At 29.0% G+C, this 72,089-nt stretch overlaps 4 protein-coding genes across 5 annotated transcripts; all 4 read left to right on the plus strand.

The window, feature by feature from the left end:
- Positions 1-13,687: 13,687 nt before the first annotated feature.
- Positions 13,688-14,362, plus strand: LOC149058008 (52 kDa repressor of the inhibitor of the protein kinase-like). The gene has a single exon (XM_089218278.1). The coding sequence runs from the start codon at positions 13,688-13,690 to the stop codon at positions 14,360-14,362; it is 675 nt and encodes a 224-aa protein (XP_089074404.1).
- A 5,720-nt stretch (positions 14,363-20,082) lies between these two features.
- Positions 20,083-21,102, plus strand: LOC107169330 (uncharacterized). The gene is made up of 2 exons (XM_015519052.2): positions 20,083-20,191; positions 20,533-21,102. The coding sequence occupies exons 1-2, from the start codon at positions 20,180-20,182 to the stop codon at positions 20,872-20,874; spliced, it is 354 nt and encodes a 117-aa protein (XP_015374538.2). The 5' UTR covers positions 20,083-20,179; the 3' UTR covers positions 20,875-21,102.
- Positions 21,103-25,924: 4,822 nt separating this feature from the next.
- On the plus strand, positions 25,925-31,628 carry LOC107169328 (uncharacterized). The gene is made up of 2 exons (XM_015519049.2): positions 25,925-26,624; positions 29,632-31,628. Exon 2 carries the CDS (start codon positions 29,635-29,637, stop codon positions 30,400-30,402), a length of 768 nt encoding a protein of 255 aa, XP_015374535.1. The 5' UTR covers positions 25,925-26,624; positions 29,632-29,634; the 3' UTR covers positions 30,403-31,628.
- Positions 31,629-34,569: 2,941 nt separating this feature from the next.
- Positions 34,570-55,335, plus strand: LOC107169329 (uncharacterized). Of its 2 annotated transcripts, none has more exons than XM_089221291.1 (5): positions 34,570-34,775; positions 50,555-50,742; positions 51,330-51,571; positions 53,774-53,910; positions 54,495-55,335. In XM_089221291.1, the coding sequence occupies exons 2-5, from the start codon at positions 50,568-50,570 to the stop codon at positions 54,610-54,612; spliced, it is 672 nt and encodes a 223-aa protein (XP_089077417.1). In that variant the 5' UTR covers positions 34,570-34,775; positions 50,555-50,567; the 3' UTR covers positions 54,613-55,335. The 2 variants fall into 2 exon arrangements, with proteins under 2 accessions (XP_089077417.1, XP_015374536.2); XM_015519050.2 differs by lacking the exon at positions 34,570-34,775 and adding an exon at positions 41,656-42,248.
- Positions 55,336-72,089: the final 16,754 nt, after the last annotated feature.

Raw genomic sequence — 72,089 nt, forward strand, 5'->3', positions numbered from 1 at the left:
ATATACTTTTAGCTTAATATATTGGACAGTAATACATTCTCGATTTGATTTAAGCCGTCACTGCAGGGTAGTTTGTCGTTTTCGTTCGTCGCCGTGCCCACATTTGGTTTCGTCACAATATTGCTGTGCGCTGAATGGTGGAAACTGCAGGAAAGGTATTATACGATATTAAAATATATTTACATCTAAGTATAATACTCGAATTGATAAAATATAACGATGATAATCGCGAGAACCGTTTTCGCAATACTAAACCTGTATGTGTATAACATTTTTCAATTGTATTACACATTTCACTGCACGTAGGTATATACACTGAGTAGTTGGTACATACACACTCGCAAACGAACGCATTTATCTTGGTTTGCGTAATCGCGTCTTCACAACGTACTTATTATAATACAATATTATGTATATACAAATCGTGCATATATATACATATACATATACATATATACAGGGCGATTTTTTTATCATGAACCACTCATTATTTCAAAAAGTATCAATGTTTTTGAAAATATTTTTTTACAAAGTTTCATGTTGTTAAAAAAACAACGTTTTTATAAAAAAATTATATTTTTTAATATTTTTTATACTTATAATTTTTTAAGTTTTTTACTTTTTTGAATGGCAACCTAGAGTTTTAATTTCATATTCCAAAGCAGAATATTTTTCTAAGTATTTTGATACGTAAAAGTCGAATTTTGGACGAGTAGTTTATGAGTTATAAGTATTTAAAGTTTAGATTGGCGGAGTGGAGTGGTACGGGGTTACCCCGCTAAATGTTTGTCCACTACTCCGCTTGTCTAAACTTTAAATACTTATAACTCATGAACTACTCGTCCAAAATTCGATTTTTACGTATCAAAATACTTAGAAAAATATTCTGCTTTGGAATATGAAATTAAAACTGTAGGTTGCCATTCAAAAAAGTAAAAAACTTAAAAAATTATAAGGATAAAAAATATTAAAAAATATATTTTTTTCATAAAATCGTTGTTTTTTTAACAATATGAAACTTTGTAAAAAATATTTTAAAAAACATTGATACTTTTTGAAATAATGAGTGGTTCATGATTAAAAAATCACCCTGTATATATATATATATATTTATTTATATCCGTTACACGCTTTTATATACGTAGGTATTGTGTAGAAAGTAAATGTATATATAGAGAGCTAGCGTATTATTATTATTGCTGCAGCGTTCACCGATCAGACTATAGGTACTATAATACAATATAATAATAATAATAATATGCTATAGCAATATATATAATAGACAATTTTAACGGATTCGCAACATTTCCGCACAAAAGCGCTCGATGTATATATATATATTATATAATACTTACAGCAGAACTATGCATGTGTGTGTGTGTTATGTACACAAAAGTCTCGTTCGGTTTTCATCATGTGCCGACATTTTTTTCTAAACGTTTCCCCACCCCGTCAAAAGGCCGTCGTCGCTGCACACGCCCTTCAACGCCAGCCACGAGGGTTGTTAAATAGAGCACACCCGCTGATTGGCCGCCCATGGACCACCCTCTGACCCTTCGATTCATATAGTGATAGCAATCACCCTTCGGAAAATAAAAATAAAAAAGTCAAGAGAATTGAAAAAAATAAATATTTTTATCGTTTCTACAACACACAGACATATCGTGTCGTAATGTGAGGTGACCGATCTTAATCATATTAGAGCGATGATTCATAAAATATGATATCTAAACATAATTATTATACTTTCACATAGACATGTGCACGGAGGGTGCAAGGTGTGCCTGGGCACCACCGACATTTTGAATTGGGCTCTAAAAGTTCAAAAGCATAGCAGGGCACTTATTAAAATCGATTTTACTAAAATCAAATGAATTTTTTTTCTAAAATATGTGGTAAAAGTAATCATGTTTCGTGATAAAAAAAAAAAATAATACAACCAGTGGTGTCATTTCAGTTTTTGAGAGGAGGAGGCAAAAGTTTTGACCAGCCCATTGTAGTAATATTAATTAGTATGGTGCCAAATGATAACGCACTCCCTTGCATTTATCATTATCATTATTATTACTATTATTCTTAAACTATCATGACTTTTATTTTTTTATCCTAGTTTTAGTTTTAAATATTGTTTTGTTTATTTAAATTAATTAAATATACTCTAATTCACTGAATTGCTTAATATTATATTTTAATATTTAATCCTGACACTATTGTATTTATGAGCCCCTATACCATAATATAACTAAACAGAATAAAAGATGTTTGCTAACAACTACATTACACATTTTTATCTCAATACAAATAACCTTTTTACATAATTTTATACATACTAGTTACTATCACAGTTATCTGAGATAAGGCATTTTTTGAGGGATAACAATGAGTAATGACTAAGTAATATATTTTATTATACATATATAATAATATGTACTATAAAGATTGTAGAAATTGTAATTGTTGAACTATAATAGTTAAACTGAATGTTCTTAATAAAAAAAAAAAGATTGTAGAAAGATACCCAATATTACCGCTATCGGCTATTATATGATGATGATGACTTATTTTGAGAAGAATTTTACTTCAATTTATGTCCTATTTACGCCAAAAATGAATATAAAATTATTTACATAAAATACAACAAAACATACAATAAATTATTAAATATTTATTATTAATTTATGTTTTTAAAGTGTTAATTAGATAGTTAGATAGTTAGAATTCTAGATGCTAGGCATTAACTGGTTATCTTCTAGTACCAAACATGTCAACAGCTTGATTTAAATCTATTATAGTGAAGCTAATAAAATAATTTAAAAGCGATCTTGCGACCCATATCCGGTCCTACAATAATAAGGGGGGAAATACATACCCTACCCCCCTCCCAAACACAAATGACGCCACTGAATACAACGTAAAATATTTTAAATTTGCGTGGGATAACTTATTATAACCTATGATCATAACAGCTAGATATTGTTGACTAAAAAAGTACAAATAATAAATAAACATTGTAATTATCTTATTAGAAATAGATATTATAGATTCAACCGATCCAAGGAAATATATAATTTGGTACTATAATAATAATTATTTACCATTGATTAATACGTATATTTTTTGTTAAGAGTGATGTGTTCAAATTAAGAAAAGGGCCCAAAATATTGTTGGAATTCCCCCTTCCCACAAAATTTCACGCACGCATGGTTCACGCACGCAGTACACCCTATGTATGTATATTCAGTTTATTTTTAATGGTAAATGATCAATTTATAAGTTATATTATATTAAAATACGGCTTTTGAAAACTATCATTGTGTAAAAATGCCACTGATTTGATTATTCTATAATAATAATAATATTTATTGCGACTGCAAAAAAATTATAAGTGTACTATAGGTATTTATCACACAAACATTGCAAACTCATCTCCTAAGCATAAGCTAGTATAATCTTTATTCTTTAATATTTCATGGTTTATTTTTACATCTTCAAAAAGAAAAAGCGCTCTGCTGTACATAAGGTGGTGAGGTGGACCTCTGACAAGGTAGGTTAGATTTGAATGCAATGATCGGTATCTTTGTATACGAAAAACGATTCTGAACGGAGATGATTTGTCAGTCTAGGATATATTATATTTAAATATTGTCATATATTCTATTTTGAAACAAATATATTATTTTTCAATTAGGACGCATTTTGAATAAGAAATGGTTAATCAATTTTTCCAAAAACATTGCATGTAGTTATCATAATTCATAATACCTTATATTATCATAGATATGTATAATATTACATATACCTGATTTCATACAAATTTAAAACTCAAATGCTCTAAACATTTTTCCTATAATAACTTTTCAAACTTTCTCTATAGCTGTTTGAAGCAAAACTTATGTAAAACTTAGTGTTGAATTTTTAACCTTAGATATAAATACAAACGATTTTATGAATTTTGAACTACAAAATAATTTACAAATATTCATGGTTTTGACGAATTTTTGTCAATATTTGAACTATAAACGCTTAAAAAAAAAATTGTGCCTATGTATTCTTATAATGTTTTAATCACTATAAGAATAACATATGAGAAACTTTGTAATAAATTTTCAAATATTTTGATAGGGCCAAAAAAAATTTATCGACACTTCAAAAAAAATTTTCAGAAAAATTGAAAATTTTAATTGTCTATAAATACCTCAAAAAAGTGAAAATATTTTGAAAATTAAATAATGTAAAGAAAATGCAAATCTTAATATCTGGTAAAATTTTCAAGTATCTACCACTTATACTTTTTGAATTATAACAAATTTTTAAAATCGTTTGAGGACAAATCGTTATCGTTACGCTATTTCGTAAAAATTTAAAATTCAAACGCACCTAAAATTTTTCGTATAGTGATACTTCGAGTTTTCTCTATAGCTACTTGAAGGAAGACCTATGGAAAACTTAGTGTTGTATTTTTAATCCTTAGTTATAAACACAGAAAATTTTATGATTTTCGCGTTTTCAACAGATTTCCTAAAAATTTTATCTATAAACGCTTATAAAAAAAATTTTTTTAGCTACAATAAGAACAACTCATAAGAAAAGGAACCTTGTATTAAATGTTCAAGTTTTTTTGGTCATCCAAGATTTTTTACCGACACTTATAAAAAAAATTCTCATAAAAATCGAAAATTTCAGTGGTCTATAAATAACTCTTAAAAAGTAAAAAAAATTTGAAAATTAAACTGTATATAGATAACACTAACATAAACATTTGGTGAAAATTTCAAGTATTTACAGTGATTAGTTTTTGAATTACAACCATATAAAAAAATCGATTTGGTCGAAAACTGGTTTTACGTAAAAATTCTCGTTTTTATGTCATTTTTTTTTCTCGATTTTTTGAAAACTTTTGGAAAATGTTAACTTTTAACCTCTATAATGCACCAAGGATCTTCAATTTTACATCGGAAACCACCCCCAAAGTTTGAAATCGAAGCATTATTTCGACTAGTTATGCTGTACACAGACACAAAAAAAAAAAAAAACACACATCATTGTAAAATCAATCACTTCGTTCAGAATCTAAAAGCGGGAAAGTGGATGTCACTCTGCTGTACAGTAGGTTACAAGTGGGTTACTGTAATGGATGGAATTAAATTTGAATCCAATGATATTATATCATTGTATATGAAAAACGATTCTGAGCGAAGACGGTTTATCTGTCTAGGATTTATTATAGATTATTAAAAATTTTCAAATCTTAGCTTTAAAATAAATTTTTTTTATGAATTTCTAGCTTAAAATAATTTGCGAATTTTCGTGATTTTTACGTATGTTGTCAAAATTAAAATTTGATTGCTTGTAAAAAAAATTTGTGACTATATGTAGGTATTTATTTTATTTTTCAACTGGTATGTAAAAATATTTTAGGAGCCTTTTATTAAATTTTCAAATCTTGGATGTAAAAGGAAAATTTTTTATGAATTTCTAGCGTAAAATAATTTTGAACATTGCCGTAATTTTTACGTATTTAGTCAAAATTTGAACTTTAAATGCTTATAAAGAGTTTTTTACTTTTGACCCCCCAAAGTACCAACTAGATTCACTTTCTGATCGAACGAGGTAGGTACTGAAGTCAAAAATCGAAGCACTTTTACTGCCCCAAAACGTGCTGACAGACACAAAAAAAATCAATAAAAAAAAAAATCACACATCATGGTAAAAGCAATGCATTCATCGCTCAGCTCAGAATCTAAAAAAAGTATCATTCGTAAATATTATAAGTAGCCTGTTGCTAGATAATTTTCTTTTGCGAGGAAAATTGAGTAATAATAGATATTCTTTTGAATGTAGTGCAGTGGAAAAACATGTATAGTATGGTACACCTATGTTACAACAAAAAAGGAAATTTTTGGCCCAGTTTACATTATTTTCCCGTATTAACACACTTAAACGGCCAAGTACTGTATGTCTATATAATATATATGTATATATATATTTTATTTTTTATTTTTTATTGAGAATAAGGCTTCAACAGCTAGGTCATTAGTCTGCAGTTGTAGATACAATATTAATGGATACTATGGTTGTGATTGTAATTTGTATGTTACATGATTACAGATTAAGTGATACAGTATTATATATTTTACACTATATTTGGCATGCGTAGATATTTAGCTTAATATTTAGATTTGTTTGTCGATGCCAATGGATTTATACATTATATTATTATGCACACGTTCCTATTATACCTATTATATAACACAATGTATACACACTTTATGTCCACTAACGGTTATTAATGGCGAGAGGGGGAAAGGGGAAGGTGGTAGGTGGTTGTGCTAGAGTAAGAACTTTTTTTACGAGGCACCAATATACGCGGAACGTACGAGTATACTTTTCCGAACGTGTGGGAAAGTCTGGACGATAATCGTGCAAGGCCCGTTTCAATGGGAGCTTTTTTTCACCGGTCTGTGCACGCCGCCTTTATGCTATAGGTACGTATTGTACATAGCATAATAATACCATATACCATCCCGCCGTAGGGTTGTAACAGCCCCCACCGACGCCGTAAACGTTTTTTCCGGCGCACAGCGATTCGGTCGTGTGGGGGGATTTTTTCTTTCTTTCCCCCGGTCCGTGTCACAATAGGGGTACGCGCATTATATTAGCCGGCGGACCGACGACGACGTCTTGCGTACAACATAATAATATTATAACATTATATGTCCGTCTCTTTCTCTCTAAAGAGCCTATTCATTGAACGTATAGGCATACGATATTGGTTTTTATTTTCTTCGCACGTCGCGTAACGAACGTGAGAACGGTTTCGAGACCGCATATACCTACAACATATTATTATTATTATTATTAGACGAGTGTATGCCTAGTAGACTAATATAATAATCATACGATATACCTACGTTTATTATTGTACATTATATTTGCCCGGTATACGTGCGCGCTACGCACTGCACACATCGAGAACGATAATAATATTTAATGTTGTTGCATTATTTTAACGGTCATTGAGAACCATAGCAATATTACGACGCGTTTTATAGATAGCTAATAACAACAGATGACTTTATACAGAATTTATTTTATACGTTATTACTGCAGGTATACCGGTATATCATTATACTCGTCGACATGAAAACAAAAAACTCGTATAAAACGTCGTCAAACTTCATAATATTATTACTATCAATTCCTTTTCCTTTGAATCTCTTTTCGTTTTAAATGTCCTTTCTGAATGATATAAACAAACAAATATTTTAGACATCTAAGTTTTAAGATTATTTTTGAAATAATCTGTACTTATCGTACATAATTATACTATAACATGATAATTGATAATATTATACCTGGTTATAAATATAGGCATATACTTAGATGCAGTTACCTACTATTATTTTAACATCAATTGGAACTCATAGTGTATATAAATTATATTAAATAAGTATAGATTACATTATAATATAATTAGATAATTTTACATTTTTACCATTTAGGTACCATTGCGGTTTGACAAAAATGTTGATGAAGCCTTGAAGGCACCACCATATCGATGAGTTCACCGATTGGAATTATTTTTAATTTTACGTCCAGATGACCTGCAATTATTATACTAATCGTGATATTATATTTGCCTGCTATGATGCACACCAAAACACATTCCACATAATGATGGCACATATATTTAACACACTCTTATATTATGTATAGTGTACGACATTAACATTACATATAATTATATTATGGTGATGTACCTATGTAGTATATGTACTGGATATGTAGGTGTATTGTATATATTATGTATTATATGCGAACGGACCAGTATGACGTCATAATATACGGTCGCGACTTTTGTAATTGTATATATTATCACGTGCATATTATAATAGATTAATACACGCGACTTTAAATTATGTTATTAATTTCTTCTTTCTTTCGAACTACGATCATCCCTGCCCTCACATGTAGAGCTGATATCACCTGTAGTCGTACGTCCAGGGACCACACAACGGGGGGAGTGGATCAGAAGGACCCATGGTATTGGGGCCCGGCGTTCATGTAAATAATTACTTAAAAATTACTTCAATATACGAGTACATGGGGTGTAACAGAAAGACCTGATCAAAAGCGAATTCTCAAAAATCGTATTTTTAAAAAATGTGTTACTTACATTCAAAATAATTTTAACCAAAAAAATATGGAATTTTAAAAAAATTCTAAAAATAAACACTTGACTTTGATAAATCTTTTTACCATAAAAATTGTTCTTATAATCAGATTCACAGATAGGCTATTTTGAATTTATACAATGTTTTTTTTTATTAAATTAAAATTTTTTTTTATTTTCAGTACTAAAAATCATGTAGCGCTAGGGTCATTTAATGAACAAAAAAAAAAAAAAATAATAAATAAATAAATAATATTAATTTGAACAAAAGTTATTCCAAAAGTCAGTTCGCTATCTGTTACACCTTTTATATCATTAGAAAAATGCCGAGGGCCGGATTTAGTTCTGCGCCAGGACCAAAAATATTATGTGGAGGGGGAGGGGGTGCCTGCATCCGTGTACCCGACGCCATTCGCGGGGTGGGGTTTTTAATTACCTGGAGCGGCGACGGCGTGGCGACCACAACAGTCCTGGTCAAACGGCGCTGAGAATCGGCGGCGGTGTTGGCGGCAGTATAGGCGACCGCACGGGATATACTTTTCTGCTCGTCGGCGACCGGCCTCGGAGGCTTTTTACTCGTGTACACAATGCAAACTGTTTAGCATAATTAAGATCTAGTGGCAGGTCACAAACACGAAAAGAATACATACATAAAAAAAAAGTCGTTACTGTTATTATAAATACTGCAGGTATACGCGTGTTCATCGGGCCCAGCAGCAGCCAATGAAAAAAAGGAAAAAAAATTATTTTCTTAAACGCGTTTCTTAATATATACACACACACACACATACATACATATATATATATATATATATATATATATATATATATATATATATATATATATATATATGATATACGTATATAATACGTATAGTACGCGTATATACTTCACAACCACCACCGGTCTGACTGCGCTATCGAACGATCCAGATTGGAAATAGCCGAGAGAATAATAATAATTGTCAGGAACAATCGTGATAGCCCCCGGGACCTATATATGGCCAATAATAATAATAATAATAATAATAATTGGAAAAATATTAATGACAGATTTTATTCCCTCGCGTACGCGCGTCGTTTATATATTTATATAGTACCTTACCCACTTGTACATGTACATTGTGTATATATCCAACTATATATAATATAATATTAAAACGTATTTATCTTTTATTATTTCATCTCCTTCAACATGTCTTTTATAATATTATTAAGATCGCGTTGTCTACGGCCACCGTTTGAAAATGGAGTAACGACCCGGAAAAACGTCCACCGTGTCCTGTACAACGGTCGGCCGACGTCTTTTCACGTCGACCCCTTTCCATAGCGGTGCTAAAGACCATTCCCAGAGGTCGTATGTATTATAGTATAATATTACAAAAATAATATATAGCAACTTATAACTTCGAATTACTGTTTAATAATACGAGAGTCTAGAGAAATAATGTAAGTATAAACGTTTTTCGCGAGTTTCATAACTCCTGTAGCACATGTATGTATGTTGATTCTTTAATATCATACCTAAAATGGGATTGTTCTTGAAAAATTATAAGATGCAATTTAAAATGTAACTAGCAATTAAATCAATGGCGATGATTGATTGATATGCTTTCTTACAAATTATCAGTTAATACAAATTATATTGTTTTATTATAGCATATACGTATGGTACTGATCGTGCAATTAAAGCAATGACTGGTGTAATCCACTTTATACGAGTACCTATATTGGACCACATCGCTTATTTTATATGGTATAATCAATAATGACTTGAATAACACCGTATAGCCTATGATATAGATCGCTGTATCGCTGATTATAAATACTAGTATAGTAAGTAGTATTGTAAAACAACAATAAACATCATATTATATTTGAATGCTGAATCGGACATAATGGACTTTATCTTTGTAAACGTCAGTTTGGCTTTTTAGGGTATTTTAGACGGATTCTAATAAGATATGTTAAAATTTTGAAAAAAGTCACAAATTTATAAGATCAAAATAGTTATTGTATTACAATAATATTATCGTATATATAGGTACTTCTTTTTATGAAGGATATTCACATAAAAATTACTATTTTATGTACTTATAAATGATGATAAATTAGATAACAATGATTTGATGGTTAGATTTTAAAATTTTTTTACTAATGTTCATCTTTGACTTTTATTTCCATGTTTAGGTATAAGTATATGTATAAATATATATATATATATATATATTTAAATGATTTATATCTAATTTTGTCTGATATGTATGACTATGCGTGTGTTTGAATGATAAACAATATATCATAATCAAAACTCGCTCAATTTAATAGCACTCATAATTATATATTTATATTATATATAGTATATGTTAACCAAATATGGATAGACTGGTGACTACCTATATGCACGTATCGACTAACGCCAACGGGTGCAGTTTCAAAAAAACGTTTAATTGAATTGATAAGAACAATATGAAGGTATATCAAAACTGAAGGTATATCATTATTCATTAACTATATAATTATGTAGGTATTATGTGTAATGTGTATGAAAAAATATTATTGTTCATATTATATGTTCAATAAATCTTTAACAAAAACAAATTCTATACACGTTTTATAATATGAATTTACTAAGATACCTGCCTGCTGCCTGTTACATTAATTGATATTTATTATTTTAATATATTGACCTTATAATTAGAGGGTCTATTGATGTGCATCTAGTACCTACTACCTATATAATATCGAAAAGTTTCAATATAGATTCAAAAATATATATGAAAATTATACCATTTAATAATTATGTTTATTATTTGAAATTAATAGTTTTATAATGTTCCATCTGGTTTTTAATTCTGAGTGAAGCGATGAATGTAAGAATAGGTTTTTTAAATAATGATTGACTTTTATTTAATTTTAATTTTTGTTTTTGAAGAAAATTTTTACACTTCGTAAAAAATACTTCATGTTATTGTGAAATTCAAATCGGTTCTAGTTGGTACTTTGTGAGGGGGAAGCAAATATTCTCCGTATTTTTCCTAATGATCGAGGCGAACAAAAAAACAAATCAAAAGCCAATTTTCGTAAAGCTTTGTTTATTCGAAACGCAAATCAACAATAAAAACAAATATTATGTAAAATAAAAATTCCGAAAAAAATGTAGCATATTACTAAATATGTTTTCACTACACCACACTTCTATAATTCCTCACTTTTCCTTGCAGAAGTTAGGTTAATTAAAAATTAAATTTTATCGTAAAGCCATTGTAACGAAATTGGATAAAATTTGACGTAAAATATAGATTTCTTCACAAACGATTTTCGTCATAATATTGTACGAATTGTAGTTAACGGATTCAATAAGCAATATTCGAAGGAATAACAAAGACGGATCGATATTCGCAAATACAAAGATGCTTTTTTCTTCGTTTTGAAAAGAAAAAATAATTACAATTGTTCAAATTGACCACGGCGAGCCATTTATTTTTGTGCAACTGAATAATATTACACGCACATATTATATATATACTCGTAATATATTATATTATATTATTATATGCATGTTCTCCTGCAGGGGCATTATTATTTATATATTATAATCACGTTGAAATTCTTGGTCGCTGCAAACGTAATGATAATATTCTCGGTAGTGACAACACGTGCATTACGACGGTCCACAATGGGAGCAAGCGACGACCGTACAGTCGGTTTACATGCATTTATTGTTAATCGGAGCGCAAGACAAAGGCGAAGCGCACAACAATAATAATAATCGTTCAAACGGCACGGCCGACCTCGTCGGATTACGAGCACAGTATTATAATAGTAGCACCTATAATGTGCGACGGAAAGCGACATACCATATACGGCTGCCGGTTTAAAATGATCTTTGGGTGACCAGAAACTAAGTATATATATATATATATATATATATAGTCTGTACTGCACAGTGTGGTTCACGAGCCAGGGAGAACACCCCGTATTTACCTTAAATTATCTGCGCGCATTTATTAAAATTCTGAGGTTTAGAATGTTTTATATTTTTAACAAATTTGATTTTTGTAAATGCTTATTTACGTTTAAGAAAAGTCTACTAAATACGAATGAGTCTTAAATACCTTTTAAGGACAATAGTCCATGATGGTATTTTTAGAATTTCAGAAGACATAGGACAATTGAAAATTAAATTATGCAATGAATATTAATAGGTACAATATTAGGCACTAATTTAAAATTTGTAAAAATATTTGAGTATAAATAGTATAATAGGTACTATAGACTAAACAGTAAATATTATACATATTATAGTTTGCATAAATATTACTTATTGAATTATTATATGTATTTACTATTTAGTACACATAGATTCTAAATATTTACTTTCTGAATTTAAATAAATTTATATACATACATACATGTAAGTCCATAATGAAGGATTACTATCTTTGTAGATACCTAGGTTCATAAAGTCTAATAACTCAGAAGCTATAATGTAAATCTCGATCAAGATGATTTTTATTATTTTTGAAAAAACACCATATACTTAGCAATGTGTCAATGTATACTTAACATTTTTGGTTCATATTTGAAAGAAGGAATTATGTATCTCCGATGACCAATGTACACTTTTTAAATGACATACTTAGTTTAAAAAGGTAGGTATGTATTTAAAAATAAACAGTCTGAGTATATTTAAAAAATTTCATAAATCAGAATTTGAATAAATAAATGTTATCTAATTCCTATCACTACAGCAAAAAGAGAGGATAAAAGGCCAAAAGATAGATCTCAATATGCCATACATAATATGACATTAATAAACCAATCAATACCTTTTCGTACCTATATAATATTGTTATATTATGGCTGTGGATTTTTTAATGATTATTACAAGCTAAATATTTCTTATTCCTTCTGACCATATAAATGAACTAATATTAATAATTTTTTATATATTGCAGCGCTTGCTAGGCAAATAATCGATATTATATATAATATATAGTATATATAGTCAATAATTATGTGTTTTCATATTTCATGTTAGTGCCATGTTATAGTAGGTATATACTCGTAATTTATATTGTATAATAATAATATAATATAATATAATTTGATTGTTTGGGAATGATTGCGTACAAAAGCCCCATCGGAAATATATACGTGTGAGTGATTTCAAAAATAAAAATAAATCATACTGACTGTAATAAAATGGTACGCTTAGCTCACCTCGACGCCAGATAGTGTGCAGGTGTGTGCATGTTGCACAATATTCATCCGCAATGATCACAATTTTTTGGAAACGATTTTGAACATTGGATAAGCGCAGTGGCGCAACCAAAGGGGGGTCCCCGGGTCCAGACCCCCCCCCTTGAGTATTTATAAAATGGAACATTTTTTATTAATTTGGGAATATAATAATATATTGTAAGTATAATAAATTTTGTTAGCCAACTAAATAATTTTGATAACAAACCTTATCAGTTATGACATATAAGTTTAGTGAAAAAACAATTAATGTCCATAAGAGAAAATGTTAGTCTTGAATTTAACAAACTATATAATGATCTTAATGAAAGATTAAATGATTTTGAAATTAAAATTGAAATTCCTCGATTAGCTAAGCGCCAAAAACACCGCATAAATATTTCAACAAATGATCCTGAAGAATATTTCAAAATAGCTTTATTTATTCCTTTTCTTGATTCGTACATTCAACAACTGAATGATCGTTTTATAAATCATAAAAACATTATTAGTGGATTCCAAATGTTAATGAACAGTTCAACATTCAATGAAGAAAGACTTAAAGAACTTGTTGAATTTTACAGTAATGACATTGATAGTTTTGATCTTGTGAAGTCAGAAATTTTACTATGGAATCGTTATCTAGATGATAGTAACATTAAAACAAAAAATGCCATCAACATATTGAATAGTTGCAATTCAGATTTATTTCCAAATGTTTTTAAGCTTTTGCAAATACTGGTCACACTTCCTGTCACATCTTGCGAAGCTGAAAGATCATTTTCTACACTCAAACGCATTAAAACTTACTTAAGAAACTCTACGTCCGAATCGAGATTGAATGGACTAGCTGCTCTCAATATTCACTATGATATTGACGTCAAGTCCGAAGAAGTAATACAGCGTTTATCGAATTTAAAGCGTCGTTTAGACTTTATTTTATAATTTTATTTGATATATTTTCATTATATTTTTTTTTATAAGTATATACATTTTATTATTAATATGGTAACACAAATAAAAAATACATTTATTATTAACACAATTATTTATGTTTATATCTGTTGTAATAAAATTTTGGACCCCCCCCCCCAAGGGATATTTCTGGTTGCGCTACTGGATAAGCGTATAGCCGTAAAGGTGTGGTTACATGTTTAAAATATAACTTTAGCTACATAATATAGTCACTATATAATAACGCACCCTTGTCTATATAGGTACTGATTAAATAAACTGTTTTACTTTTAAACCCTAGTAATAACACCAACTTTTTTGTTTTCACGTCTTTTATCGTGAAATTTTGAAAAAGTGATTTTGTGTCAATTCAACTGCAGAACGAACGCCCTCGATGGATGTACAACTATGCTCGTGTAATACTGCATAATATTATATTATACGACACATTACCCACACACACACTAATAACAAACATAATATATACATATAGGTAATATATATATAATGTCACATCATCGATTCGCATCACGCTAGCTCCGGATCATATTATAATATAGGTATTGTCTTCTCTTCTGTTTTATATTAATATGTTCAGACCTTGACCGAACCCATGCGTTATGGCATACAACGGTTTAATAATAATATAGCAAACCTAAGCATGCTCTATGGGCAAATATCTGTAGAGTTATGATCGGGTTTTTTTTTCATTGACACGTTTTATATCGAAATTCATAAATAAATACATTAAAATATAATTATGACAGTTTCATTTCCGTAAGTTAAATTTGACAACTAACCTTGCCACAGCCGACAATCTCATTGGTTTTTAGTTTTTACTATAACGTTCAATATACGTCCAAAATATTGAAGTACCTATTAGCCAGCCGGTAATAGTTTAATCAACACAATGCATTTCTGAGCTAGATGACTCAGATATTTACCAGTTACCTATTCGTAGACATAATGTTGTATGTACCTATTTACTTACCTCGTTTCAGATTTAAATCATTTATGGTTAATGGCAAAAAAATAAAATTTAACACATAAAATAATATCATATAATAACAGCGGCGTTTAAAGCTCATTTTTAATTCATTAAAATTATTCTGATATAGATATATTTTTGGGATGGGTGTATCTTTTTTTTAACCGATTTTCGCGAGACCGATTTTCGTAACGGCGCTTTGTTATTATTTTCATATAGAGACGCAAATCAACAATAACAAAAAAAATTTTATACATTAGAACTAAAAAAAATGTAGCATTCTACTATAGATATTTTCTTACTGTACTTACAGGGCGATTTTTTTATCATGAACCACTCATTATTTCAAAAAGTATCAATGTTTTTGAAAATATTTTTTTACAAAGTTTCATGTTGTTAAAAAAACAACGTTTTTATAAAAAAATTATGTTTTTTAATATTTTTTATCCTTATAATTTTTTAAGTTTTTTACTTTTTTGAATGGCAACCTAGAGTTTTAATTTCATATTCCAAAGCAGAATATTTTTCTAAGTATTTTGATACGTAAAAGTCGAATTTTGGACGAGTAGTTTATGAGTTATAAGTATTTAAAGTTTAGATTGGCGGAGTGGAGTGGTACGGGGTTACCCCGCAAAATGTTTGTCCACTACTCCGCTTGTCTAAACTTTAAATACTTATAACTCATGAACTACTCGTCCAAAATTCGATTTTTACGTATCAAAATACTTAGAAAAATATTCTGCTTTGGAATATGAAATTAAAACTGTAGGTTGCCATTCAAAAAAGTAAAAAACTTAAAAAATTATAAGGATAAAAAATATTAAAAAATATAATTTTTTCATAAAATCGTTGTTTTTTTAACAATATGAAACTTTGTAAAAAAATATTTTAAAAAACATTGATACTTTTTGAAATAATGAGTGGTTCATGATTAAAAAATCACCCTGTATACCCAAAAATATATTTTTGATTTCTCAATTTTCCTTGCTGAGGAAAAATATTCATAGTAGCAACTAAAAAACTATATTTATAATATGCACGAAAAATATTATTTTTTTGTAAACAATTATCTATATTAATATGTTAATTGTTTAGTTAATGTTATTTAATGTTTATAATAATTTTAATGATATCCGTTTAACATTTATTCGAGTGATAATACTTTGCAATATTATGTTATTATTATTTCCTGATGCGTAATATTAATATAATATTATGTATACGAGTATTTTTATAGTAAACGCCTATGGCCTACGTATATATAATAATAATAATAATAATAATACGGACTGGAAATATAATAATGGGTAATGCATGTGTACGTCGAGGGGCGATATACTTCTTAAAAACGCTGCCAGAGACTAAATATGCGCATGTATTTGTTTGACGAGGGGTTAAGGTTTTTTTTATTTTCGGGCAATCGCTCGATCGTATAGTATAATGCCGGCACGCAGGTATACCGTATGCCATGTGGGCATACGTCTGCGAGGTGTATTTTTTTCCAACTTTTTTGCAATTCGCACATCTTTATTCACAATGCTTACTCGTGCAGCCCTTTAATAAAAATGACTTCGCTGCATAAATACGTGGGAATAACGGTGTAACGAAAATGGTGCAGAGACGACAGCAGCGGCGGTCCACCCCGGTATGGTGGGCGGGTGGACAAGCGGTGAATTATTATTTGTATCTATATGCATGTATACTATATTATATACACATATAGCTATAATATGTGTAGTTTATACGTATAGTGAGTACATAATATTATGTTATATTATATACAAATAATACGTTTATTTCGTCATCATACGATGTAATAACATGTATATATATATATATATATGTATATATTATATGCCTACCTATATATATATGTGTTTCAATATTAGTATCTATATCGTATTATATAAAATACATATAGTTTAAATGCATGCCGAATCGCAAAAAGGCTATAAATAAAGGTCAACAACGATCGTGGCCGTTACGCAAGATGCCTCTTGCATTTGGACGTGGCCGAGGGTAATGTGAGCACCTACTTACCTACCTATATGGCTATATTATAATAGCGTCATACATACAATACATATTATGATTATACGATTTATGATAAGAATAATATACATTTAGTATTATAATATAGCGGTATTCGCGATTCGTACGGATTTATATGATTTGTGCGTAGCGGATGAGAAACCGTAGGTAACCTATGTATAGGTATACAAATACGCACCGCACGAGAGGAATATACGTTACAATAATATTCGATTTCAACGATTATAGTAGGTACCTATATAATATGACTGCGCTGCTGCACGATGCTGTTCGGTGCACGTTATATACGATATGCATAAAAATTATTAATCGTATGACTTCGACTAAAATAAATAATTACATGGCACTTTGCAGGTTTGATAAATTGTTTCATTACATTATTGATCACTGAAATTTTATAATTTCTAAGGCATTATCAAGTTTAAAAAAGTTAAATTAAAAACAATAACGTTTAATTATGTCTCAATGTGTCCTATGACTTAACGAATACAAAACATTCACAATCATATCATATTGCACACAAGTTTCTATTTATAATTCTAATTTTTCTAATGTAGATTTTTATCATAATTAATCTTAATATGTTTAAAATTAAAAAAAAAAAATATGAAAAGCTTTTAATTGTAATTTGTTACACTATAGAAGAGCATAAGACTTATTTAACTGTGTGTTGAAATTTTTGAAGTAAAACGAGTGTCCGCTGTTAACCCACAATTTACTGTCATTATTTATTTCTTCGTTTCATAATCGAGTGCATTTAATTCTTTAGTTATGTCGCTATATAAGATATAACTAATATACAGGGTGATTCATGAGGCTTAAAACACTCATTATTTATAAAAACTATTTACTTTTTTTCTTCAACATTTTAGATCTATGCTGTTCTAAAACTAGGTATATACATTTTTAGTATTTTTCACCCTTATATTTATTAGGTAAATCACTATCAACTTTTGTTTTTAAATGGCAACCTATATTAAAAATATTATAAATTAATAAGGCTATTTTTTTAATAAATTTTCACGTTTAAATTTTCATTTTTCGTTTAACCGTTGACGAGATATAATCTCCCGGGCATGTACCGTTTCCGCCAAAATTTGAAATGACCGATTCCGCCATCGCCCGTTTCCGCCAATTTAAAAAAAGGTTCGATTCCCGTTTCCGCCAATTTACCTGCTATTACTGTATTTCTTAAAATTAGGTTTGACAAAATATCAAAATATTATATTTATTAAAACTATGACAAAAAATTGTGTATATTAATTATCAATAAGTGATTTTTACTTTATTATTATATTTATTAAAACTATGACAAAATGTTGTGTATATTAATTATGAATAAGTGAATAGCAGGTAAATTGGCGGAAACGGGAATCGAACCTTTTTTTAAATTGGCGGAAACGGGCGATGGCGGAATCGGTCATTTCAAATTTTGGCGGAAACGGGTAATTCCCAATCTCCCAAAGTTGGATGGTTTTGGGGTGGTGTTTGTATACATAAATATGTTATACCATGTCAGTACCGCGGCCGCAGCAAATTGGGATTTTTGTACTCTAGCATAAAACATAATACACTTTTCAAATAAATTCAGTAAGTACGATAGTTAAGCCTAAGTTTTGCCCCAAAAAAGGAAAACATATTTACACAGGACAAACACCACCCCAAAACCATCCAACTTTGGGAGACTATATCTCGTCAACGGTTAAACGAAAAATGAAAATTTAAACGTGAAAATGTATTAAAAAAATAGCCTCATTAATTAATGATATTTTTAATATAGGTTACCATTTAAAAATTAACAGTTGATAGTGGTTTACCTAATAAATATAAGGATTAAAAATATTAAAAATTTATATAGTTTTAGAACAGCATGTATCTAAAATTTTGAAAAAAGTAAATAGTTTTTATAATAATGAGTGTTTTACGCCTCATGAATTAGTATTGTACCATATTATGTACTTTATAGCTACATATATAATAACCGTGTTTTAAAATACAATTTATTAAATAAAACTAGTGGTAATTTAGGATATTATTTTTATAGTTTTAATCTTTTAAAATGTAAAACTCAGACCTTCATTTACAAAATCCTTGTCTATATTGTCAGATAAACACAACGATGAAAATAATTCTGTGTTGCCGATTTCTTAATATTTGTATGATGCAAATTGTGGTAACAAATAACAAGAGTAGGTGTACCTAATATTTAATAATATTGATATCTGATTTACAACATGTTAATAAATACATATTATAACTATGATTGCATAGATAAACTAAATCATAAGAACTAATACAACGTCGAATAATAACAATGTAAAATAGTCCGATAAAACTATTTTTCAGTCTAAAAACAAAAAACAAATCATGTGTATTAAATTACTAAGCCCGCTGAAGAGGTAGGTACCTACTAGGTAGCTACTTCTAGAGTGACATTTCGTAACAGTGCAGTCGGCCAATATGCTACTAACGTAGAACGCATTGTTGTAAACGAGAGTGACAGTTTTAAAATATATAATTTCAATTATAGTATGTAACACTATATGATTATCGTTTTTAATATTTTGGCACCGATGTTCGTTTTGTAATTGGATATGAATATTGAGTGCAAAATGGTAATTGAGCGTCTCTAGGCCAAATGGACAGTATAAAACGGACGTTCCGATCAGTGGTTAGTATCAGTCTTTCGTCCGTCTTCAATCATACATCTGCACATTCTGCATTATATTCACCAGACACTCAAAAACTAACTTACCAACGAAATCACCATGCAATTTCAAGTAAGTCTAAAATCATATCTTTTTTAAATCTAAGTCATCAACACGAATTCTACGACAGTCGACATCACACCTATAGGTAGTTAATAATATATATTATTTTATAATATACCTCAACTGCGGTACGCGCTGCAGAGTATTGACAATGTGTAGACTGATTTCCATCATGTGAATTTTTTTAAGATCATCTTGATATCTTGATTTATTCGGTACCATTTTAATTTTATTTGAAACGTATTCCGCGATTATATTTTATGTATAATATAAGACAATTGTTTAACATAATTTTCGAATCGTTATCATATTATCATTATTAATATTATACGTTTATTATATTCCTGCAGGCATCATTCGCTCTGCTCGCCATGGTCGTGTGCCTAGTCGCCGCCGAAACTAAGACGTCGCCATCATCGGCTCAATCAAACACCAACCGGAACAAACGGACGGTGATCGTCCCGCTGGCAACCTCACCATATGTGGCCGCAACATACGCCGCCGCCTCGCCTTACGTAGCCGCATCGCCTTACGTGGCCGCGTCACCTTACGTGGCCGCACGATACGCAGCCAGCCCTTACGTCGCCGCGCCATATGCTGCAGTAGCTTCGCGGTACGTCTCTGCTTACTCGACCTACCCGTACGTGGCCAAGACCTTGGCTTCCCCATACACAGCTGCTTACTACCCATGAATGAACCGTCAGTCCAGCCACCGAATCTATATACCTATATTAAAACGTTTAATTGACTTTGATAAGAGTACCTATTTATTATTATTAAATATATAAAAATAACCTGTATGATAATTATTTATAAAACTATAAAAAAATGAAAAAATACTTTTTTAAGTATTAGAAATCTGTTATTGTACCTACTTTTTTTCAAAATGTGAATTCAAATTAAATTAATTTATCGAATAATTCGTTGTGGCTACTTATTGTTTCCTATTCATAAACTAATATAATATTATGTAATATTGATGATCCAAGTGGATTAGATACCCGTGTAAAAATCATGGCTGCTTCCGAATTGGTTCCCATACCTGAAATTGACATCCGAATTAGTTCCCGACATTCCACGAAACACACATCCGAATTGGTTCCCGATATTCTAGGTAAGTGGAACACATCCGAATTGAATGCTATAAGTACATATAATAGTTGCATGTTACACTGTACGACCGTAATATGACCTTATATACTATTATACGATACGCGTACATATAGACAGATAGTTAAATCGACAGGCAGCGCCGTCGTTAGGTTTTGCGAGGCCCTGGCATAATCTTTAAAACTGACCACAATCATCAGACGTTTAATAAATTGTTTACTAATCAATTCAAATTAAATTTTATACTTTTATTTTTACGTGCGAATTAAATATTTAAGAATTAATTTCTAAAAACTATTATAAATATTTTTAGCTTACACTGTTTAGTAACTAATATTATTGATTTTATTACAATTAAATATCATAATATTATCAATATTATTATTATAACAAATATTGTTTAATATAAATTTTTATATTAGATTTTAAACATATTATACTATTATATAGCTTACGAAAAATATGGTTAAAAGAGAGAGCCCCCCCCCAAAAAAAAAAAAAAATGAAAACCGCGAGGCCCCGGCAAATGTCCGATTTGCCGGGTTCACGCGACGACGCTGTAATAAGGACAGCTATAGATTTATAGAGATACCGTTATTGCACTGCGAATTGCGATAAACACTTACAAAAAAATCGAAATACGAATGATCTAATAATATTATTATAACATATTTGCCAACAGTATAAGTACAAAATGTAGGTACCAAATAATGATTTAGATAAGAACTGTGTCGTGAACTAATCGTTGTTGTATTATATTGATAAGGACGGATGTCGGATATCTAGTCGATATCTACTCGTTAGTTATACTCGTCTTCTGTTGTAGTGTACGTGTACGTATAGTGATTCAATTTGAATTTTCGTTTCCGTTCAAGTATCAAATATGGAATTCATGTACAGTGAAAAATATAAAAAATCTTATTGTATTAGAAGGTTATAAATTTGGATTTTTTATTTTTATTCTAAGAAAAATTGACGAATCGAAAAAATGTACCTATTATTATTATATTTCCTACTTATTGTTATTTTTTACATTTTTTTACATTCATGACAAAAGCCACAATTTTTAACCATACCTACATAATATGTAGACAGTCCTAAGTCTGTATAAAATAAGAAGGAAAATTGAAAATGCTTTTTTCCGGGAACCAATTTATAAGTTTATAACAACCCGGAAACCAATTCGGACGTTTGGAAATCAATTCGGATACACCGAAAATCATAACGAGATACAAATATACAATATTGAGCAATGAGCGTACATAGCGTACTTTATTTTACATACAAGATTAGATGAGCATTACCATATTATTAAACGTGATAAAAGATTTAATAGTTTATAGAAATGTTTACTGTTATAACTATAGCAATTAAAATAATATTACCTTATACTATAAATAGAATTACTATTCACACAATACTATATTTCGTGAAATTAAAAAAAAAACTTCAGTTAAAATTCAAATTATTTTATCATCATTTTTTATTTATAGGTACTTTTATAATAACAATGGATATAATATACATTTTAAATTTGATATTTCAAAGATGCCATATGGCATATGGCAGAGTTTTCATATGAAGTTTTTATTTGTATATTTTTTGATAAGAATCATTAACTACTAAGATATAGTTCATAGACTCATAGTACCTTATTAGAATTTGAATATTTTGATATATTTTTTTTTCTTATGAAAATATATTGGGCGTCGAGAAGAAATCAAAATATATTAATTCGATTTCATTGTTATATTTTAATTAGATTCGTCTTTGCATCATTATGAGACGAGTTATTTTATATTGATATAGGTTTTGGGGAGTTTTTTCTTGTACTGAGAACTGAGAAGATATATTTAAAAACACCGACATACCCTGTGAAATAAATTTGCACACGCCTATGCAGTGTAAGCCACGCATTTGGTAATAACTGAAAAGAGATGAAATAATTTAAACATTTTTATTTTAACTTATATAGGAATAAAAGTAGTTAAACCACTATATTTATAACTTATTAACTTATTGTCGGTATATTTTGTGGTGTAGTTTTAAGATATAACACTATGTCACTATACCTAGCTATAATTTATACTGCTATATTTATAAGTATTATTACGATAATTAGGTACCTTGCAATAATGCAAATTGCAATTCCATCAGACGCCATGTTTTCACTTAGCAATCGATGTATCTTTACTTTCTATTAAATATAAATTGTCTTAAAAAAATTTTCTTAACATAATTGCCCCTTGTATATTTAGTATTCGCGCACAATATGAAAATTTAACTATTTTATCAAGCCCTTTCCTGATGCTCCCTAGTGATCTAAAACATGTTCATAAACGTTTTGATCGCATTCCAATTTGACTGCTTCATTATCACAAGGCTGAAATGTTTAAAAGGAAAAGGACTACCACACCAAATACATATATTATTAGTTATTACCAACTCTATCCTAAACTATTTCATAATTTTAACATTTTTAATTTAAAACATTATAAAATCTTATAATTCATGTAAATCAATATTGTATAGTTTAGATATTGTTCAGTTCACTTTTCACAATAATATATAATAATATGTAAGTTATTAGCGTTATAATAGGTGTGAGCTGTTCTTAAAGGGGCAGCATATGCAGCAAAAACTGCATCTAAATATATTTTGATAGGCGATTGATTGTATCTATATTACTATCCACTATCCAGTAATAAGCAATAACATATTTTACTTATAGATATAGACACATAAGTAATTTTTATTTAGTTTATAGTAATTAATAAGAAAACATTAATGCTATAAAAAAAAAAAAATAGTTATAAGTCTGGTTTATTTATTATACTTATATATTTATTTATAGGTACACATTTTTCAACTCAAATCAATATAAGTACCTACAATGAAAATAAAAATATGACATTGGTTATAGTTTTTTGATCAGATTGGTCGTTACTTTAAAATAAATACATTGCACTTTTTTTACCGGACTTAAAGGTAGAATCCCAAATAATAAATGAACTGCAATAGAATATGAGTTATGAAATATATGTAATTAAAAACAAAATACCTATTTGGTGATTTTTATTTTGATATTTTATTTTATTTTTCAACTTTTCAAAATAATCCGGATTGCCTATCAATAAAAAGAAAATTGAGGAAAAATGAGTTTAAACAGAATTCTAAGTTAGTCAATAAAATAGAAATTTAAAAAAAAAGTTAAGCGTAGAGAAGCCACATATATTTTTTGAGCGATTGAATTTAAAATTGTCGACAAAATTGAATATTCAAACGAAAAATAACGATTTAGTTTATTTCGTTAAATGGTTAAATTAGCAAAATACTGAACATGCCGATACGTAAAATTAATTCGTATTTGTTTACATGTTGCACGGTTGCTAAAGGTGGCTGCTGCTGCAGCGACGTCGTTTCAATGCAATAATTATACTCTCGAAGTCTAGAAACTCGCTCGGTCAGACCGGTGTGAAAAAACGCACCGTGATGTTTGCCCCATATCATTATTGACACGGTAATGGTCCATTATCCCGGAGCGGGATAATGTGGGATTTACACTGGTTTGGATCAAAGAATTTCTAGGCTGTTTCACCGCACGACGGAACACCCACCCATGCCGATTGCCGACAGTAGTCCACTTTTCCGACGCGCTTCGTGTTTCGTGTACTCGTGTCACATAAGCCAGGACGAGTGGCGAGTGGTGAACTCTGGTGACTCACATTCACCAAATTTCAATATTCAATTATTCGGAATGATCAATGAGGCAAACAAAGCTACCTATAGACTATGGACAAAAAGTAAGTTGTCTACTTGTCGCCCCCACCCAGAAAAACAAAACATAAAAATGCGTCATTGACGAGGTATACAGTGTTGCAAAATTAGGTATCACGAAAGAACATTGAAAACAACGCTATCGGGAAAACTATCGATAAATCCGATAGTGCATGGAACTATTATAAAAAAAATTATAAAATAAAGACTGGATGCTATATCGTTTCAAAGTTTCAATGTTTCATTTTTATACGGACAGCATAAAGAGCTACGAAATGGATTGTGTTCATACACATATGCGTTTACAATATTACTCTGTTATGGACTAAATTCAAATGCAATTATTAATATGATTCATGTTGATACATTTAAACGGACCGGAAATCGTTTTCTACGGTAATATTATCAAACCCATATCCGTCTATACTATTTACACAAGCTACGTCGTCGAGAGCATGGTGTTCACAGTCGTCCGAATAATCTCTGAGGGTTCGGGCTGCCCAGGCCATGTCCCCCGAGTCCGAGACAACTGACTTGCTATAATAATCGCCTCGGCACTCCACAGCTATAGTGGTAGTAACAGCAGTCAGCTCGGAATTAAGTAAAAAGAGTTGCTTATTGTGTGCAACTGTGTAACACAATTTCAAACATTCAAACTATGAGTTATGACGTCCATCGTCCATCAAGCCGGGCTGCACGGATCGTTTATTTTTTCTCCCAAGTGCAGCAACGTACACACTGCACGAGAAACTGATATTGTTATTGCTCTACTCGTCCCACGATAGGCGGATGATAGCGGACGGACGCGTAACACGTCACGGACCGCCGCCACGGCGACGCCATCGCGCCCAACCGGAATCGCGGCGATGTTCTGCTCACGACGTCACGACGCGGTACCTATCGAACGACACGTCTTCCTCGCCGCGCCACAGTCGCCCAGCCATCGATTAATAATAGTAATAATGATATTATTATTAATCATTCCGATTGATGTTTTCCGATATCGTCTCCCGTAATCCGCGGTGTTATTATTACTATTATTATTATTATTATTAATATAGTGCACTATTAACATTATTATTATTATTATTATTATTACTATTATTATTATCGTTGTACGAGTAGTTGCGGATCACATGGTTTAAGTTCCTCGATAACGGTTATCATTGTCTGTCGTGTCCATTACGGTTGTGTCGCGGTGGTGTAGACGGTGTTGTTGTTGTCTATGCACAAAGCCACAAAGCCCCAGTGTTGTTATTGTCGGATATCGTTGTCGCCGCGTCCGTTCATCAAATTTTGGTTTCCCCATCGCCGGATAGCCGTCGCGCTCGCACGCTCCGTCGTTTCGTCGGATCCGATCGTCGTCGTCGTGCTTTACAAAGTGGTTCACATCGTCAGCGGTTTCTTCATCGGTGACGTCCGTCGTTGGGGCCGCCGCGAACAGCGTCGTTGCCGCGACGATCGTTGGCAGTGTACAACAACTGCAGTCGTTGGGGACACGGACACAACAAGTGGCTGACATCCGGTGCAAGAACCGAAATCCTCACGAAATACGGTTAGACACTATTTGTATTGTACTTCAACGCTATAGTTCTGTAATTAATTGTCGTAGTGATATTGACGTAGACACGTACCCTACGATCTAGGTTTAAAAATATCATAATCAACGTCAAAATTTGATGGGAATGTTTGGCCATGTTACATAGTTTGCATGCACTTGCCTTAACTCTAGTGGTGTTAAGCGATTGAGCAGTGTTAATCTATGTGGGTTCTGGCCGTGCATGGATTGGTTGTATAGATTTAGGCTCTTTATTTTCATTTTCAGGTTGTAGGTGCCCAGTTCTTGGGGTTCTAGTAATCTGTCTATGTCATGTATCAGCAATCACAGTAACGTGAACTGCGTGTCGGCATTACAGAAATTACTCCCTATATATTTTGTCTTATGGTTTTTAGTTTTATCTTAAAACAAATAATTCGTAGTTTTTTCCCTGTGAATATCTCGGTACTATCTACTTATTTTTGATTTTTGGTTCAACTACTTGTGCCTTATATATATATATTAAGCTAACTGGTTTAGTGTATTTAGTTAAGAAACTAAATTTTTTATTTCTCCATAAATAATTAAAAATTATTTAAATAGATTGGTGTATTGGTTGTATTGGTGTACCCATATGATCAATTTAAATTATGTGATTAAAAATAATCCTTATAGTTAGTGGTGACCCATCTACATATTTCCTTCCTGAATAATTATAGACACACTTAACTATAATATACATACACTACCTATACTATAGTAAGTAATATTTTAGATACAATTTTATGATAATATATAATAATTATACATTTTATATGAATATTCAAATAATATAACATAGGTACTAACCCCAGAAGTTCACTAATAGTGGGTCACGACTCATGGCCTAAAACTGGGTCACTAATAAATTCTTAGTGGGTCATGATTTTTTTTTTTTAATATTTAACAATCAGAATTTTAATAAACAAATTATATAGATAGGCATATATATAAAATGTTTTGGAATATTGTTCTACAGTTTAAGTATCAAATATACTTTAGTAAGTACAACATTTTTGTGTTAAATATTCTAATTATCAAGTATTTAAAAATTATAGGTTAGGTGTAACTAATATAACATAAGGTTGTATCTAATACTGTATTAGTGTATCTATCCATATAAAAATATATTATAATGTACTCAATCAAATCTAAATATTTGTTAATTATTATAATAAATTAAAACTTTTGCATTATCCCATTAAACAAATATCAAAATATAATTTAAGATAATATATAAAACAATGTAGTTATGTCAGTAGGTATGAATAATAATATATCAATAAGTAGGTAATAAAAATAAAATATATCTTATTTTAAACATTAAATTAATATTTATTCAATTTTTTGGTGATAACTAAAGTAATTTATCATTCAAATTATTAATTCCTAATACAACATTGATTTTCATTTATCATAAAATTTGTATGCTTAATAGGTAAAATCCACCAAGTACTTGGCTATGATTATTACTTGGAGTAGGTGCCTATATTATACCCTATTTTTTAGGAATAATGACCTAAACGTAAACCAATATTAATAATTGTGTGAACCAGATTACCAACTGTCAAAATTATTAGATGATTATCGATATTATTGGATGATGATCTTGATTAACAAAAATTATCATGATTATTAATATTTTGCTCTTGTAAAACTTCTCAAATTGTTCTTGTCTTGATCTGCTCTAACCGAGGTAAAAACTAATTACTTTTTACCAATTTGATTTCAATAAACACTTAATAACGTAGACCGGTTCTTACAATGTCCGATTTAAGTGTTAACTGATGGTTAGTGGGATTTTTAAAAGCAGAATTCTGTCGGTTAAGTGTCTGTTGACTTTAACCAGACATTGTAGAACAGCCCTTAGTGTAGGTACCTAGTTATTCATATATAATTGAAGTTAACCAAACCTATCCATAGTAATTTCCGAGGTAATTTCTAAACACCTAAAATTTAGGTCCCAGATAATAAACATTATTTCAATAATAATTGATTTTATCACTCCATCTTTATTACTGATACATTTTGAATTGCTGCAAACCAATACCTTTTTATTCAATCTACTGTTTGTTACTTGTTTTTTATGTATATACTTAAATTAATTTTTGTTAATATACTTTTGAATAATTAATCTTCCAATTAAATTAAATAAATTTGGGCATCTGGGTACCTATTAAGTGGCAAAACAAATCTAAAGTAACTCATAATCAAATCTTTTTTACCTGTTTATTTAGGTAGATTCTAATGATTTTTTTAAAAATATTTTTATTTTAAATGTTTCTATGTAGGTACTCATCGAGGCACTCATGCATATTACAAGTTATTGTATGGTTATTGATTTTTAAAAATTATCTATTCAGTATTTAATGATTATTATTTGTGTCACTAACTATTAATGCAACTAAAAATTGACATTTGATGAACTTTAGGTTGAGTTAACTATTTAAAAAAATCTATGTATAGAAATGTTCTTAATGTTGAATTCAACTTATATTTTCAAAATTTAAATTATAGCACCTACCTATTTAATGGTTAAATAAACAAACAAATAATAAAAAATATGGGTATCTACAGCAAATATAATAATATTTATGGAAGCAAAAAGATCATATCATGAACTTCTTAACTTAATATACCTAAATAACTATAATAAAAAAAGATAACATACTTTGGTAGTAACGAGGGCAGTAATTGTCTATTGTTTACTTAATAGTTTTTATAAAGAAACATAAGGTATATGTTGTTGTGTATACCAAGTCAAATATTTGATATAAAACTGAAATTTAAAGAATTTAAAAATATGTGTAGATTGGTTGCGCATATTTATTGATTGCAGTTTATCCACCTTACAAAAATAAATGTATCAGTATATTTGTTTTATTCCCAGTAAAATATTGAAAGTGTAAAAATGTAAAAATGTGTTAATATCTTAGATACATGTTAAATTTGTCATTATAATTATAGTATTTTTTTTTTTTTACAGTGCATGAGGTCTCAAACTGGAAAGAAGCCATTTCCATGTAAGGCCCATTTAAATTTTTCATGGTTAATGTCAAATTTAAATGTACACATGAGTTCTCGAACGGGAGAGAAACCATATACATGTGAGGTCTGCTCAAAATCATTTACTCTAAACCAGCAACTAATTACTCACATGAGGTCTCACACTGGAGAGAAGCCTTTTTCATGTGAGGTTTGCTTAAAACCTTTCTCTACAAATGGCAATTTAAAAATACACATGAGGTCTCATACAGGGGAGAAACCATTTTCATGTGATGTCTGCTTAAAAACGTTTACTCTAAATCAGCAACTAATAACTCACAAAAGGTCTCATACCGGAGAGAAGCCATTTTCTTGTGAAGTATGTCTAAAATGTTTCTCCACAAATGGCAATTTGAAAGTACACATGAGGTCTCACACTGGAGAAAAACCATTTTCGTGTGAGGTTTGTCTAAAATCATTTACTCTAAACCAGCAACTAATTACTCACATGAAGTCACATACGGGAGAGAAATCATTTTCGTGTGAAGTATGTCTAAAATCATTTCCTGTTAACGGTTCATTAATCAAACACATGAGAGTCCATGCAGAGAAAAAGCCATTTTGTGATCCATGTAAAAAATGTTTTCCCCAAAATGGTCAGCTTGTAAGTCATACAAGAATTCAGGAGGACCCAAGGATGTTAGAGGACAGTGCTAATTGTATGATGTCGACTTACAAAAAATCCTTTAATTTAAACAGTAATATTTATTAATTGACTGTTCAAAACAAAACAATAAATTGTCTATAATATAAGTTTCTAACATTTAATAAAAATAATTTTTGATGCTTAAATATATGTTTATATTTATTAATTAATTTAAAATAATTTGCTAGTGCAAATAATCTATGATAACAATATTGTTAAAATCAATATATTATATTATTTTTACACTTTTTTTTTATTATTGGAACTATTTGCTTACACAATTTAATACTATTGATATTTTATTTTTTTGAGTTAGAGTTATAAGACATGAATGCATTTTTAATAACTTGTAGTTATAAAATTATATTAAATACCTACTTTGTAACCTACATTCTACACTGGGTGTATATAACCTTAAGTGTAACCATCACAGTTCATATTGGCCTTTGGATTACGCTATGTGTTAGAGCTAATTGTCGGTGACAATATTATGTGCTAATGTACCTTATTTGAATAAAATGTATTCAATATAAATACAAATTTATTATTTATATCTACTTTTTAATTTTCTCAATTTTTTTCAAATAGTATTGTTGTTAATAAATATTAATACTATATTAATAATTAACTACCATGTTTCTGATAATATTTCAAATCTGCTACATTATTTTGATATAATTGTGTGGCTTGATATTCATAACAAGAAAAATATACTGTCTTTAATGAATGATCACAAGGCCAAAATGAACTGCATTAGTTATAACTAACATGACGTGCTTACTGCTTAGGATTTTATAATACTTCTATATGATCTAAGACGTATTGTATATATTGTAATTAAGTTATCCACTGCGTACATCAAATCATTTAGTAATAACTGATCTTGGTACGCATTATTTTAGATAGAACATAACTGTAAAAATATTGAACTCGTTGTAGTTTTAAAGGTTAATATTTTTATTATATTATTGTAGTAAAATCAAAGTGATATGCAATGTTGCATAAAATATTGGAGTAAGTTTACCATAATCGGTGTTCTGATATTAGTAAAATATGCCACAAATGTTTTGTTTTTAATGGATTGTAATATTGTATAATTTATTTTTATTTTATTTTTTTTTTTTTTGACATCATTGTAATAATATATTTTCTCAAAATCTAAGATCTAAAATAAATATATTCCATTTTATTGTAAATAAAATTTACTCTATGTGTAATAAGTATTTAATATTTATGACCATTTTTGATTAAACTATTTAGTTGTCAATTAAAAATGTACCTATCACTTAAAATACTACTTTTTTAGATATTTATTTTTATCATTTCAAATTCAAGCTGAATGAAAAGTGTATTGGTTTTACAATTTTATGTTTTTTTTTTAAATTTTATTAAGAATGGCACTGCAACTATTATAGAACAGACAAAATAAGTTTTTGTACTTAACTATCAGGAATATCATCTAAATTTTTAATTGTTCTTTCATTTTAATTTCTTATAGTACAATCAAAGGCATCCCAAAAGAAAACAAGATTTAAAATATAAACCAATTAATCATTTCAGTTTTATTTAAACATGAATACATATTCAAAATAATTGTTTAATTTTTGTATCAAGAATAGTATTAAATGTGGGGAATAATTAAAAAATTTCATGTTTACATAATCAGAAAAAATTTTAAAACTGTAATCAGCATTACATTTTTTCTCCAACAAAAACCTTTTTTTTGTGGTTTTATTGCTCCAAAACTAATATTTGGATGTTAGCTGGTATTTATACGATAGTACAAACATTCTTTGATGTAAGCCTCACTGAAGTTGTAAAATCATTTTTCCCCAATTTCCTTTTTATTCCATATCACCAATCACTAGTTTGGGCATATAAAACATTCAAAATCAAAAACTGACAGAATTTATAACATTCATTTAAAGAAAATGGTACCTACTCAAGCACAATATAAAAAACTTTTTTTCGGCCAGTCAAACCTAATTAATTTTTATAATCTTTATGAGTTGATTCCTGGCACATGGAATTGAGTTTTGCATACTTATTGAAATGTCTGACATCAATTTGTTTGCATAAGAGTATTTTAATTTTTATAACTAAGATATCGAACATTTTTAAATGTTGCTTAAATATTTTTGAAATAATTATAATAATGTATCTATATTGCCTATACGTTTCGCCGTACAACACGTTATACAGCAAATACGATACGATAAACTGTTGTTGATAATTCAAGTCTTGATAGTTGCTTATTTGATGTTTCGTTCATTTCGTTACAAAATATTCAATAGTGGTTTAATACATTAATATTTTAATAAATATATGTGATTCGATTTTATAGTACAAGCATTTAGTCAGACTGAACTAAAAATTTTTTTTAGAAAATTGCTCCTGTGAATTATATTATGTATACGCAAGAACGCACAAGAGTTTATCGGTTAGTGAGGTAATGGGGGGGGGGGGGTCAAACCCCCCCTTGAGTCAGTATAAAATTCGTGATGTAAATGTATTTATCTTACCATTTATTCACCACATTTTTTAGACTCGCCTGATTGATTTTTATTTTAAATATAATAATTTATAAATAATGAAACTTACATTCACCCATCTATTTCAAGGTTATATGGAATCATTTATATATCATTTACCTACATTAGGTACATTTCATTTGCTGGTTGCGATATAACTCTGTTTGGGTTTTCGTTACATATTTTGTCAGTAATGGAAAATCATTATATACGAACAATTTTGAAATTAATTTCAAACCACAGTACCGCCTACTATTTACACATAATTACTGCAGTTCCGTTTAATACACATTATTATATTATTTATAGTATTTTTTGTGTAGTGGGTAATATTTGTATACGATCCATAAAAAATATCTACAAGGCTTGACGAAATGTTTTGCGATTAGCAAGTCTACATGAAGAGTGACGACTATTCGCTTAAACTGGTTTGCAAAAAAAAAAAAGTTGGTCCGTTTCGTACGACATTTTTACACGGGTAAAATGTGTAACGTATAGAAGTACGTGTCGGCCAGTGGCCACGCGTCGTGACCGGTCGCGTGGTTTCCGTGACGGCTCTGCACTGCACCGTATAACATTATAATTTAAAATAACATTATTCTTATTATATTCCCGCCGCCGTAATAGTACAACAACAACGACAATAATAATAGCGTCGGCCGTCGCGCCGATTTCTATTGTTTCCGTTTTTTTTTCCGCGTGTTTGTATAATTTTTGCGTGTCTTACGCACATAATATCGCCAGCGTAGAGTAACTCGCGCGACGTGTCGACTTTATTATAGTAAGTCGTTCGTGTCCGCTTGAGCGTTTACCGACATAACAGGTGTGATGTAGCCGTCCGCCGGCCAATTAACTCGGTACACGTCCGACACGTCTGTAATCCGCGACGGATCTCTGCGGGCGTATCCGTTACGAATATCGTAGGTACATAATATAGTGCATTTGTGTGAGGCGCGCGGCCAGTGGCCACTGGCCACCGGATTATATGCGATTATCATAATAGGTATACCATTATACTCGTGTGTGTGCGTGCGCGCACGCGCGTTGATGATATATATTTGTGGCGATTGAACGCGGCCGACGCGCAAAGGATCGTGACCGGTATAGGTAACCGTGGTTTTTACCGCGTGCACGGAACAGCTGAAGGAATATATTAAAATGTTTAACAGAAAAAAAAAATTGCGATACACGCGTAGGTATACCTATTACCTATACATATATCATAGTTACATTACACATGGTTACTGGTAAGGCAGGTATACATATTAATAGCACATACAAACGATTTGGGCGTTATAGTATAGGTAACGTTCGCGTGTGTGCGTGCAGTATGGACGTATGGTACTTGTGGTCATCCGCGCTGTGCAGCTGCGGTATCGCCCAATGGCTTAAATCAAGAAAAAAAAATAACACTCGCGAATACGACAAAGTCAGTGCGGCGGCGGCGTGTGTATCGATAATCGCAATATCTAATGCATAATATGATTTTATAACGGTCATGAACCGTCCAAGGCTGGTTTTTTGAAGTTCGTTCGATATGTTGTCCATCAGGATTTTTCACCGAATACGTGTCGAACACGCATTTTTAATAATGACACGTTTCATTCCTTGGAATTATAATATATTTTTTTTCTACATTACTGTTCATTTTACTTATACGAATCAGTTACATACCTATATGTATGGTGTAATGACGCGACCCGTCAGATTGGTTTTAATTCCTAATGATACTTCGTGGCCACGTGGGGGAAAAATATTTTAAGGTCAAGGTTATTTTTTGATTATAATGATTAAATATGTTGCATTATTACAAAATAATGAATTTTTTAAGTGATTCCAGTGATACCACCCATTACACATACGAGAGGATACTGTTACACGGCGCATTTCTTATTCTCATACCTACAGGTAAATCTATCATTTTAGAAAAAAACTAAATTAGTTTTATTTAATGGACATGCCGTATGAAAAACATGTCATAACGTATGATTATTAAATTGTTATTATTAATAGTCTAGAAAAAAACGGTTAGGTACCTACGATATTGTTTTTGATAAAACATAATGAAGAGGATGCCAGCCATGGATTTGTTGTCGCCGTCTTATACACACAAAACATATGAAATCGTCGTTCACTAGTTTCTATAATCAATGGTGTGTTGTTAGTTTTGATATTTGAGTTGATTGACCTAATAATCCGTGGGGATATAATCAATCTTTCTTTTTCTTTTAGATAAAGCATTATCTGTGTTTGACTGTTTAAGTGGTCAGCTTTTATTCGATATTTTAATTTTCAAACGAGATATGATCATCTTTAATTTGTGATAGGTATTTCTCACATACCTACTTTTTGTTTGGAAATTAAATTTTCGAATAAAATTGCTAACGTTTAAGTACTGCAGATGATGGACTAATCTAAAAGTAAATAAAAATGTGTGATAATAGGTCAATTCACAGTAATATCAAAAAATAATAGCACACTATTGAAACTATTGTGAACGACAATTTGTTACCCCTTAAGTTTGTAAGACAGAGACAACATACTCATGGGTAGCATCTTCTTAATAGTTGATATAGTTATAGGTATTGAGTTAAATAATTTTTAGTTTAAACCCATATTGATACACAAATAAGGTAATTTGAGAAGCGACGTACTAAAAATAATAGTCTTTATTATCATCTAAGAAAATACTAAATATCTATATTACCTATGATTTCTAAATACAATCATGAGATGATGTGAAGGACAAAAGTATAACAGCTGCAGTTCGTGTAAAATCCTTCAAAGATGATACTTATTAGTTGTTATATTGATATATTTAAATATACAACATTGTAATAGTGACGGAGATTTGTTTATTTTTTAATACTATTACGATACGCATTTATATTTATTATTGCGCTTAATATCGGTTCGTGCAGTTTGGCTAGGAAAACCAGATTTTCTGTGTTAGATTTTGTCGACTCGAGTGAAAGGATGCTGTATCATCAGTGGCGTACCCAGGATTTTCGAATGGGGGGGGGCTAAATCTATATCGGTATTCGGTACCATAATAAACACAACGTTTATGCTTTGCTTATACTAGGTCATTGTTACTAAAGATAATACGTTGTATTCAATACCGTTTTTTAGAAATATCATGGTTTGTACTTTGTCTTTTTTAATATAAAATGTATTCCAAAACATGGCCAATGGGAGGGGCTGAAGCCCCCTAAGCCCCCCCCCCCTGGGTACGCCACTGTGTATCATTATAATGCATCATGGTGTATGAATATTGCACTCGATGTTTAACGACTTTTGACCTGAGAATATCACCCGTCGCACTTTTACACCGGCTAGCTTGCAGTACACGCGTACACTATGGGTAGGTTACGTGACAAGTGACTCGTGTACACGCGGTACCCACTACTTAATATATTATAATAATAATAACATCACAACTGTTCGCGATCATACAGCATCGTATAGCCGGTAAGTGGTAAGTACGTAGCTTCAGTAAATATACATATAGGTAGGTATATTATTTCCAACCCAACGTGAAATAAGTTAAAAACGAAAAAATGTTGACTGACGTCCGCGAGAAACAATTACTAAATTTATCAATTATCAATAGCTCCATTAGTGTTTGGTCGGCGTGGTGTGCGTATAAAAAATTTCGAACAACTTGACAACTCATTGAAGACGTCCGAGCTCGATCACCGACAGTACGATGATACCCAGCAGATCACCGGATATAATAGTATAAGATTATGTATCGTACGCTTAGGTCGTTGTTACGCCGACATTCATAAAAATATAAGTTTGCGTGGTTTCTGCGCACTTATACCCCCAGGTCCGATTTTTTTTGGAGGTTTGACAGTATCGTGGATTTGAAAACCACAAAAGCCAATTTCCTAATACTATCGCTTTTATATCATATTCGTAAACATTTTTTTCTTACATTTTATCTTACAACGTATAGGTATAATAATAATGCAAGCCTATGTAGATGAATATTATTAGATTGCTTACAATCAATACTACATATTCGTCGATATTTGCCAGTGCAAGGAATAAAATATATGTTAAAAATGTAAAATGTTTTTTAGATTCTGAGCGGAGCGAGGAATGTATTGATTTTACCATGATGAGTGTTTTTTTGTGTGTCTATCTGTCATCACGTTTTGGGGCAGTAAAAATGCTTCGATTTTCGACTTTAGTACCTACCTTGTTAGTTCAGAAAGTGAATCTAGTTGGTACTTTCGGGGTTCAAAAGTTATAAGTAAATATTTTTCTAAATAATCGGAATAAACAAACTAAAAATTAAAGAAATAACTAGTATTTTTATGCACAATCAGTTTTCCACAAAATCAATTTTGGTTTTTGATGTAACATTAAAACAAATGACCATGGATACATGAAATTTTCACCGAATTTTTATATAAGTAAATTCTATCCACCATGCAATTTTCAAAAAATGTTGACCTGAGTTTAACTATTTATAGGCATATGCAATTTCCGATCATTATTAGTTTTTTTTAAATTAATATTGATAAAAATTTATTTGTTGGGTAGAAAAGCTTGAAAATGTAATATAAGGTTTCTAACATATTGTTATATTAGCAGTAATAGTTGAAAAATAAAATAAATTCAAAGTCACAATTTTTTTTATAAGCATTCAAAGTTTGAATTTTGACAAAATACGTAAAAATCACAAAAATTCGCAAATTATTTTAAACTAAAAATTCATAAAAAATATTCTTTTTAAATAAAATATTTGAAAATTTTTAATTATCTATAAAATATCCTAACCTAACCGTTTCCGTTCAGAATTTTTTTTCTTATACAATGTTATAATATCATAAGATTCAAATTTAATTCTACCCATTACAGTAACCCACACTTGTAACCTACTGTACAGCAGAGCGACATCCATGACTTACCCGCTTTTTTTTATTATCAATATGTATGTATTATTACCCACCTACCTACGTGCCTATCAGAAGTTGTTAAATAATGTATACATAATAGTAAATTACCTACTTGTACATTACTTGAAGTATAACCATGTACGTACAATAGGTACTTAGTAGGTCAAACAATATATTTTAATGTTTAGTTGCCTTTTATTATAAGCGAAATCGACGAAACAGACAAATATATTATGATACTATTATTAAGCAATCGTTATATATAACTATATAAGTATGGTTATATTATATTATGTATGTAATATGATGATATTTCAACCTATTATCGGTTTAAACAAATTTTATGTCACACTACATTTAACAGGTACACCTGGTATAGACTCTTCACAGTATATGACCATGTTACACATAGGTACCTACTAATTGATCATACCTATAATTAAACGCAGCTGTAGGTATATATAATAATAATATATGTATGCATATTTAATGACCAAGTTCTGTGTATTTATCTGCAGTTTACTTTCTGTATCAAAATAAAACACGACTGTAGTCTATTCGGATTTGGGTCGACAAATAATAATATTATAATTTATAAATATAGCTATACATATAGGGTTGACACTTCCAGAAATTCCTGAGATAGTTCTCCGGAATATTAATAACTGTAAAAAATTAAAACATTTTCAGTAATTATTATAAATTCTGAGCGGAGCGAGGAATGTATTGATTTTACCATGATGTTTTTTTTTTGTGTCTGTCATCACGTTTTGGGGCAGTAAAAATGCTTCGATTTACCTCGTTAGATCAGAAAGTGAATCTAGTTGATAATTTGGGGGGGTCAAAAGTAAAAAAGGCGGGTAAGTCGTGGATGTTGCTCTGCTGTACAATAGGTTACAAGTGGGTTACTGTAATGGATGGAATTAAATTTGAATCCAATGATATTATATCATTGTATACGAAAAACGATTCTGAGCGAAGACGGTTTATCTGTCTAGGATATATTATAGATTATTAAAAATTTTCAAATCTTAGATTTAAAAAGAAGACTTTTTATGAATTTCTAGTTTGAAATAATTTGCGAATTTTCGTGATTTTTAAAAACATTTAAAAGTTGTCAAAATTCAAACTTTGAATGCTTGTAAAAAAAAATTGTGACTACACATTTCTTTTATTTTTCAATTGCTATTGTAAAAGTATGATAAGAGTTATGTATTAAATTTTCAAATCTTAGATATAAAAGGAACATTTTTTATGAATTTCTAGCAAAAAATAATTTAAGAATTTTCGTGATTTTTACGTATGTTGTCAAAATTCAAATTTGAATCCTTGTAAAAAAAAATCGTGCCTACGAATTTTTAATATTTTTTAACTGCTATTGTTACAATGTGTTAGAAGCCTTTTATTCAATTTTCAAGGTTTTCTACCGAACAAATAAATTTTTATCGATATTTATAGAAAAAAAAAAACTTAGAATTTTTTTTCTTATACAATGTTATAATATCATAAGATTCAAATTTAATTCTATCCATTACAGTAACCCACACTTGTAACCTACTGTACAGCAGTGCGATATCCGGGCCACGACTTACCCGCTTTTTAATTTTAAACTAAAAAGTCACGTCTCTTGATTTATGTATTTTTATATGAATATAACTATATTATTATGTATATTTTAACATGTATATCATATAAAATTCTACTATAGGATACTTAATATTTTGAACATTATAACAAACGTTTATGTATATATTATAAAATATATAGAATATGCATGTATTGTCGTATTTTAATACTTTTTTATCATAATTTTACGTTGTTTTTATCTTAATAAACGATGGCCCTGAAATAATTATATATAGGTAGCACAATTACAGAACATCTACGATTTCAGAAGTAAAAACACTGCCGTCTGCCTGCTTTATATTCAGGGAGAAGTTTCATAATACTTTTGATTACCATGCTTGGATTTAAATTAATAGGTAAATAACAAGTCTACTAGTTCATTGGTCTCATTCGATATTCTGATCTAGACACCTGAATGCATTTGTGATAAAAAAAAAAAAAAAAACGAAGAACGTCGCATTTTACTCCCTTTGCATTTTATTGTGAACAAAATTCACAACAAGTAGGCTCGCAGACTTGGAGTGAACTTACTGTTAGTTTATTTTTATAATGTGCTTTGAATTGTATAGCTATTTCATATAAAGCGAGCATATTTTATATGGAAATATAACACACACGTTTAAGAAGGAACGTATAAAATAAACTCATTAGCATAATAGACATAAGAGTTTTTAATGTTAAGTTACGTTCTGATCATTGTGCACGCTTTTTTTCAGGACATATTTCTATTGACACGGATACGATTTGTACAATAAAAATCGTGGCTTCTGAACATTGATGTCACTTATCATTATATAGTACATTTTTTACTTTGAATGAGAAGGGGCCGTGATCGTATTATATTTAGTTTCGAATCTCGTGAAAGACTTTTACTTTCATTACCTACCATTTATCTGTATCTGTTAGAGTCGACAGTCTATGGTAGCATCACGTCATAATACAATGATAATATCAGTGTAATATCTTATATTATTCTTTATTCAAGTATGATCGTTCACCAAATCTGTACACGCAAGGCTAATACTGAAAGTGATATTAATTATTATTACTATTATTTTGTAAAAATATAACATCGTAATGACATATTTTGTAATATATATTAATTATTTAAAATCAAATGAAAATAGAAATTACTAAAACCACCCGAGACATATAATAATATTTTGACTATTTAATTATTGCAATAATGAATAATTATTAATTTATCATTAGTAAAAATAAATTTTTGAGTGAAATAATTTTTAAATCTCCCAAAACATTTGAGGAATTTGTAGTTTGACAAATATTATTAAATTATATTATTCACATTCATACTATTATTGTGTAATATATAGTGCTGTAATTTTAATATTATTTTTTAATTGAAAATATTTATTTTGGACCTTTTTTGTGGTTATTAATTTTATCTTTGCTTTAATCCATCTCATACCGGAAACAAAACATTTATCTCAATATGAGTTTTTTAACCTACAATTTTATTACACAATTTGTTTTGTACAACATTTTTAGCAATTACAATAGATATGACTGAATTAATGTTACGTATGGAATACTATAGTTATTGACTTATTGTGAACGGACGGGTAAAGAATCATCATGTGACATGCATGCCGTTGGATACATTTCGGCGAGAGTTATACAATACTTAAATTCTATTAGTAGGTCACGCAACAAAATAGCCTTTATTTTATTAAAAAGTAAAATATTTATCATATTTTTTAAACCTTATCTGGTTCTTTGTACCATAAGAAAAAAAAAGTTGCTCAATAATATAGTCGACAGGTAATAGTATTATAAAGAGGGGAACAAAAATATTCACAACATTGAAACATTGATGTATGGTGGTGGACTGTGGTTATGTGAATTTAATTATTCATTTAAATTTGAGCTCCCCTTAAAATTTGACGAAATCTCCTTTAGTAATTACTGATTATTTATGTACCTACACATTATATAATTAATATATAATAAGTTCTGTAGAGTATAGGTGGCGTTTTTTGTTTTGACAAACACGAAAACTGTGCCGGTGGCTGTTTATTTCGGCGTATCCGTTTCGAACCACTGCCTTAGAGACTCCCACTATAACAGCGTATAATATAATGTTATATATCAAATATAATGATTATATATATATATATATATATATATAGTAATAATAAGAATAATAACAATGGGAAAATGCGGTGGCCGAAGAAAGTGTTAAACGCGCGAGCGGTCTCGCGCATTATACCATCGCGAGCACAGCCATATCGGCACACGGTAGCGTATATTATTATAGTCGCCTGTAGTTTATTTAATTCCTCCTTCTCCTCCATCACTACCGTTGACAACGACCACGACGATGATAGTAATAATAATATTGTGCCGAAAACTAAAAAGTCTGCCCGTAGTCATTTGTGAACGCGTTTGACTATAGTGCGCACGAGTGCGGTTTTTGTCGCTATACATCCGTTCGCGGTTTCGTTTATCTGTATTATTATTATTACCAATATTGTTTCATGTGCAGTTGAAAAATCGCATGTCGCCTATTTCAACAACATAATATCACCAGTGCACTACGGATACACGGACACGCATAATAATAATATTATATATGTCAATAAGTGTTCGCGCCTGCAGGAGAATGAATGCTGTATGATATAACATCACCGTCGATCACACACACATGGACACGAAAGTCGCTCAAGAGTTTGCCTTCGATAAGTCGCGATCGTTTAGATAGTGCAGCAGTCTCCAATTAAGGCACCAAACAAAATAGCAGCAAATCTTATAATATACTATTAGTGCGACTCGAACCGGAAGAGCGGCCGAGGCAGTATATAATATACATCGCGACATCCACGAGGTATCTATACCAGAAATTGTACCTATTTATAACATAAGCGTTTTAGTATACACACGGACATTGTAGAACGGTATCGTATTCGTATAATATAATGTTATGTTTAGATGATTTATTGATTCCATATTATAGTGTATTATTATTATGCGCACTTCGATGCGGCACGCGCGAGAGCGGCGTATATGATCTATGAGATTGCTGGCGGTCGATTAGCGAGGCAGACAATACACCGGTCTACATAAAAAGCGAACCGGTTAAATTATTATGATTTATGTCGCATTATTATAATATTATGTACGCGAGTACGTGATATTCTATACGGTCATCCGGGGTAAGTTTTCTCGATTATTATAATAGTTGTACACTATTATTATAAGATTAACACGCGGCAACTATATAGTGGAGCGCACCGTTGCAGTGGTTCGGCCGCGGGTGGGTCGTACATATAGGCACATTTATATAGCAGGTAGTAAGTAGAAAGCTCATACCACAGAATATAATTGCCATTACGTATATAGGTAACGCCATAATAGTAATCTGCATACTGCAGAGTAGTTTAAGCATGGCTGCTTAAGATAGGTAGTTATTACAATAAAGCGCGTGGGCAGCTCTTAATAATAATAATAATGAAGTATATTCGAACGAATAAGCCTATGGACTTCTGCTGCAAGGCGCATCGACCTGTTTTATCCACCCACCCTCGCCACCTATGACCGTCACCGATCTCCAATGGGATTTGCATGTTTCTCTTGGAAACACCGAAAGGATTTACGACACGGTTGACAAGAGTTATAGTCTCCAAGTAAACAAGGGGTGCTCGAGCCGCCACTGCAGCTATTTAAATAATATATATTTTATTATTATGTCCGACATTTCCTGGAAACGTCAGACCTCGCCATATTATTACGATCGTGAATATCGTGTAGATATATAAAAATAGTGCAGTGCCGTACATACCAAATGTATAATATTATCCCATCAGATATACTGCATAGTATAAACATTACGTATATTAAAATAACGACATTGTGAGGGCAACTGTTTTTTTATTTTTTTATTGAGTACGATTTATACTAGTATATAATATTGGGAGTTTTCATTTTTATTTTCAATCGAACGTAGTTTTTCATCTTCAAAGAAAATCTACAATCAAAATTCGTTTTATACTCGTATAAATGTATAATATCCATACTTACGATCAGGAAACCCCACAAGCTAAGTAAGCACCCATAAAACAAAAGTATATCTGATCAATATCGGAACCACGGTTATCTACTTCTATCTAGAAAATCGTGATCGGAACATGTAAAGAAATTATATTTATAATTCAATAAAATTTTAACTTTTTCTTGTTGAAAAATATACTTTTCAAACGTAGGTACCTATGTTCAATATTACACTGCACACTATTGCAGTTATAAATAACTCATAAATCATTATATTTGTTAGTAGGTATATACAACTTAAAAACTATAGTCTATGCGTCTATATTCCAACCTTGAATCTGTAAGACAAAATAAAAATAAATTGTTATGATAATAATATAGATACAGTTTCTCAAAACAGCATGGTATGATTCTATAAACATTTCCCATTAATTTTTATAGTTATTATTTCGATAGACAAATAAATTCATTATATGTAGTTTTATGTGCACATTGTTCAGTATAGTATTGTAAGTGATAGTATGTACTTTGAATAAGTCTGCAATTGGTTACAAATTATTATTTTTTTATAAACTTAAGTTAACTACTTTGGTTTTCAAACTATACTAACCTTCATTATAGGTACCTAAAGGCTATATTCTTAACCTGCATGTTAGGTCCTAAGGAATTTTACCATAAGTTCACAATAATTACTAATTCAAAAACTACTCGTTTGAATTTAAAGTTAGTTAAATCAACATTTAAAAAATAATTATTTATTTTATAATATATTGTAGTGAATGGAATAACAAATTAAAAATCAGGACATGAATAAATGCATTATTATTAGAAGAAAAAAATGAGGGTGAGCTTGTCACTGCACTATTTTCCTTGTATATAATATTCCGGGAAAATATTTTAGACACGTACTAAAATACAGTAAGTTGTATATTTTTAAGTACCTATCTGTGTCGTGGTCATTGGATCCGAATGACCCGATAGGTAGCCAGGTAGGTACTACAGAAGCTAAACGCGCAGTTAAAGTCAAAGGTCTTAAAAACTAAACGAGAATCGTGTTATTCCTATACATTATCTGTGCATAATATCTTGTTTATTCCCACGTGTCGATGAATGCATGGATTAATTAGACCACGTGGCATGTGGTCACGTAAATCGTATAATTTATATAACTAGACAAGTATTGAAAATGTTACCTATAAAATAAATTCAAATAATTACACGTATATACATTATTATTTATTATATTTCCAAATAATATCGTGACCATATTATATTTTTATAAAATATTTGTAATATATTAGGAATAATTAGAGTATACCTATATTGTATATCTTGTGTATTAGGTGCGGTAACTTGATGAAAAAGTAGTTAAAACCATAGTTTAAAACGATTATGGGTCGTTAACAAGCCATTTAAGTAGTATGAGTAGGTGGATTTTTAAAAATGCGTCTTACTGTTTATTATTACTTTGTTAGGTATTTATTTTTATTATCTTTCGATAAACTTCAAAAAGTAGGCATATCTATTCTATCTATTATATTTTGTTTATTGTATTGTTTACTTACGTGTTACAGGTATGCATGTGGTGAATATTGTGATGTATTAATATATATTGTTTAATGTTTAATCACATGAGTGAAACGTAATTTTGTTTTTAACTTGAAGAATACAGTTGATAGTCTTTCGCTTTTTGCAACCTTCCACAAATCATACGATGGTATAATATAATAGATTTTAATAAACATCACATGAACAATTTAGTAAATATTATGCTTATAGATTATTATTTTTTCGTTTTATTCAAGCAAGGTCGTATGGCCTTAGGATGTATTATTAAAACAACGGTAGGTACCTATATACTATACATGTCGAGTATGATATTAACATAACATGTGGTTTATACTCTATACACAGTTCTATGTAGGCATTTAAATGATAGAATAATATTTAAATAATACAAATTACTTTATGCATTACAATATTTGATAGATCTCACAGAACACTAACTTATGTAGGTAAATTAAAATAAGTTCTCAGTAATATCATTATATACCTATAATACTTCTGTGATTATAAATTTCTATATTAGTTTAAAAATAATCCAAAGATAATCTAATAATTATAAAAGATTATTTTTTTTATTTCCTTAATGTAATATTAATTTAGCTAGTTTTAATAATTTCAACTATTATGTAAACTGTAAAATATCCATAGATTTAGATAGCTTTAGGCTAGTAATGTCTTATGTTTAAAATATATATATAAAAAAAAAAATAATTTCAAAAAGTATAAGAATTGTATTTTTACGTAAGCATACCTATATAATTATTAGATGAGCTTGCAAGAGCAAGTTGAAACTAATGTTTATTCGAAATTATAAAGTATTCAATTTTGTTTAGTTTGTTTTTGTTTTGTGGGTAATTCATAATATTTTAAATAATTTAATTCTAGATAGGTTTGTTTTTAGTTTTATCCACTAAATGTCTGTTAAACAATTAAAACTATCAAAATGTCCATAATTTAATTTGTATTAAAATGTAAACGGTTAGTTTTCTTCATTCAGCGATAAATTTGTATTTGCATACAATGCGTCCTTATTATTTTATCTTTAAATAGTAATATATTATGTAGGTAGTATTTCTCTTATACCTAAACTTATTAACGAACTATATTCGTGATCAAAATAACCATATTTTATAGCGTTAATGTCATGTTCTCATGTGCTTTGAATATTAATGTACAAGACATAATCACTTATAAATAGTATACATACGAACGATTTAAAACTGATTTAAAAATAAAATATATTAGTTGTATAATGCATACATTAATAAGCATGGATCTTTTTAATTTTGACACTCTTATTGTTTTGATTTGTTCTTATAAAATGAACCATATATTACTGTTAAAGTTCAATAGTTGTTCGTATCATATTATGTACCTACAATAATAATAGTGAACTGTATTTTGTTTTATAATTATTAATTACATATTAGTTACATTTCCTTAAAAATTATGTTTAATTATTATAAATTTCCTTTTTAAATGTATAAAATAACTTCAAAGTTTCAAAATGTTAAGTTGATTTATTATTATTAAAAAAAAAAAAAAAAAAAAAACATTAAAGTAAAACATTTATTATGTACGATGATTTAAATTCGAATTGTGATAGATTATACTATAATATGCTAATGTTTTTATTATTATTTTTTCATAGCTCGTATCAGTGCATCATTTGTCACAAATATATAATATAATGTATTCGATAATAATATGATTAATTAGAGTTTAGAAAGTATAATAAGAGATTTTTAAATTCGTTCACGAGAATTAAAAATTCCAATTTATTTTATGGAAATGTGAGTTGCCGTTTTTTCGTTATTAGTCATTACTAGTTATTGCAGTTAAGTAATTTTGTAAGAAGTTCAATCGTTGAGAAACGTGTTCAACGACACGTGAACATTAGTTTATGCAGAAAAAACTCAATTTTCGGTCGGTCTTTGATTTTAGGTTAGTCGATTCGAAGTCTTCGAATGGGTTCTGTAGGGAAAGCGTTTAAAATCGGTCGAATCATTTCCCGACCGTTTCTAAACCGTAATAATCAAACGTTCTATCGCAAAAAAAAAAAATGATTTCCGCAATATATATTTTTTTATTTTTCAATTTCTTTCACGTTTCATACATTTTATTGTAAATTGTTACTGTAACGCAGCGAGTATGTTAAAATAGTCCATCGACACTCTTTAACCAGCGACGTACTACATACACAAAGTGCACGTACTGTGTTATATATTATATAGTTGCGATCATTATACTTGACAGTCACAGTTTATACTAATTAGTAGTTACTAATCGTAGTATACCATATCACGGTGATAATAGTATGTTTATGAAATACATGTCTTTGAAAAACAAAATAAAATAAAACAATTTGCATAAAAAACAACAGTTTGATTATATTCAAAACACTTATCTGTAACGGCTATCTCGGGCCGACTTTAATGTATAGTTTAAATACGAGGTACTTATTCTTAATTTTTACTTGTAGCATTTACATAAAAAACCAATGAACTTTTGTCACTATCAATATTTTGATTGTTAGTTGATGAATATGTGTCCTAATGGAGATAACAATATTATATCAACACCATAGAGTAATAATCAACACCTACCCACTGTTAGTAGCAGTGTTTACGTTTATATTCAGCACGTACTATTATTTATTAAAAACCACATTTAGTTATAATAACAGACGTGTTTAGAGTACATTTCGTTTGCGTGTATCGCGAAATATTTAAGAATTTGGTATCAATTTTTGCAAAATAAGTTTTCATTAACTAAGTAAAAAAAAAAATCTGATTAAAACAGAATGATTCATTAATATTATAGTAGGTATAATGCTGTGTAATACAAACAACAACTTTGTTTTATAAAAAACATATTCAACACTTTTCGGAAAACGAACTTGAAATATTTAGGTATATAATATATATATATCTAAGGGTGAAGGAAGTATCTAGATATTTATACTATTTAAATAAAATTGTTGAAATATTCACAAATATCCAAACAAAATAAATATTTAATAAGAAATTTTAGTGAAAAATGTATATTTTATAAGTGAAACTTATGATATTCGACACAAAAATGTAATTTTTAGCAGGAACCTATTTTATTTTTATCCTAAACAACCCAAACCACTGTTAATTATATTTTATATTAGGTTTTATTTTTTGTAAAGTATATTGTGTATAATTTATTAATTTATGTGTAGTTAATGTCAAAATGTTACTTTATTTTATATGTAATATATTTCGTATTTAATTTAGAGATTGATTAGATATTAATATTGAAAATCCAAATACTAAGATAAGACATAATAATAGCGTTTTCCACCATACCGCACTATTGAACCAAAGTGGCAATGGCACAGTTTACTGATAACTGTCCTAGTGCGTGCTGGTGCAAGTGTAGATGAAACATAAAATCTATACTCATCAGTCATCATTGATATATAAAGAGAATAAAATATTTAATGGGTACTTATCATAATAATGATAAGGCGCACAAGCTCCTGGAGTTCGTGAGATTATCATTGCACTAGGTGCGAAATACTGGCGAAGCGCATTGAGGTGAAACATAAAAAAAGTCCACTCAGTGCACATTTATCTTGCCGATGGTTAGGTCAGGTTATCTTCTAATTTCTATCAGCTATCTTATAAATGTTTGACATTAACATAACTACATATCTTGTTCAAATAACAAGATAACTATTCAAATAACTATTCGACAAACCTTTGACTATAATAATAGTTATTTTTTAAGAAAATATGAATTGTGCAATTTAATTCAAGATACTTAAAAAAATATAATCAATGTAAAGTTTACGATTAATGGCCGTTGTCGCCGATGTATTTTGATCAATAAAAAAAAATAATAATAATAGTTAGTTTATATAAAAAAAAAAAAAAAACAAATAAAAATATATGAATGTCTGTAAACGTTAATTTATCATAATGTATTATACGCACAGCCGTACAGGGCGGTGACCTACAATTATACATAGTACATTTTGAGGACTTCTCAAATAATTATATAATTATTAAGCATAAATTCTTACAATATTTTGATTTATAGGCGCTTGTGTAATAAACATAACGTGAGTACTTAATTAAAAATTTTATCATCGATATCATGTAATTATAAATAGGCGCAGAACACTTTAAATTAAATGTTTTACCTGTGTTCTTATGTTCATATAATTACTGTTATTAATTTTTAATAAAAAAATTTAGTTAACTAATTTATTCTGAAAGAAATATTATACATAACCTTGAATGTATAATTAATGTAATCTGGAGCCTCTCAAAACGGATTTAATTGCAAAACCAATTTAATCCTCTTCGGATAATATTATTACTATCATTAATTTTTTTGTCGTTTATAATATAATTTTAATGCCTTTATGACATTAAAAAGTTAAATACTAACCAAAGTAAATCTTTGTTTATTGGTACTAATTGGTTGAGCTATTGCCACATTTCAATATCTTAGAATTCATCAACACTGGATCCATGAGTATATATAAAAATATACAGACACCGATGTTTTCAAAATGTGGGATATTGTCGATCAGTGTTACTAGAACAATTTATTAGTATTCAGCCGCTCTGGGGTTACACCCAATTCGCAGTCATATATTGGTAATACAACCATAAAATGGTTAATTTTTATCTGTTCGCTATTCAGATTAGAATTTTTTTCGTAATTGTTATTGATAAAAAAATAGTATGTAAAAGATTGGGATGCATTAAATTATAAAAAAGGTAGATGTTGCGAAGATATTATTGTTTCTAAATTTTAACATCGATCATTGTATTATATAATGCAATCTATTTTTAAAATAATAAAATGATAGAAATATATACATATTATTTGACTCATTCTTCTATAATTATGATTATTAATTATTCATAGTTGTAACTTATAAATTATAATGTAATGAATGATAGGTAGGTACCTAGTGGCTAATAGAATTATAAGAAATTATACAACATACACAATAATCAAGGGATGACTATTGTATTTCTTTTATCTGTTTATAGTAACTGTTTGTTTAATATGTGGACTTTGAAAAAGGATTTTTTTCAAGTAGAGGTTATAAGAAAAAGGAAGTGTGTGTACTCGCGGTGAATAGAAAATTCAGATTTTTAGATTTACATGTCGTATTAAGTGCTTAATAAATAGCTAATATATTATATTAAATTTAAAACTTCAATTATTATAAGTCATTGTAGTTCAAACTTATGTTCAGTACTATTTTCTTGGAGTTTATAGGTACATAATATAATAAATACATATCTATCTATAGTAATTTATATGGGTATATATAAAAAAAAAATGGAGACTAAATCACTGAATATTTTAAATCAAAATTGTGATTAAGATAAAATTAACATCTTACTGTCCCTTATGTAAATAATAATAAATCTTGGTTGTATTACTAAACTTAAATTAATTGCATAATGCATACATTTTAGATACATGGTGAATATTTAACACAAAATAGAGAGATTAAAAATTATTTTCATAAACTCATTTAGATAAATTTAAATAATTTATGTTATACCTACCATGTTTCAGACATTTAAATTCTATGCCCGGCACGAGTGATCTCCAATCTGAAGAAGAAATGTTAGACGAACTTCAACTTCGTGGACGATCTTTCGACGTTTCAACTGATCATTCAAGATCACCTAGCACAGAAGATGGTTCGTTTTATCACCCAGGCAACAATAATCTATCCGAAGACGACGACGAAAATATTAAAAGTGTGTTCATTAAAACTAGTAGCCAAATTAATTGTAAATTGATACTGCTGCAATTGCTATTAAAATTTAATTTATTTATCATTATTATTATTGACAGCATTGTAAATATTCGGATTTATTTTAGGTTTACGGTAATATTTGGATTCTATCTTGGAAAAAATTCTTAACCTTTTGTATGTATTCCAAAAATAACATATAGGTATACATTTCTAAAACACACAACATTCAAATTGCAAATTTCTATAAAAATGCACGATGGACACTTTTAGGATGTGTTGAGCTTACGCCTTTGCATAATGCCAGCTTATACAAATATTGTACTATTTGTAAATTATGTGTATGAAATTTAAGTTAACTATTTCTATTTTATAATCTCATGTTCACGTCACACTTTATATTAAATTCACGGGGGCAACTCAAGTAGGTACTTGTTTTTGAACACTCTATAGGTATCGTTTAAGTTAATAATATTCTTCGAGTAAGTATGATAATATAATATTATTATAAATATACATTAAATTATATAATATATTAAGTTATGTAGCAGCGATAAATTATTAACACTTGTGGACGTGTATTGTGTATAGGCGAAACGGAGAGTTCCGATGAGAAATCACGAAGGCCCGTGACAGGCAAGCGAAAACGACGGGCGAGCATTGACGAGGATGATGGTGACGAGCCGATTGCGCCAAAAACGAGAAAATGTCGCAGGAGTATCAGGCAAAGGCAATCAGTGGAGGTGTTGACGGCCAAAGACCGAAACTTGCGAAGGCTGGAGAGCAACGAACGCGAACGATTACGAATGCACTCGTTGAACGATGCTTTCGAGGTAAGCACACCACAGATCATGACTATACATTGATATTATAAATTAATGTAATATATATAGGCACGTTGTGAAATTGATAACATGTCAAATTTTATATAAAAATAAAATATCGTTTTATGTACTACTTCGCTCTAAAAAAATACCACGCATAATCTTGTTTAGGAATAACACATTTTTCGGATTTATAAGAATGCTAAAACGATGCGTAACCGCGATAATGTCTAAGTTTTATAAAGCACTAACTAGACTGTAGTGATGGAAAATCGAATAATATTATGGTTATCATCGAGTTTTTTTTCATACAGGAATATATTTTGAGCGTTTATACTATTTTTCAGTATCTGACGGCGTGACCCATTTATGCTGTCTACCGTAAACCAAAATATACTCGAAAACGAGTATCTTTACTTTTATATGCATACACATTCACACTGATATATAATATAGTATTTTATAATTCTATTTTGACGCAGTTTAATAATTGAATTACCATGACTCGAAATTAGATAAGTTATTAGTAGTGATGTACATTTTTGATATTTTCAGTAATAAATATAGTAAACGTAACCATAACGACACTTTCACGAATAATCCATCTCTTTTTCTTTCATAAATATATAACTATACGATATGGAGGTATCATATTTTGGGAAACCATGGTATACTAGTAAAATAAAAAATAAAATAAAATTTATGTTGGAGAGACGTAATTTTTCAGTGTTTTAATCAGTTTGGTACTGAAAAGGAATGATAATTGATATTGACTTTAGTCATAAATAATTGATAATATTCAAGTCAATTTGATATGAAAATCAGAAAACACCAATACATACATAACTGTATAACTGTTTCGAAGATATTCCATAAAATCCAATAAACTAAATTTTAAATACATAATTAATATTTGCATTAACCTCAATAACTGTAACTTAACATTTTATATCAACAATTTCCCATTATATTGTTATAGTATAAGTATATTAACTATATACCTATATAAATATATTTCATTTGAGAAGGTAACTTTATATAACTATTTCATATTCGCTAAAAACAATTTGATGAATTTACCCTCCCAGTAAAGATGCCAAGACGTTGCCAAAATATAATTGTTTGGTAATTACTAATTGTATACCTATTACTATAATTTATAATTCAGTTAATTGAAACCAATCATTTAAATTTTAAATGAATAAACTATAATTTTATTAAACTTTAAACTATTTACATAATAACGGAACTTAATAAGTATTTTAGCGCAATTATTAGTAAGTACATATTATTATTACTAGTTATGATATTATATAATTGTTTATAAATTATATATACAATCTTCAACCATTCGTCATTCTTAAAACGATTTCTTTAAATCAATTTTAAGATATTTGGTTCAAAACCACAGGTATATTTAGCCTATATATGATGTCCTTAAGAAGTGTGAGTTAGACGTATAATTAATTACTCACAGTGCTGAATTAAATAGAGCAAACTGGGTCATTGTCTCCATTTTAAACAATTTCCAATAATAATCTCAGGGACTCTAGCAATATTAAAAGATAGACCATGTAACGATTTTCAAATCGTAATGGCTTGGTGTCGGACATTGTTATTAGATCCTCAAGTTTTTTTAAGGACTACGCTATTAAAATATATCATCATGATATTTTCAATAGTGACATTTTGCATAGATCGACTAATCGAAGTTTTCACTACTGTGTTTAAATTTCACTAAATATTTAATCGATTCCATTAATGTAATATAATCTATTATGCATCGTTTAATAGATCTAAATTAGATTATTATTATGTAAGTATTTGCAGCATACCGTGTATTATGTGATAATTGGTACCTAGGTAATGTTTTCGATATTTCATGAAATTATTTTTAAACTACTAAAAGTGAAGATATGCTGTTTTATTGCCTATGTGATAATTTGAAGGAGTTAGGCAAACATTTAAAAATTATGCCTTGTAACCTTTTACAAAATATTTTAATTTTTTTTTTATAATTTAATATTAAGGATTTAAGCTAACATATGGTATAAACCTTCGGACTATTAAGATAAGTGTTTGACTGTTAAGTTAAATTAATATTAAAATATCAGGAAAATGTGATGAGTAAAAAAATATGATAAACTTTAATAACATGACAAATTGCAGTTTTTTACATTATATTTTAATCAACATGATTTTGATTTACAGAAATTACGTGAAGTGGTGCCTCATGTAAAAATGGGCCGAAAACTTTCAAAGTTGGAGACATTGACATTGGCAAAAAACTACATAATGGCATTGACTAACGTCATATGCGAAATGAGAGGAGAGCAAAAACCTTTTACGTGAGAAAATCATATTTTATTACTATCTCGCCTATATAATGATTGTTATAATATTCAGTTTTGAACATGTTTCATTAAATTTGAATAGTACCATAAACAAAAAAATTAAAGTCTAATTCACATGTTTTTTAAAGTATATACATTAATATGAATAAAAACATCTACTGAGATATGATTAAGAATATATAATATTTATTATCAAAAAAAGAAATACTAATTTAAGTTCATAATTAAATATTCAAACAAAATATGGTGTTATATTATCATACAATATTTATTTAAAAAAAAATCTGCTTCATCTCTTACTCAAACCATTATAGTTATTGGTCCTATTACTTGTAGGCCCTTATACCTCCCTGTTTTTTTGAAAAGGCTGTTTATATAATATTAAAATATTTACAAATTTTGATTAATATGAAAAATAAAGGTAATAACTAAAAAATGTATGTTTTGACATCTGATAAATTATAATACATCTTGTATATGAATTGCATTTACAGGAAGATCATATTTCATTAAGAATATTTAAATCATTTAGATAAAACATGCAATAAATATTTTTTTTATTTCGGTATACTTTTCAGTTTTGACGATCCCGATCAAGCCGAAAATGATTATGCATCAAGCAACGATGGTGGATTCGAATCGGGTAATAGTACAAAAGCTCCATCGAATTTGGAACAAGAGTTACTATCGGACTAGTAAAACCGTGCACCGAAAATCGCGTTTCCTATATTATATTACCTATCTATATGTAAACCAAACCTGTTCTTTAGTGTATAAGCCAAACTTTTTTTTATGAAGTATTAACGATGAAAGGTATTTTTATCTTGATATTTGTCAAAGATTATTGTTAATTGTTTTATGATAATCACTTATGATTACTGTGTATTTGTATTTCAATTTAAGTAGGTACTAGATGATTATTATTGTTATAAAGTTTGACTACAAATTAAGTATTATATTAATATTATTTTTAATACTGATAAACTAAAAGTATAAATACTTTTACCAATCCTACTAAATATTACATGTGAATAATTATTTAAGCACGTTACACGCATAACAATATATTTTGTTGAATAAATGTTGGTTTCAAGTTAATTTAATAAATATATTTTAAATTGAACATTCATATTTGTTTAAATGTTTAATGTATGTACCTATATAAAATTATAATTTTTTCGTTATACACTAAATGTTTTTGAATTTTTCATTACTGCTTTTCATTGTAGGTACCAATAAAATTTCTTAAAAATGAAAATGTATTCTTGTCTGAGCTTTGATTTTCTAAATAGTAAATTAGTAAATATGGTAGACAATTGGAAATTTAATACCTAGGTTTGATAAAATAGATTACCCAATTAAACACATTATTGTAATTCGTAACGTATAAACAATAAACATATAATGTTTGATTCAAAATGTTATTTTCTTTTTAAATCTATAAAATTAGAACAATAATTAAATGTGATTATGAAATTGGTTTATGTACAAACATTATAGGTAACTTGAGTAAGAAACCACCCATTAATGACACTATAATTGGGTATGGTTATAATTATTATAATTATTTGTTTATTTCTGTACTTAAAGTATTTTTCTTTATTAATTGTTTAATAAGCCATGACCCATGATACCATTTTATTTTTAGACTCAAATCTTGTGTTCCAAGGTATAAATTGGGTGTATAAATCATTTATTAATGCGGGGCCGTAGTGATTTTGGAGACGGGCTGACGGTTATAAAAGCGTTTATTAGACTGTGTAACTTCTTTTGTCACTTTTTATTTTAGATCCATTATGTAGATGATAATAATATATGAAAAGAGAGGGGAGTTTGTAATTTTTCGAGAGCAATATTTTTAGTTACCTAGTTGAATTTTGTCAGTGTTCGCAATTTTAGTAGTACTCTAAATCTATATGAACTCTGTATGGAACTTATTGTAAGTTCATTCGTCCATATCGGTTTACAAAAAATAAAAGTAAAAAAAAAAAAAAAACTATCAAATAACTTCATTTTGGAATGATTATTATTTAAGAGAAGAGTACCTACCTATGTCCCTCCTCCTGCAAGACGATAATTCCTTATCTATAATTATCTTACCTATCTTATATACAGTCTGATGTTTAAGTCTTAAAATATAATAATAATATAGGGGATCAATTGCACAATTGGAAAATTGTTTCAGTTTTAAAAAGCTTTAATGTATGACTGTTTTCAAAACTGTAGAAACTATGTTTTTATCGTCCATAGCATTTTGGCACTCCGTTTGAGAACTAATTCCTCAACGTCTATAATCGTCCCATACACTATATATAATTCGTACTAATTCCTAGAAACATTCAATATTTTGATTGCATAATGTTCATATACATACGTATATTTTTAAGGACATATTTTACTCTATTCGTTACATAATTTAGACGTTTCATAATGATACACTGCCTATATCAGTCACCGACTATCATTATTAGAAATTGAAACGTCGAGGAAGTTCTAAACAAAAAAATTAACTACCTATACAAGTGGTTTTTTTATAATAGTTGAATATTTTGTAAAATAATATAACTAACTGCCTATGGCTATCCTTGGAGTGTAATCGCCGGGGATTCAACTCATCCCCTCACAACATGATTAGGCACATAACCGTGTCAATGTCATATAGGTGTACATATACATTCTAATGTATTTATCATATCTCTCTCTCTCTATATATTCCAATCATATTTATAGTATAATTGATAGTCTTGGACCTCAGTAAACCCTTTAACATCAAGGTTTTTTTTTGTCTCTGTCACGCAGAATTGAGAATATTGATACAACAAATTCGCGAAAATCTATATCGTAAATTATCTGAATGTAATTTAAGTGTAAATGTTATTGTTGTCCTATACATTAATGAAAATAATTATTATGCGAGCCTTTTTTTTTTTTCAAAAATGTTAAAATTAGTCATCAAGTTAGAAATGCTCACTCCACAAGCGTCTAAAACAGCGGTTTCTTAATGTATTTTAATACAAAGCAGTAAACCATAATTCCTGCAAGTATAATTTTAAAAGAATTCGGTAATATTAATATTTTGGACACTTGGGATGTATATTAGGTAAATACTTATACGATAAGTAATTACTCAAAATCGACAACTAACATAATTACTAATTAAATATTTCAATACAAACAATCTTAAGTATCTTAATCTTACGATTTTTATCAAACTATGTATTGGTAACTGACGAACGGATATATTATAGGAATATAAGGTATTCTAAATTTATGTTAAGAAATTTAAAAAGATTCCTACCTATCTTAGTTCAATGTTACCTACTCCAAAATCAAAGATAGGTATATAACCTATACATAGTCAGAGCCGTGCTGTAGGGGGGCAAGCGGGCGTCTATGTCACTTGCGCAAATTTTTAAGAGGGCACCAAAAAGTTCATTTTCCATCGGAATAACTTAATATAATAGGTAGGTACTATACAGCAATATCTTAACAAATAACCTCTAACAAAAAAACGGTTAAGTATATGGTCTTCTGCAGATCATTTATTTAGTACCTAACAATATGGAAATACTGCTATAAAGTTTTTGATAATATAATGGCTAAAATGAAACGACGTTTTGAAAAAATATCTGTTACCTACCTATTTCTGATGAGTTTAAATCCCTTTCTAGATATTCACTATCTATACACCAATTAAATTATTGAAGAAATATGCAGCTGACTTAGCAATAAGATACAATGGAGATGTAAGTCCAGAAATAATTAACAAAATATAATTTCATAAATATCAAGCTAAAGCAATATTACGAGATGTACAGTAGAATGCGACTTTTTTAAATATTTTAAATGAAATAAAATCATATGAACTTGATTCAGCTTGTCCAAACTTAGTAATTACATATAGATTATACCTTATACCTTGCATGATACTATCGCATACGATAAATTTTCTTTTAGTAAATTAAAATTAATTAAAACATACACTTACGATCAACTATACGTCCCAAGAAAGATAATTTACTCGATAATACTATCAATTGAAAATAAAATAACAAACAACATCAATTTTGAAGACGTTATAGAACACTTTGCTTCAATCACGACAAGGCAGATTAAATATTGAATTTATTATATAGGTATTGTAATCATTCCTAAATAAAGTTTACTAATGATCATAAATTCATAAAAATATTTATTTGCATTATTTGTATCATTATTTAATTACAGTATTGCATAATTTACTAATATCTAAGTTACTTTATTATTTTTACAAAAATCTTTAAAAATGTACCTATAATAAAATATCAATGCGATAATAATAATAAAAAAAAAGATTAAAAAATAAATTAATGGAGGATAGCAAATATTTTTAATTTTGTTCCGGGCGCCAAATTGTTACGGCATGGCTCTGCACATACTAATTATACAATCTATATATTTTAAAATATTACTAATTACTATACCTACGTGTAACAAAAAAAAAAAAATAAATACAGCCATACAATACACTGTTTTCGATATATTCGTCTACAAATTATTGCAGCCATGTGTTAAGATGATAAAACTAAAAAAAAAAATCATATAGTGATATTGTAAGTCAAGGTTCTTAGCAAATAATCGGTGAAAACTAGATCACATAACATCTTCAAACATCTCCTGTGTTAGTAATTTTTCTTTTGCTGTTTAATTCGAAAAACTATTGAGAACATCATTTAAGACACTTTATATTATCGAATTTATATTGTGCACACTTCGCCTAAGATCTTGACCATATAAGACACGCCTCACATGAAATAAATTTCAAAAATTTCGTAACATCAGAAATTTACCAATACTTTTTTCGATTTATGTATAGTATTGTTTTTGATTGTTGGTGAAAAACTTGAAAATTAATTACTAGTATTCTCATCATAAATTTTTAGTAACTAAATTAAATAATAAAGTATAATACTAATAATAATTATTATAAAGCTAAATTTTTATGAAATCGTCAAAACTGCGCAAATATGAATATTTTCATGTAGTTCAAATTTTACAATAGGTCAATGTACTCCAGTACAATAACACAAGGTTGGTTCTAATGGAAATAAATGCGATATGTTACGTGTGGATTAGAGAGAAAAAACAAATAGTGTATTGATGGTTGATATAACCTTAGAACAGAAAAGTTACAGTGACTATTACAATAGAGAGGTGCACTATGAACGACTGAACGACACCAATAAAAATGCGACTTCCCTTAGTTTTGTCCATCAATATCTTTTAGCTCTATAAAATGATTTCGTTAATATTTTTTTACAGGTCTTTGTTTTATTGATTATTTTGTTTTCTATACGAATGTTAAATACGTATGCATGATACATATATATGATATATATATATATATGTATAAAATATCATTATATTATGGTAGATGGTATGATATTTTGATGTCTACAAGTTATATCAAAATTAAACCTCTTCTCATAATATTTTAAACACTAATGCTCGATATGTGATTCACATACCGCATCACCTTCAAATTTTACTTAAATTATCCTTTATCACCTATTGAATCGAATAAAACTGTAAGATGTCTTGCTATATAAGATTACTGCTTTCAAAAATAAAGACCACCATATGGGTGGAGGTACCCATATATGTATTCAATACTATTTACATAGTAACTTATCATTGATGCCTATTTATATTCAACAAGAAGAACAATTAAATACTTTTTTAATTTATGTCTATGTATACCTAAGTATTTATACCCAAGTATATTTGATTATCTTTTGTTGCCGACTCATTTAAAACTAAGAAAAAGTCAGGAAACTAACATCATATTTTATAATAAACCTTGAATCATAGGTTTATCATATTATATTGTACTATAGCTTATAATGAAATTTTAGTATACGTCACGTAAATAACATTTCTCAATACATACAATGTATCTTTTTTCTTGCAATTACTTTTTTTTTTTTTAATTTAAATAAATAAGCCTCGGCGTCTCTGGCCATTGGCATATAATTACTGTCTACTTAATAAAAGTGTATTTTTCAAAATATCATATTTTTAATTGGTTACCTAACATAATAATATTACGTGTTGATGATATTAAAATAGTTTAGGTACCTATATTATATTATATCACCTGTTTTTCATACTTTTATAGTTTATAATTTTTAGAAACCAAAAAAAAATCAGAAATACAGTTTATGACGTGGAAAAATATTTTAACTTATTTATTGGAAAATTCAATTTAACAAAAAAGGTGATAAAAATTCAAATGTTACATTTATTTAGTATACTTCATTAATGTGATTTATTAGGCCGCGCTTCTTTTTCCAGTTGTGGAATCTTGGAGCGATGCTGTTGCTTAGTGCCAGTCGCATATCATCACTTAGATTCAGGAAAATCCTTGCTCACATAAATATGTGGTTAAAAAAAAAAACAATGAGAAAACGTAATGCTGTTTTCTGAATGTTTGGATATCTCATGGCTTTTTTACACCAAAACTCTTCTAAGTTTGTATTATATTCAAACGAACTCTTCGAGTTGATGTCGTTCTGAAGTTCTATCAATTCTTCTTGAATTTCTTCTTGAACGTTGTTGACTTCGACAGTGAAAATATTCCGAATAACTTTTCACATCAGTGTCTACCACACTATATTCTGGAAAGTATCTGGTAAATTCCTCTTTAAGGACTCGTATAAATGTTCTGATATATTATATATTATATAATAAGAACTCACAGTGTGGGAAATACAGAATAATTTTTCACCTGAGTTTTGTCAACCTAATGGTTTATCTTGCAGACAAAGGCGCGAACTTTGACTTCGAATACGAAAATATTTGCGGAACCTTCAAGCTTAACATTACCAGAACCTAACAGTTGCATGATTAGGTGATTTAAACGGGCAAATATATCCACAAGATATGCGATTTGCTTTTCAATTTTAACCTCACAAAGTTGCTCATGTAAATAGTTCATACTTTATTACTTACTTGCATTTTTTTTTTAAATTTAATTCTTTTCATTCACGGACCACTTGAGATGAGTCCAAAGACCACTGCACCACTGATGGCCCGCGGACCACCAGTTGGAAACCAATGATTTAAATTATATGCCTCAGGAGAGCGCTAAAAATATCCAAGGCCCGAAATTTATGAAGTTACGCTACTGCGTGACATGTTTAGAATAGCGTGTAGGTACCTACTATTGTATACTATTATGTGTAATTTATTATTTCATAGTTACAGTATAAAATATACAATTAAATGAACATGCACAGTATATAATTATATCAAAAGTTTAATTTACATATTTTTATCAATTATAAATCAAATGGCTGAAGATTTTAAAACACTTAATATGACATTCATTAATTTGGTTTTATAACCCACTAATAAACGCGACTTTAAAAAATTTTATACGTATTAATAATTCTATAATACAGGCTATTATCTACTATTAGATAATAGCAATTAGATACTAAAATACGAAATTATTGGGTTGTGTTTTTTTAACTGTTTGAAGGCTTCTGAGTTCCCGAGGCTCAGATTGTTCAACAATATTCAATATCGCGCTGTACTTTCATGATCTTTGACTAAAAATGATTTCGTTGGATACAAAAATAATAACGGTTGATAACCCAAATAAAAATAAGCCGGGGAAGTAGCTTTAGGTCTGTTGTATCGTCATTGAGTATTTCACTGTAATGGATGTTCGACATGAGTTCAATGATATATCTAAACGGAGACGGTCTGTCAGTCTAAAAACAATGTTACTATTTGTTTCCAATATTTTTAAATTACAATAAGAACAAATTATGTGTGACTTTGTATTAAATATTTAAACTTAAAATAAACTTAATAATCTCTAACAGAGTCTTTAACATTCATCAAACATTTTATTGACATTTAATTTTTTTTTTTTTTTTTTGAAATTTTAAGTACCTATAAATAGCTTAATCAAATCAAAAATACCTATTATGAAAATTATTCACGTCTAGTAATTTTAAACATGAATGTTTGTTAAAAATTTTAAGTCTTTACTTCAATGGAAATGTACTCCAGAATTTATTAGACAAATTCTGAGAATTTATCAATGTACAATAATAATAATTAATTCATAATATTTCAATTTACTAGCATAAACAAGTAGATACACAAATAATAAATATGATTCAACATATTAATATCTGTTTTTTTAAGAAATAATATTACAATGATATCAAAAACTATTAAATTAATTTATATCCGTTCAAATTTATTTTAATATCAACAAGAAAATTATCATAAAGAATATTCTCTTTAATCCCCGAGTTAAAATCTTGTTTATTCTTGGAATTACTACACACTTACCAGTTACCAGTCGTTGTCTATATTACTGTTTAGTTACGCAGACACAGGTCAGACAAACGGGAAGAATCTCAATTCAGAAAACAGGTTTTTTTAAACTTTGACAGAAGAATGAAAATCAATGCTTTATATTTTTAACGAATTGTACACTGAATAATTGTATATAATAATAATAAACAATTGAAGTATCTAGCTAACGATCGATTAACCAAGGTTCTAAAGTCTAGATATTTAAAATGTATTTATTACAAAAATGTGTAACTAATTTAAGTAAATAATAAATAATTTCTCTAAAAAGTTTGCCTGTCTAACTTTAATACAAGTTTCTAAAAGATATGGGGTAATCATTTAAACAAACATTTATACGCCCATTTTTAAACAGACCTGTAAGAGTTTTTTTTAAATGTTTGGGAAAATTCCCGTCACAAATACTAAACTAAAAATATGTTCTAATGAAACTAATATGTAATCCAATATTGGTTTTTGTTTTAAAATAAAATTATATTATATTATATGTCTATAAAACGAGGTGTTATCTTTTCTATTTATAATATACTCGTATAAGTTGTTTTTTGGTAATGGACTCAAAAAACAATGAATTTTGGTTATTTTTGGACTTTTTGGTACATAGGCATTAAAAGTAATGTGTTTTATTGGCAATAATGTAATGAGCAATTAAATTTTCATCCACTGATGTAAAAAAGTATTAAATTCATTAGCTATGTATTGATTTTTAACTAGTTATTATATTATTATGTTTTTTTAAGCATGAAGGTATTTTAATTTGTTTATTATTTTTATTCTTATTTAGTGACTCATTAAACATCTTCAAAACAGATTTCGTATCTCTTTGTACTTTTTTAATTTTATCGAAGTAATAAAAATTGTTGGCTGACTTGATTACGTTCATTAATAAATTTCTATATTTTTTGTACTCAGGTTCCAGTTAAATATTAAAAGGTTGCTTTTTTAATTTACTAAAAAGTAAAAAGTTTATCTCTATATGTTGTACAAAGATAACAATATTGGTTGTAATATAATTTTTAATTACAATTTTTTTTGTGTTATGAACAATTTCATTAGTTTTTTTTAAATGTTTTGTGTTATCAATAATATATAGAAAACGAACTAACATATGGATTAATATCACAGATATTTGATACTTCTAACTATTTTTCTTCTTTGCATTTATTTATAACTTTATAAGGAACTTCAACTCTGCACATATTCGATATTTTTACTATTCACATTGTTATCATTAACTACAGTTTCATTAGGTACTTGATATTTGTTAATAATATTAATATCTAAAATATTTATTTGTAGGTAGGTATTACAAAAAACATTATTTTAGATGGTAATGTTCAAGGATAATTGTTATAGATATAATATTTATATAAATGTATTTATAAAGTACAAAAAGGTACTAATGTATGATTGAAGTATAAAACTAACGCAACGTACAAATCGCCGCAACTTTTTTTAAAATTAATTACTATAATTTATACATAGGCACTAGGTACCTATGTTCAATAATGCGTCGCAATAATATGGTTTTATTCTTCAATAAATTGTCTAATGTCTATAAATATTAAATAAATTGTTTCTAGAAACTCTTAAATACGTGTATTTTAATTTATAAATACTTACATAGAGCAGCTGGCAGGTTTTATTATTATTTTTTTAAAAAACAAGGTTATACATATTATTATACATACCTAGCTACCATCAATATTATATATTTAACAACAAATAATAATATTATGTGCCTATATTAGAAGGTGTGGAATGGCTTGAACTAGTGAATTTTTCGGCTGTAATATTTGAATATTTTATGAGTTAGTCTAAAGCACTACACTATTGTAATCTACCTATCCTTCTTAAAGCTAACATATACCCTACACGGATGTTGGTGAAAAACTCGACCGTAATATAATAAAATCTGCTTAGAAATAGAATCATATTGTAATAACTCTTTACTCCAATGCCATTTTGTTGTTGTTGTTTTTAATAATTATATTCACTCTGCAAATGCAAATGTCCTAAGAGCGACGGTTTACATTATGTTGTGCACAGGTATACCACGTTAATATATAATTCTCAGTACAAATTATAATAATATGATGAATGATGATTAATACGTAATTTAGATTCTTTACAAAAGAACTTTATCACTAGAGTAAACAAAGTCAGCTAGGTATTCAAGACCTGCTGACTACAACAGTATAAGTTTATAACGTTGAATAGAACCATTAGCTGATTAAATACAAATCTTTATGAGTATTTGTTTTAGTTATTTATAAGAACTAAGAGAAAATTGTAAAATCAATAATTAAATTACTAAAAGTATTCTGCCGAGAGTGTAAACACATTTATTGTAATATATATATAATGTATATTATATCCATATCAAATGTATGGAAAAATAAAAACAATATCAGGAACATATTTTTCACACTACAAAACAAAATCAATTTAGTAATTATATTTTGTGCGATGAATAATATGTCTTAGTATTATCATTGTATGGGCATCTATTGTATTTAAACCGTTTTAAGTGTATTATAATATATTAATATGAATACTATGATATAAGTCTATCACCTTTAATTTTCCTCGCTTAATTGAAATCGTTAGGTACCATAGTTATATGGTTATCATTTTCAGTTTCCACAATATAATATATGCATACATATTTTAACAAGTATTAAGATTTATATGCATTAGTGAGTTTTTTTTTGGTCGTGTTCTTCCACAAATTTTATTTTTCCCTAATGGCCAAGAATCACCAGCATCATATTTTGTTTTTTAAATCACATATTTCGCTTGTCTTAAGCACAAATCATATTTATTGCATTTATCAATAATTTGAACCACAAATACAAAATACACATGTTTCGTAGTATATTTAAACGAAAGTGATGAAAAGGCTAGATACCTACCATACCATACTTCGGATCCTATAATTTCAGTTTCACAAAATAAGTTATTTTGTCATTGATGACAAAAATGCACCTATTAAAAAGTTATTAAAAGTAATAATTAAAAAATGACTTTATTCAATTTTATTTTAAAACCATAATAGTTTATATCTTTGACTTGAATGATGGTTATAACAAAATATTTGTAAATTCGTTGTTTATTTTTAGTATGTATATTTTACTATTTTATATTTCATATAAATCATAATGTTAATTATAAACACTTGAGACAATAATTAATGTGTACAAATGAAACGAATATTGAATATAATATTTTTTATTGGAAATTCAATTTTCTTTTAAATTATCAGGTAACAAGCATTATTTAATTTATGGCAAATATATAAAGTATATACTATAATTAATATATATTAATATTAGACCCAATTTTCACATAATATTATATCAAACGATTAATATTGAAAATTGTATTTTTTAGTTGATAAACAATTGTTAGGTACTATTGTCATTGTTTTAGTAAAAAACTACTGTCATTTGACTGAGAATATAAATAGCTATGTTAATTGTTGGGGTTTGCAATAAGTACCTATACAACATGACAATTCTGAAAATTACGTAAAACAGTGACTTATACGTTGTATGGTTAGAGTACTTACTAAACCACAACGATTGTCAAGGTTGAAACTTATAAATTGCACTTAATTTGCTCACAATTAAAGTTAATTTAGTTAGACATTTTATTATTTTAATTTTATAATTATAAATTTTACATGCATATTTTAATGACCGTCAAATAATATATAAATTTAATATACTTTAAACTAATTCATACATTATATCTTAATTGTTCTCATATTTCAACTAAATTTGAATCTTATAATATATTAGACACTTAATTTTAATTAGTATCCTATGTAATATTAATTCAAGCACAAAAATAATAATTGACTATTGTATTTTTGTCTCCGAATAAATAATTATTACGTTATGGAAATAGTAAAATGGTACGTTGACCACAAGTAACCTCTCTGTCAACTAAACATTTTTTTCTAACAAGGTCCTTATAAACTGTATAACACGGAAGACAAAAAAAAAAAGGTTCAACTAACTAAAAATGTAAAAAAACAAATGTATATACATATCTATCAACATTGAAAATATATTATTATCCGAACTTAATTGATAATTTTTTTTTAATGATTAGTCGTGTATAATACTGTCATAAAAACAAAAATTAATTTTATTTCACGAACAATGGAACTATTTGTTTTATTGTAGTATTTATTTCTTAATGTCTCTCATTTTAGTATTTTACACATTTAAACAACCATAGAATTAAAATAAAATAAAACACTTAAATTAAGACTGAACGCAACTTATACTAAAATAATATTATGACATGCAATACATCGGTTTTTATTTTTGCTCCGCGGGGCAGTATTTTTACACTTAATTTTTCGCTATTCATCACTACATGAGTTGTAACTCAAAAATATAATTTTAATGCACTAATAATATTTAAGTATAATTTTTAAATATTAAAATAAATGAAGTATTTACACATAATGGCATCTTTCAAATGTTAAACACATATTATGGTAGGTGCTAAAAGATAAACTAATAATAAGTTAATGGTTTGTTAACAAGCCACAAAGTAGGTATTGAATTTTCCACTTGATACAATTTTATTTTTATTTTTAAACGGACAGTAGGTATATATATTATTTTAAAACGACGTGATTAATACAATATAACTTTAACAAGTCAATGCGCCTACTAGATATAAGTTAATTTTAATTCAAAATAATTCAAACCCCATTTCTTTACGGTTGTTAAAAATTGTATAAAATAACAACCACATTATACGTTATTAATGTTGAATTCAACGAGCAAATTAAGATTTACTAATAAGTTAAGACATTTTTTAATGCGACAATATTGTTTCTGTTTCTGGTTTTGCTTTTATATTTCTTCGCCGAAATATAAGTTCCCTAAGATACAGTTAAAATTTAAAAGATACAAACAATTTGATGGGCCAACACTTTTATATGGAAATAATATAATATAATATGATGTCTTAAATTATTTTGAATTACAGTGCAGTTATTAAGACGTTCAAAAACATTTTCATTATAAATCGATAAACAAATTTGTATGTATGAATGATGAAATACTTATTCTTATCAAAACATTGATAATTTTTAATAAACCTAATATCTGCTTAGAACGGAATTTTAAATTTTGGATACTTAATTGACTTTTTATTACTTTCAATGATTTGCATTTCAGTATTACCACTTTTTAAGTCCAATGTCCTTTTAGGTTTTGAATGAGGTTACATTCATTGATTTAAGACTAATAAGAGTGATGTTCGTTTAATTTTACTTGGTTGTTATTTCTTCGCAGTCTTTAACTATAGTTGTTTCAAAATACAATTATATTTTTAAAAATTAAACTATATAACGTTTAAACTGACGAAAATCAATAAGACATTTTTTCTTTTTATAAAAATCGAGGTTTATTTTGGACCGATGTGGACAAATAGACAATCAAACAAATCGGTTAAAATAGTCAACAAATATAATTGGTATATCGAAAAATATTTAAATAACTTATATAAAATACCTTTGGACTTAAAATACGAGTATCATGATTCATGGTGAATAACTGCATTAGTGTGTTTTAAAATAAATTGTTATATTCAAATGGTCTATTGTCTATTGCAAAACTGGCGTAAAATTATCAGTCTGGGACATTAAAACAATACTGCACACACAAGCATTATTTGGATCATTGTAGAAATTGTTTCGGAGTTTTTTTCACCTTGAAAATTGAGATAGGCCAATCTGACGTTGTAAAATATTTAGCTAGAAAATGATAAAAAAAAAAAAACAATATGTAAAGCGTGAGTCTCTGACGACCGTTATGACAACAAATAATAGACGAAAAATCATGAATTTCTCTTACAGCAGAATTTTTTTTTGGTTTTTTATTTATATAATTTACAATATGTTACAGAATAGAACAATGAGTAAAAGTGATAAAAGAATAATGGCTTGAGTGAAACACAGATTAAAAACTTTTGAGTAAAGGCACTTTGACAGTTACTTATATATTATGTACATAAATATATGGGTTTACAATAGTATTATATTACAATTTAAAGTTTTTAGATGAGTAGGTCCGGACACCACCGCCTTTTTAATCTCTTCCTGGGGTTAACAGGTATATTTGCTGACGCAAGACCTTTGATTAAGGGATTGGTGTGGTTTTGAACATTTAAATTGAATCGCCTGTAAAAAGTTCTAGCTACGTCATTGTGTGAGGACTGATTAGATACGTAAAAAGGTGCTTTTGTAATAGCGCGAAGGGTTTTATATGCGGTTTATGTTTGAGATTTTTGCGGGACCCCATAACTGGATTCCGTACGTCCACATTGGTTTGAGGTAAAGTTTGTATACGAGTATTATCTTACAGCAGAATAACTGCCAAAAGCGATGAACGGTTCTGAAATTGTCAACTATTTTAAAATGTGCATCACTTGCATACTGCAGCGGGGTTGGGATGAAAATAATATGATACCTGTTTTCATTTTATTTGTATTTTTTTCTTCTTCTTTTTATCTCAAACTAAATACGAAGTTCTCTTATAAATTACTAGAGTTCCTAACGTGATTAGGTTACCGTTTACATTAAAGTAACGTAGTATTTACAACACTCGAAACTGCGTGGAGGAAAACGATTTTGATATTTATTTTTTTGAACGTCATCGAACAACACTTCAAAATATATCAATATATACCTAAATAATATATCATTATTTACTGCGTGCGGGTCTACTGCACAACGACAGAAACAATAATTATAGGTACCTATAGCCACCTACCATGTTATGTCGTCCATCAATAGTGATTAATAATTATTAAACCACGAAGACGGACTCGTCCCGGTCGTTGGAACGGGACTCGAGAGACTCGAGAGACTCGAGACTCATCGAGAATTTTTTTTCTTCATACACATATCTCGTTTTGCGCAGCCTTCGTGAGAGAAGGTCGGGTTCAAGAGTTTGGCAATGACATTGTCCGAAACGCAAGCCCATTAAACCACGCACACACAATATACCGTCTATAATATACATGTATAATATATTAAAATAACGTATAAACCCGATGCGATTGATTTATAATATATGCGCGAGAAACACTAGAGTAGGTATTATATTCGACCACACTAATTGTATTCGCAAACACCTCTGAGCGAACGTCACGTGCGAATATTACAATAATATTATTATTATTACTGTGTAATGGTGCCTATAATGTAAGAACCCTATAGCCACCGTCGATTAATGGTTGTTGTACCTACCCACTAAACGGCTGTGCACACACAACGAAATATTCACATTATCATCGTATAGGCTGCAGGTAACACACACGCCGTCCTCCTTGCCCGACGACGAGTGTCTCCAACTTTATGTGCCCATACCTATTTATTATACGGACACGTACCTGCAGGTGTATTAATATTATCATGTTATTTTCGTGCGAAAACCATCGTGTCACGAAACTAATATATTTTTCATGCCCTCGTACAGCTGACGATCGTCATCTCCGTGACACGCCGTCGTCCCGTCTTCCGGATGCTAACCTATACTACACACGATGCGATATTGCAAATATATTATATTGACGTCAGCACACGGCCAATAGTATTACCCATATAATTTATACTGTATATTATATAGTAGGGAATATGCATAATATATAAGACGTGTTTGGCGTATATATGTGTGAGTAATAATTATATATAATACATGACCACTGCGGTAACGTGCGCAACTGCTCGATCGAATTAAACGCCCGGATAATCGTTGGCTACTATACGATGATGAAAATAACGACGACGACGACGACAACAACAACAACAACAACAACAACAAACGACGGCGACGACGCGGCGGTGGCTCTGCAGCGGCCATAATGATAACGTGTGCAAGTACGCCGAACGCAGAAGATACGCCCTTATCGATTATAAATCACGTACACCATATAGGTTGGCTGTATTTAGCAATGGCGGCGAACAGGACGTAGGTACAGTGAAACTTCCATAGAACGCAATCTCAATATTATTCGACGAAATTTTCTGCTCGACGGTTATTATTCTAGACGATCATCACTCTATAGGTATACCCAATGACCGCCGTCGAATTTCAATCGTACGCAAATTCAATATTTTAACGAACTCGTCTGCAGCAGCAGGCTGTGTGTGTATTACACATTTTTTTTTTTTTCCAATCCCCGCGGCCACATAATCGTTCCACCGTGGAAGTTTCGCCGCACAGGTATATGATTACAATATTATCAACACAATATGGCCGTGGGATACAATGCAATGTTGAATATTATATTACTATATCGTCTCGTCGTCGTCGTCATAATATTATCATCGTTGTGAGGTGCGAAAAGGTTAGGTTAGGATGGTCATTCGCCAGCCACCGACCTACGTCATGAATCCTCAGCCACGGCGTCTGCCGGAGGGCGGTTGGCGATTTCGTGTCGGAACTCTGCACAGTTGTTCCTGTAGACGGCCGGAGCCTGCAGACGATCAGCCGCCGCCGTAGTGCGTGTGGCCGGAACCGACCGAGGTCACTGTTATATTATATACGCGTTCATCTATATAGTCTGCGTAATAATGATTAGGGCTGGGATTTATACGTAATAAAAAACCAAAAATATGTACATATATAGGTGTATGTAATTAAAATTCCAAAATATGTAGTATAAAATAACACATAATTGTACTTACTGAGAAAAAATTTAAAAATATATTAAAATTTTAAATTAAAATACGATTCTAAATAGTTTTTGAATAACACAATTTATTGTTTTCTATGTCTAATTAATTTAATTTAAAAAATATAATAATTTGTGGTAAAAAATAAAAAATATGTTTTTAAATTGCAATACAATATTGATGTTTAATCAGTTTAAAGTGAAACAATGACAAAATATATATTGTTTTAAATTTTCAAAATTAAATGTACGTTAGGTGAAGAAATTGTCATAACCACGCGAACACTAGAACTGGAAGTCTGATAGGTACTTTTGTAAATTCGTAAATATATTTTGTCACATAATTGTTGTACATAAAGTATAATTTAAGATCATTAAGGTATGGTTATCGAACAGAAACAGATAAGATAAACTAAAATCATGTTATTAATATTTATTTTAACCTACTTATTTCCTATATACATTATTATACACTTACAATTTGCCGAGTACCATTATGGAAATATAAATGCAAAATATTACGAAACCACCGAAATCGTCAAAATTTACGAAATATGTAAAAAAAGCGAGAAATTTATAAAGTATGTAAAAATATGTAAAATATTTTATTGTAAATTACGTGTAATTAATTTATCATGTTTTACTAAAAATATGTATTTAAATACAAATCCCAGCCCTAAAAATAATATATAAAAATATCATCGTAAGATTTTTCTGTTTTCTGTTTATTATTTTAGGTTTCAGCTGTTTACAGCTATTCAATTAGTTATAATATGTTCTTTAAATCTACTGATGTTCTTATTGCTCATTTTTTCTTCGTGTTTTCTTATTCTTATTTTTTTCCTTCGTTAATTTATTTTAGATTCTGAGCGGAGCGATGAATGTATTGATTTTACAATGATGTGTGTTTTTTTTATTTAGTTTTTTTTTGTGTCTGCGTATACAAAATAGGTTGTCGAAATAATGCTTCGATTTTCAACTTCAGTAGCTTTTCCGGCTGAGATGTGAATCTAGTTGGTGCATAATGGATGTCAGATTTTTAAATTTCCAGTAGTTTTCAAAAGCACCGGGAAAACAAAAAAATAATTAAGGAA

This window comes from Diuraphis noxia, unplaced genomic scaffold, assembly GCF_037042655.1.
Source record: "Diuraphis noxia isolate RWA-SAM2 unplaced genomic scaffold, SU_Dnox_SAM2 contig0002, whole genome shotgun sequence".
Lineage (NCBI taxonomy): Eukaryota > Metazoa > Arthropoda > Insecta > Hemiptera > Aphididae > Diuraphis > Diuraphis noxia.

Excerpts from the sequence above, each read along its gene's own strand:
- LOC149058008 (XM_089218278.1), top strand. The coding sequence starts at position 13,688 with ATGTCCATAAGAGAAAATGTTAGTCTTGAATTTAACAAACTATATAAT.
- LOC107169329 (XM_089221291.1), top strand. The coding sequence starts at position 50,568 with ATGCCCGGCACGAGTGATCTCCAATCTGAAGAAGAAATGTTAGACGAA. Across the intron at positions 50,743-51,329 it reads CGACGACGAAAATATTAAAA|GCGAAACGGAGAGTTCCGAT; the intron begins GTGTGTTCATTA and ends TATTGTGTATAG. Across the intron at positions 53,911-54,494 it reads GGAGAGCAAAAACCTTTTAC|TTTTGACGATCCCGATCAAG; the intron begins GTGAGAAAATCA and ends TATACTTTTCAG.
- LOC107169328 (XM_015519049.2), top strand. The coding sequence starts at position 29,635 with ATGAGGTCTCAAACTGGAAAGAAGCCATTTCCATGTAAGGCCCATTTA.